Below are 60,948 nucleotides of genomic sequence, written 5' to 3' on the forward strand. Positions count from 1 at the left end.
GTTTCACTTTTTGAATGGAATTAGTGAAATAAATCAACTTTTTGATGATATTCTAATTATATGACCAGCACCTGTATTTTGACCTTATTCGCCGGAAGTGATGGCGCTGGGACGGCTGATGCAGAGCCATAGAAAAAAATGAAATAAAGTTTTAAATATGGGTGTCTTTCTTACACAAATGCATCAATTTGCTTCAGAATGCCTTTATTAACACCCCGGAGCCGCGTGGAGCACGTTATTTGACAGACAGATGCATTTTTTATGGACTTCAAAAACAGAGCAACTATTACTGCTATTATAAAGCTTGGATTAGCCTAAACATTTTTAATATAACTCAGATTTTATTCGTCTGAAAGAAGAATGTCATATACACCTAGGATGACTTGAGGGTGAGTAAATCATGGGCTAATTTTCATTTTTAGGTGAACTATCCCTTTAACATGTAATCTGATATAATCAGTATTGGGTGTAACGCATTACAAGTAACTTGAGTTCAGAGATCAGATTACTTTTTCAAGTAACTAGTAAAGTAATGCATCTGAGTCACCTTTTCATACTTGTGCATTATGGTATATGAAGCTGCCTGAAGTGTACATATGAAGTAGACTCCCTCAGTCAAAATCGAGGGAGCCTGGGTCTGTCCATTTAAATTTCCCTCGTTCACTTCACTAAGTGGAACAAGCTTCAAAGCGGTGGCGGGAGCCCCCCCCCTACATACGTAACCAAGACGTTCCCTTTCGTTCAGTCACTACGACGTACGTTAGTGACTAACGAATGGGGGTTCCAATATAACAACGCCACTCAGCTGTCTTCCAGTGCCCTGCGTAAGTGTGAGACGGAAATTGACGTGGGCCTTGCTTGGCAGTTGTCCCCCCATGACCCCCCCTCCCCTTAATTCTAGGGGAGTCTTTAACATGTAAATGAACATGCTGTGAGCAACACAAATGCAAATCAGAGTAGCAGCAGGGGGAGTTTTATCTAGGTTCTGAATTTTTTAAACTAAAACATTTTAAGTTAAATGTACTCGTTTTAGTTCACATTACTAAATTTTTTTTTGAGGCAAATAGTTTGCTCCAATTTTTTAAGTAGATTCAACTTGTCCGGGCTAACAGAGTAGATGAATTACTCTGTATGTCATTAGCAATAACCAATGTTATGTAAAAAAAAAAAAAACACACTAAATAAAAAGTTACGGTGTTATGCCTATATGTAATTGAAGCACTTTTGCCACACCCATTAACTTAAATAAAGTGAAAATAAATATAATAGGTTTTTCTGGAGCTCCTTGGTGGTCTGAAACCTCAATGAGGTTGAAGAATATAGGGATAAATTAAGCCCCTCTGTGGACTGATTTCCTGACTCTTGTGATTCTCTATCTCTCTCACACACACACACACACACACACACACACACACACACACACACACACACACACACACACACACACACACACACACACAGGTCATGGCCATGACGCATACAAAACTTGAAGACGAGCTTTAAACAGACGTGTTTTGGGCCATGTCCACACGAAGCCAGAACTTTCCCTATCCAATCTTTTTTTTTTCCTCGTTTCAAGAAATATCAGCGTACACACGAGAGCATGAAAACGGCTCAAAACGATGTAGTATACATGCCAGGCCAGTATGTGGCACTGTAATTCTGCCACAGATATACACTAAAAACGGAGAAGAAGAGTTAGAAGGGGTAAGACAAAAGCCGGAGGTGAGGTAAAATGTTACAATAAAATAACAATAAATAAATTTGCTACTTACCAGATGTGTTTTATTAACACATACACCTATCCCAACCCTAAACATACCCTTATAATAATGCAAATACAGTAATTAAACAACGCAGTATTGATGTGCGCATGCCCAGTGACAGTAGTTTTATCCCTTCAAGTCTTCCCTGCGCAGGACGTGGTGTGATGACATCATCGTTTCACAAAATATACGGATTGGCCGTATACACGAAACCGCAAGGGTGTCGTTTTCAGATTTATCCACTTTAGGACCCGGTTTCAAAAAATAGCGGTTTCAGTCTCCCAAAACACCGGATCCGTGTGGACGATAAAATACGATAAAAAATGTATACGTATACAGTGATACGCGTCTCTGTGTGGACGGACCCTTGGACTCTTTTTTTAATACATTTCCTGTGTTTTTGCTGCTTTCCTTTTTCGTGATCAACAATGACAGGACGCCGTTTCGCCTTCAGCTCCCCTTCAACTCCTCTGCATGGACGCGGCTAACTTTTTCGACTAATTTTTAGCTGTCTTCGTCTTCACAACTCTTAGGCAAAGTGCAGGCGCTATGAACCAGAGCATGGGTAATGTAACGTTACAATTTAAAGAATATGCTTTTATTCAGCTAAATAAGGAAATGGATGCGTTAATAGATCCGAGCTTAAAACTGCACATTTTGTTTACACAGACTATCCTCGCCTCATAACGAAGCCGTGACCTCTTACTTGCTTGGAGCGATTTCCGCGAGTCCAGATTTAACCGCTGATCACGACGAAATTGTGTGTAAGTATAACTTCTAATGTTTTTCTCATTCCTTGTTTAATTTTACCGTGACTGTTTTTATTAATACCAGTCTCATGTAATTGTTTTCCAGCTACCTGTAAGACGTATTATGATTCGACACGCCGGAGCTTCAGATACAAACAACCTGAACTTACATCGCAGGCGGATCAAGAAGAAAAAGGGTAAAATTTATTATATTAGATCCGTTTTTTGTCAATGTGAGTATTTTTCAGGTTGCTTATTGTCTTTATGGATTGTATTACAGTTGCTGGAAGCGAGAGTGTGCTGGCTGAGGATGAGGAGACATTTGGAAGTCCGCGACCATTGAACTCATGTCTGACGAGGAAGACGGCATTGTTGACGGGGTGTCTGGATGGATTGTGCGGCCACCGCCCTCTCGCAGCCTGGAGCTCGCCGAACTTTACATTACATTACGAGACATTACTGCTGCACTGTACATAGTTGTGTGTTTAACAATAAAGCTCTTTCTTTGAATAAACAGCTGTGTGTTTATGAAGCTCTTTCTTTGAATAAACGGCACGGTCCGTATAATTTTCCCATATATTCCTTGATGGTATGAATACTTCATAGCACAATAACATTAATATAAAACATAAATTATTACAACATAAATTATGTATTTATTATATATTTATTATTATTATTATTGGGGTTTACATTTATAATGAGCCAGGGGGACCAATAATGATTGGTTTGCAGTGATCTGCCAACCAATCACGAGGGGTTTTTCTTGTTTAAAAGTAGTGGCCTCAGCCAATACTGAGTGAGTAAATTCAAGTCTGGCCGTTGACTCTCTGGTTTCGCACCTCCGCGGTCTCTCCGCGGGGGGCTCTCCACCTACGTCATGGTTCGTTTACGAAAATTTGTGGCACAGACGAACGCGACGTTCGCGGCCTCTAAATTGTCGAAAACTGCCGAAAATTAGGGAGGTTTCCGGGAGTCTACAGGCGTTTACGGGGACGAAAATCCCACTTTTCATGCAGTGTAACCCAAGGGGTGGCAGGGGCTTGCCAAGGGAAAGACACCTGCTCACTGAGGAGGCTTACGGTGGAAATACTCGTGTGGAGGGGGGGGGCACACGGGGCACCTGGCCGGACATGAGGATCTGGGCTCGAAAGGGCAGACTGAACTGATGTCGGTGTCGACAGTGCTGGAGGAACTCAGGGCTCTCGGGGAGCTCACCTGAGGAAAATATCGCACGTATCCAGTCCGTGGAGTGGAATGGCAAGCAAGCGAAGACACCTGAGCCTGGTCCATTACCGGCCACTAGTAGAGGCGAGTACATAGCCGACACTGGCTCCACTCTGAGATTGTAGAATCTGGCGAATGTGTTAGGTGTCGCCCAGCCTGCAGCTCTGCAGATGTCTGTTAGCGAGGCGCCATGCGCTAGAGCCCAAGAGGAGGCCACACTCCGGGTGGAGCGGGCCCTCACACCAAGGGGACATGGTCGACCTTGCTGCTGGTAAGCCAAAACAATAGTTTCCACTATCCAGTGAGACAACCTCTGCTTTGAGAGAGCTCTTCCCTTCCGCTCTCCACCTTAACAGAAAAAGAGCTGGTCTGAGGTCCTGAACACTGCGTCATGTCTATGTAAGCGCGGAGAGTGCGTACTGGACAGAGCAATGCCAAGGCTGGGTCTGCCTCCTCCAAGGGCAGCGCTTGCAGGTTCACCACCTGTCTCTAAACGTGGGGGTAGGAACCTTGGGCACATATCCAGGCCGGGGTCTCAGGATCACGTGAGAGTTAGCCGGCCCGAATTATAGGCACGCTTCGTCAACCGAAAATGCCTGCACGTCCCCGACCCTCTTAACGGAGGCCAATGCGGTCAGCAGTTCCGTCTTCACTGACAGGAACTTAATATCAACCGACCGCAAAGGCTCAAAGGGAGGCCTCTGGAGAGCACTTAAGACTACTGAGAGGTCCCAAGAGGGAACGAGAGGAGAGAGAGGAGGATTCAGTCTCCTCGCCCCCCTCAGGAACCTGACGATCAGGTCGTGCTGCCTTACCTTTTTGTCCCCCAAGAGATCGTGGTGGGCAGATATTGCAGCCACATACACTTTAAGGGTGGAGGGAGACAGCCTTCGCTCCAACCCCTCATGGAGGAATGAGAGCACGGACCCGATCGGGCATTTCCAGGGGTCTTCTTGGCAGGAAGAGCACCAGGTGACCAAGAGGTTCCACTTCAACGCATAGGCATGCCGAGTGGACTCTGCCCTAGCGGAAGTGATGGTGGCGACCACCACAGGTGGTAGGCCACTCAAACCTGCCGCGCCCCGTCCAGAAGCCACAAGTGGAGCTTCCAGAACGCGGGACACGGGTGCCATAGGGTACCCCATCTCTGAGTAAGGAGGTTCGGTCTCAGAGGAATAGGCCAGGGAGGGGCTGTCGCAAGGAGTAGCAGTTCTGAGAACCAGGTCTGGCCGTGCCAATACGGGGCGACCAACATGACCTGCTCCTTGTCCTCCCTGATCTTGCACAGTACCCGTGCGAGAAGGCTCACTGGGGGGAACGCATATAAGCGTAGGCCCCGCGGCCAGCTGTGCGCCAGTGCATCCATACCGAGTGTGCCCTCGGTCAGGGAATAATACAGGCTGCAATGGGAAGAGTCGAGGGAGGCAAACAGATCTTCCTGTGCGTCGCCGAACTGTTCCCAAATCAGCTGGACCGTCTGGGGATGGAGTCTCCATTCTTCAGGAAGTGGCTGAACCCGTGAGAGCTCGTCGGCTGCACGGTTCAGGTCTCCCAGGATGTGGACAGCACGAAGGGACCTCAGGTGCTTCTGACTCCATAGAACAAGATGGCGGGCAAGTTGAAACATACGGCAGGATTGTAGACCGCCCTGGGGGTTGATGTACGCTATTGGCCGTGTTGTCTGTCCGGACTAGTACGTGTTGACCCCTCAGCAATGCTAGGAAGCGGTGCAGGGCGAACCGTACTGCCAGCAACTTGAGGCAAATGACATGCAGAAGGCGCTGAGGTCCTGTCCAGGAGCCCGCGGCTGCTTGTCCATTGCACATGGCACCCCAGCCCGTGGAGGAGGCATCTGTTGACAACAATATGCCTGGAAACTCGTCCTAAGGGCCCTCGGCCCGTAGAAATGAGGTTCGGCCACGGGGTGAGGGTCTGCAGACAGGCCCAAGTCACTGGGACCCGGAGCGTGCCCGAATGCCATGCCCATCTCGGGACTAGATCGCGAAGCCAAAGCTGAAGCGGTCTCATATGAACAATCCGAGCGGCGTTACTGTGGCTGCGAATGCCATATGTCCCAGGAGCCTCTGAAATAACTTCAGTGGGACCGCATTCTTTCTCTCGAACTAACGAAGGCAAGTCAGCAGTGACTGTGCACGCTTGCTGGTAAGCAGCACGCACATGGCGACCGAGTCGGAAACCATACTGAGAAAAGAGAGTGACCCAGTATGAGCCAGTCGTCGAAGTAGTCCAGGATGCGAACCCCGTGCTGCCTGAGTGGCGCAAGGGCTACCTCGATAGACTACATGGAGTCACGAGGGGACAGAGCTGGCCCGAATGGGAGGACCGCGTACTGAATGTCTGCCCCTCGAAGCAAACCGTAGGAACGGTCCGCGTCGAGGAAGGAGACATGGAAGTAAGCGTCCTTCAGGTTAATCGCTGCAACCAATCTACCGGACGAACGAGGAGGCGTTCGCTACCAATATCCTGAACGGAAGCCTGTGAAGGGATCGGTTCAGGACGGGAGGTCCAGGATTGGCCGTAACCCACCGGTTTCCTAGGGTACAATGAAGTAAGGGCTGAGGAAGCTGGACTTCATTTCGGCTGGAGGGACAGGCTCGATCGCACCCTTCGCCAGTAGGGTGGCAACCACGCATGACTGGGGCCTTTTATTGGCCTTTTCATCCCCAAAGGACTCTAGCCCACCTTGAGATGCGGCGATCAACATCTCGTTGCTATCTGGAGAGTGAACGAAACGAACGGGGCGTCAGAGAAGGTCCCGCCGCTTCAGTCCAGCACTCGCGGGAAGCGATGTGCGAGAGGGGGGCGTGGCCCGAGGAATGATCGTCGGGGTTCTTAATACCACGGCACCGCCTTCAGGTCACCCTGGCCACCAGCCAAAGTACCACCTCTCTCGGAGACGGTAGATTGGGGTGTGGCAGAGGGGACTCTCTCTCCTCACGGAGATCACTGAGTCTCGACCGCGACATCGCAATGGTCACGTTTCCGCAGTGGGAACATGACACATCCACAAACACTGCCCGAACGTGCTGAAGCCCAAACACATCGAGCAGTGAATGTGCCCATAGACAGCAACGGAGATCGATCGCACCCGGAAGTGCAGTGGCGAACCGTCTTGAAAAAGACGTGTCACGCAGAAGCTCTTTTTGTGAGAGAAAAGCTCTGCAGAGTGCCGAAGCGCCCAGGGACAACACAGGGACAACACACATAGCTGTTGCAGATCACTGCACAGATCAGCAGGCAGGCAATGTGAGATCGCTGGAACGCGCTGTCACACCAACACCCTGGAGAACCGCTCGTCTCGAAGACTGAAGAGAGGACTTCAGGATTCAGGCTTGTAGGAGTGAAGAGATGCTCTTGGCTCCAAAGCAGAAACATAATGCGATGTTGCCAGCGTACTTCCTTATATACCCACAAGGTGGGGCGGAGTTACGCATGCAAATTCCGCATGTCCATGGCATTGGCACTGCCATTGGGCGTTGTTAAATTCTCGAAGATGATTGGCTTCTAAGCGAAACCCCCATTCGTTAGTCACTCACGTACGTCGTAGTGACTGAACGAAAGGGAACTAACTTTATTCAAAATAGACAAAATTAATATAAAATAAATCCTTACCAAGTTAATTTATTTTAAAGTAAACTAAATGTACTATAAAATATTTATAGTAAACTAGCTTTTTTAAAATCAGCATCATATTTTGCCCTGTTATAAATTGCCTAATATTTAATTAAAAGTGTGTGTAATGTATCACTGGAGCGCCATCTAGTGTCCTAACCAGGAACTCTACTTTTCGAGAAAGTGAAAGTGACATGTGATATGGTAATCCATACTCAGAATGTGTCCTCTGCATTCAACCCATCCACGTTACTGCACACACATTAGAAGTACCGAACACACACACACACACACACTGCAAACCATATTGACACACACACACGGAGCAGTGGCAGCCATTTTGCAGTGAAGGTGAGAAGGTGAAAACCTCCACTGACCATATAAATATGTTACACAGAAATCAAAAGTACAATTGATTAGACACTGTGTTCATATGGCTAAGAATTGAGTTGAACAGATTTAGTAAAGTTCAACAATTGAGTCCTGAAAAAGTTTAGTCCACAGAGTTGAAATCACATTCCATAATTTACAGACACAGTGATCACTCTAAAGGCTGATTCAGTGTAGCTTAGTTTGAAATAAATTCCAGGCGTTATGACTCAATCAGATCTGTTTTAATGGCAATTGTTACGTGAACATACAAAAACACTATAAATTAATCTTCTTGCAACAGAAAATATGAAATCATACAATAATATATACACTGATCAGGCATAACATTATGACCAATGTAAGTGAATAACACAGATTATCTCTTCATCACGGCACCTGTTAGTGGGTGGGATATACTAGGCAGCAAGTGAAAATTTGGAAAAATTTCAGGAAAAATGGGCAAGCGCAAGGATTTGAGCGAGTTTGACAAGGGCCAAATTGTGATGGCTAGACAACTGAGTCAGAGCATCTCCAAAACTGCAGCCTTTGTGGGGTGTTCCCGGTCTGCAGTGGTCAGTCTCTATCAAAAGTGCTCCAAGGAAGGAACAGTGGTGAACCGGCGACAGGGTCATGGGCGGTCAAGGCTCATTGATGCACGTGGGGAGCGAAGGCTGGCCCGTGTGGTCCGATCAAACAGACAAGCTACTGGAGCTCAAATTGCTCAAGAAGTTAATGCTGGTTCTAATAGAAAGGTGTCAGAATACACAGAGCATCTCAGTTTGTTGCGTATGGGGCGGCATGACCCTGTCCACCGCCGAAAGCGCCAACAGTGTGCACGTGAGCATCAGAACTGGACCAAGGAGCAATTAAGAATCTTTAGATCATTCAAATGGTTGAAAGCTAAAATGTTAATGGTGAGAATTTAAATTATTCAGTGCTAGTTTAGTACGCTGTTTTTTCTGTTATCACAAGCATGATTTCATGACACAAACTCACAGATTCCAGTCATTGTGAGTGAATAAGATCTGTTTTTATGGCACAGATTCCAACTAATACAAACATTCAAAAATCTACAAAAAGACTGACTTGACTTTAAGGCACTTTTCCCCCTTCATTTTTGATTTGACACTAAATGACATGTTGCTAGCACCATGTTCTAATGCTGTATATAAATGTGTGGAAATTGAACTGTAATATTGTTTACAATATCAGCATCAGTGCATGAACATTGATCATTATGGATATTAAAACAGAATTTTAATTAATGAAATTATTCCTGTTAAAAGCTCATAGTAAAAAATCCTTCTGATGAAGCTGTCTGCGGTTTCATTTCCACCTTCCAGTACTACATTCATCAGCAGTGTGGTTGAACATCTGATCACGTCACACAATATTGCAAAACATTGCTCTCATTATACAACCTTATCTGAAACACAAATAAAAGAGAAACACATGAAACATGATTAGAAATTCTCAGTAATTGCATTTTTTGGATGACAAGGGTAGTATCACTTCTCCCAAAAGTCCCCTGCTAAATTTTAGGAAGTAAAGTTGTTTTAAATGCTAAAACTGACAAGCTGAGCACAGAGCACAGTTTGGACAATAATGTCACAAAGCACAAGAAACAAAGTTAAATACTGTGGCAAGCAGGGCGGGCCGAGACCGCCACACTGGTCTCGAGTCTCACGAAGGAGCTCCGGAAGGATAAACGCAGAAGTGACGACAGTGCAAGACGTGAGAAAACTTTATGTTGTGTTTTTGTTGTAGTTTAAAGGATTAGTTCGCTTCAAAATGAAAATTTCCCATTTACTCACCCCCATCTCATCCAAGATGTTCATGTCTTTCTTTCTTTAGTCGAAAAGAAATTAAGTGTTTTGTGGAAAACTTTCCAGGATTTTTCTCCACATAATGGACTTCAATGGCAACCAACAGGTTGAAGGTCCAAATCAATGCAGTTTCAAAGGGCCAGCCAAGGAATAGGGTCTTATCTAGCGAAACCATCGGTCATTAACCCCCTCAAAAATTTAACATTTATATACTATTTAACCGCAAATGCACAACTTTCCGTCCTTCGGATGAGACGTTAAACCGAGGTCCTGACTCTCTGGGGTCATTAAAAATCCCAGGATGTCCTTCGATAAAGAGTAGGGGTGTAACCCCGGCATCCTGGCCAAAACATGCCCATTGGCCCCTGTCCATCATGGCCTCCTAATCATCCCCATATATATATATAATTGGCTTCATCACTCTGTCTCCTCTCCACCAATCATCTGGTGTGTGGTGGGCGTTCTGGCGCAATATGGCTGTCGTCACATCATCCAGGTGGTGCTGCACATTGGTGGTGGTTGAGGAGATTCCCCCCTTCTATATGTAAAGCGATTTGAGTGCCTAGAAAAGCGCTATAAATGTAACAAATTATTAATTATTATAAACTTCTGTGTTGTTCTTCTTCACGGCGCATGACCCCATCATGTCAGAAAGGTCACGTCCGTGACGTAGGAGTAAGTACGGACCCAGTGCCGAAAAACTCAAAATCTCAAATCTCATGTTCTCCTCCAACATCAAAATCATCCGACATCGTTGTTTTACCTTTATTATTGTAAAGGGCATTTGATTTAGTCTTTGCACATTGATTTTAACACTGGCGGTACTTCCACCTACATCAAGTGCGTGACCTTTCCAACGTGATGACGTCATACGCAGTGAGGAAGCACAACACCGAAGTCAGCAATTGGAGGTTAAAAAGTATAGAAATGTTTTTTTTTTTTTTGAAAATGGTTGATGGCTTCGCTAGATAAGACCCTATTCCTTGGCTGGGATCATGCAGAGCCCTTTGAAACTACATTGATTTGGATCTTCAACCCGTTGGTTGCCATTGAAAACCATTATGTGGAGAAAAATCCTGGAATGTTTTCCTCAAAAAAAGGAATTTCTTTTCGACTGAAGAAAGAAAGACCCCAATGGATGAGATGGGGGTGAGTAAAATGTCAGGAAATTTTCATTTTGAAGTGAACTAATCCTTTAAGCGGCAGTCATCCATGAGGGGCTGCTGCTGCTTTACTTTTGTTTTGTTGTTTGTTTATTTTATGATTAAAACTATGTTTTAACTCTTTCCCCACCAGCGCTTTTAAACCAGCCACCACCAGGGTTTTTGACCATTTTAACAAAAATGTAATGGCCCATAGAATGTTTTGTTGTATGAATATCTGGGCATGCAATATATCAAAAGAAAGAGCAGTCCTTCTGCTTTTAAACAAAACAAAAAAACCCTATTGTATTCTACCTTCATGCATTCCTTTTTTTATCAACACTTAAATATGGGTAAGTTTCATAAAAAAGCAACATTCTGAACAAAAAGCTGTGAAAATCCTGTTTTTGTCAAAGACTTCATTCAGATCAGAATCAGAGCGATGATCAAACACAGATGGAGTAGATCAAGTCCATCAATACTCGCACAGTCCTAGAGCTCATCCTGGGTCCACATTTCATTCAGTAACATTAGGCAGTTTTGATTTATATGAAGTTTAATGTTGATGATCATGTTATTTTACATATGAATCTGCTTACATCCGATCGCTTATTTTTCTGCGTCTTCTTCGCCTGTGTTTTGATCAGGATTCTGATTCTGTACTCATTCAGAAGATGTGTAATAGCGCCCCCTAGCGCATAACAGTGAAAACACAGAAAATTCTGTGTTTGGCAGGGAAATAGTTAACGTTCGCCATTCTTCCCATAGCCTTTAACTTTGCTACACTAGTGCCAAAACCTGGGAGGAATGTGCTGACAAAGAGCCCTCACCACTGTGGGGAATCCGCGGAGTCATCGAGCGGAGCAGACTCTACCGCCATGGATGCTCGAGACGGTGGGCTAGAGTGACTCGCCGGGGGAACGGATGAACTTGCTGCCGGCCGCCTGGGTTCTGAGGGGCGGCTGTCATCTGAGATAGAGCAAAGGAGTCACATCCATTCAATGTAGGCCGGATCCGGCCGTCCACCATTATGGGGAAGAGCAGGGAACGGAGGATTCTCTCACTGGCTGCCCGAAAACGAAGGAGCCATTGTCGTCCACCAGGCGTCTGGGGGGGAGGGGACATCCAACCCAGCCCACATCCAAGTATGACGTCAGAAGCCAAGCCAAATGTCCAAATGCATTACTTTCTCATTAATGTGACACCATCCCCCCCAAACCAGTTCAGCGGAAACTCCACCCTGCAGCTGATTCTTAAGATTTTATTGGTCATGTTCAATCACAAGATTGGATGTCCACCGCAGGATGCATCGAGCCCTACTTGAGGGTACCCCCGGCCTGCGAGGGGCGATGGGGTTATGTGGGAAGCAGGGTGGGGACGAGAGCCATGGGAATGGAGTGAGGCCGTTGGCGCGGATATTAATGAGTGCCACCTGCGTGCCACAGCGGCCTCGTGTCTCATGGAGGAGCTCCAGAAGGATAAAAGGAGGAGTGATAACAGTGTAAGATAAGAGAGGACCATGCCTGGACTTTACGTTGTGTTTTGTTTATGTTTGTGCGGCAGTCATCCGTGAGGGACGACTTTAGTTTTGTTGTTTATTTTATAATTAATGTTATGTTCACCAGTTCCAGCCTCTTTCTTCCCGGAGCCTTTAACTTTGCTACAAATACCTCAAAAACAAAGCCAGCACAAACAAAATATACTTGTTAGCAACTTTAATATCAGTGTTGGGTGTTATGCATTATAAGAATGCATGCTCACATTTAGTCTAGAACAATAACCATCATGTTTACACACAAACATGAGTGCCTCTGCACTTGCGATTTTTCTCCACAAGTAACTTGCATTACTTAACTGAAAATTATATTTTGTTGTACATTTTAAAAGTAATGCGTTACTATACTAGTTACTTGAAAAAGTAATCTGATTACATAACTCAAGTTACTTGTAATGCGTTACACCCAACACTGTTTATTATATAGTCTGTGTTGCAAATAATAGTGCAAACAGTATCTTACCTGATGTTCGGGATGCTTTCTGACGTCTGTTTTAAAAACAATAAACTCAATTAAACAGATTCCAAATGTTTTAATGATGAAAACAACTTTTTATGTCTTTAAAGTCTCTTTTACCAAGTAAATCTCAAATGCTTGTTATATCAGCTATTTGTAATACTTGCCTGATGGTTATCAGATGGTGGATAATGTGAATCACAATATCAGCTCCAACCACAACAGGCAAACACATTGCTAGTAAAACCCATGGAGACCAACACCGTGCTGTAATGATAAAGAGATCAACCAATCAGCAATTTTGCCATCATTTCTGACTGACGTTTGTACCTTTCTGTTTTGGTTGTCAGATACACTATAATATTAAAGGTGCAGTGTGTAGTATTTATGAGGATCTATTGATATATAGATATATAAAGACCTTACATAATGTACCGTTATGTTTTTATTACCTTAGAATGAGCCATTTCTATCTACACACACCGCGGGTCCCCTTACAGTGAAGTTGCCATTTTGCGCCGCCATGTTTCTACAGTACAAACTTCTCTACAGAGCGCTAGCTACTCTCTGTTCTCTCTGACGACGACATCTTTGTCCTTTTGTCGGCCACCGTAGCTTCTCTATGTGCTGTGTGTGTGAGCGGCGGGTGGTTTCAATTCATAACCACTAGATGTCGCTAAAATTTACACAGTGCACCTTTAATAGTTTTCTCAATTAATTTCAGAGCATGTAACTTGTTCTCAATGCGCTGATCTTAATTATGCAATCTTATTATGTTATTAGTACATTAAGACTTAAAATACTCACGACAGACAGAAATATTGAATCTCTTGAATATGGTGCGCCGGTTGCCGGTAATATCGAGATGATAAAGTCCAGCGTGTTTAGTTCTGATGTTCCTGATGGTCAGAGATCCGGTTTTGTTGTCCAGCTCCAGAGTGCCTCTGAATCTCCCATCAGTGCCTTCAGATGGAGCGAAGTTCCCATAGCTGATTTTTGCTATGACCGAATCTCCATGTTCACACCTCCACATGATCACATCATCTCTGTATATTTCAGAAACACCAGATTCTAGAGTGACAGAAGTTCCCTCCATCACCGACAACTTATTCCCTCCATCTGTGTCAACATACAGTAAAAAACAGGAGAACTTTCAGAGACAGAGATTAAGTATACAGTAAAACATTTACGCATGTGGCATATGCTTTTTCCCCCTAAAGTTCATCCATTCCCTGAGAATAGAACCCATGACCTTTACTTTGTTTCACCCGTTTCACCCAAGCCTGCCGCACTCGTGTTAAAAACTGAAGCCGACACGTCTCGATCGCCCCCAGGTGCTTGGTCCCAGTATAGCTCATAACCCCCGCCCCTCCATGTATTCTAATGGACACGAGACAATCTAAACCAGGGGTGTCCAACCCTACTCCTAGAGGGCTACCATCCTGCAGATTTCAGTTTCAACCCTGCTCCAACACACCTGTCTGTAATTATCAAGCAGCCCTGAACACCATGATTAGCTGGTTCAGGTGTGTTTGATTCGGGTTGGAGCTCAAATCTGCAGGGTGGTAGCCCTCCAGGACCAGGGTTGGAAACCCCTAAACAAATCAAATTACACTTATTTTTTTTCCCAAAGATGGCTTCTATCATTTTAGGCAGTTTTTATCACGATGATTTAATTTCAAGAGTTCGTTTTTTAAATAAGTTTGGTTTTAGTTAGTTATTTGATGCTATAAAAACGGGGGGTGTGACGCCATGATTGACAGCTGAGATTGACGGCTTCTCAATCTGTGAAATGAAGTTGTCACTGAGGCGCTAAGTCAAGTGCGTTCACACTTGTCATGTTTGGTTCGATCAAAACGAACCCTGGTGCGATTGCTCGGTTAGTGCAGTTAATTTGAACAGTTAATTTTAACATATGTGAAAGCTGCCATCCGAACCCTGGTGCGCACCAAACAAGCGGACCAAGACCGCTAAAAAGATGGGTCTCGGTCCGCTTCCAAACGAACTCTGGTGTGGTTAGATTGATATATGAACGCAACACGGACCAAAGATATGTAAACAAACCAAAAACGGGACGTGATGTCACAAGATGCGACGCTACAAGTCAGCTGATTTGATGACGCGGAAAGATCGGTGTATCCAAAATGAGTAGAGGGCAAACGTGGAGCTACGAGGAGGTAAAGTGCCTCATCAACTGCCGTCTCTTTGCAGCAGATCTTCGTTTCTGCATACAACGGAGGAAATCCTGCTGCTGTTTTGAATGTACTGAACATTTTATGAGCTCCTCGTGAGTTCTCAGCTGGTAAAAATAAAACCATATGTACATGCATAAAATGATGGTGTTTAATCCAGCACACATCATTGTTTTGAATGTTCGGTAAGCAAGCTCCGTTGCGAAATATAAGTCATAAAAGCCGACCAATCAGGTTGTGACCGTATGCATATGCCTTTGGTTCGGTAACTTTAGGTTCGCTGTTAAAAATGCCACTGTGAACGCTAAGTGGATCAGGACTATATGTTTTGTTCTTTGGTCCGGACCAAACGAACCAAACTACAAGTGTGAACGCACCCTAACAGACTTTTCTCGGGAGGAGATTGGAGCTTAAGCTTTAATTTCAAAATTGTATTAAAAGTTAAAATAAATTAAAGTTTATTTCACACCGACATAATGAATTGTTCTGCCTCTGCGAGACTGTGGGCAGGCTTTTGATATCGCATCTCTGCTTCCTGCTTTCTACTGCGCAGACTCCGGTCCCGAGGTCACTACTGCAGACTCGGTCCTAAATCTGCGCAAGATGTCAGCGCCACATTTGGACTTTGGCGGCTTCACTTTTCTTCAGTGAAAGGTAGTGAAGACGCATCGTCCATATTTTTTTACGGTCTACGGTTTCATATGAAACGGGCCTCGCAAACAGAAAGGGCCTCCGCTTGCGCTCAAAAAAGAGCCACGCCCCCACTATTACACACATGGGCGGAAATTACCGGGCTTGTTGCAAAAATGCCACCAAATTGGATAAAAACGCTTTTAAAAAAAACAAGATATGGTGTAAGAAATCTCTGTATAAGTTCTTGTTTTTAATGTTTATAAGCAGTATCATACAAGCAAGTGATGTTTTCCCGAATATCAGCACGTTAATTGGCTATTAGATGACACATTTTAGACACAATATTGTCTGTTTTTCATCTATTTTGCCAATGAAAATAGTCCCAAACTGTAGAGCCATTGCAAGTCTCCAAGTAATACAGTTTCAGTTTCGGAATTAATTCACATTTTATGAACTAATCTTACTAATGATGACTCATTCAGTCATTTCTGCTGTGTCACTTAATGAATTAGCCGTTTTGAACAAGTCGCTTGACTGAAAAATTCAATGACTAACACATCATTTCATTTCAACATTATCATTTCACTTTAGTTGAGGGAAGAAGATTGAATGCTGTTTTTGTTTTCAGTCGTGGTTGTAACAATTGTTCTGATTTTTGTCTTCCTTTTTTCCCTCTTTGTGGTTGGGCGGCCACGACTTTTTCTTTGAAACAGCCCTCCGAATCGCTCTGCCTTGCTGTTGCGAGTGGCCATGTCCTAACCAGATGCTATGCAATGAAATTTTGCATGCCATTGCAATAGCCTCAGTTTTACCTAACCCATGGCGATACACAACGAGACAGGGAAATTCTATTTATGGGATGGTTTCTATGTCTGCAAAGTTGTGGTTGACATGTTTGCTTGGCTTTAATATCTCTAATATAAACAACAATGGATAATTTACCTTAGGAATAAAGAACATTCAAACTGTGAACAAACAAGTGTACACCATGACAAATATCGTATCAGTCACTAAGTATGTATTTTGAATAATGTCAAAATCGTTTACTTTTTATTTATTTGAAGGTGAAAGTAAAAGTTACCAGTCAGAGACCAGTCAGTTCCTACCTTTAAAGGGATAGTTCACCCAAAAATGTAAGTTATCCCATAATTTACCCACCCTCAAGTCATCCTAATTGTATATGACATTCTTCTTTCAGACGAATACAATCGGAGTTCCATCCATCCATCCATCCATCATCTTCCGCTTATCCGGGGCCGGGTCGCAGGGGGAACAGTCTAAGCAGAGACGCCCAGACTTCCCTCTCTCTAGCCACCTCCTCCAGCTCTTCCGGGGGAACGCCGAGGCGTTCCCAGGCCAGCCGGGAGACATAATCCCTCCAGCATGTCCTAGGTCTTCCCCGGGGCCTCCTCCTGGTGGGACGTGCCTGGAACACCTCCCTGGGAAGGCGTCCAGGAGGCATCCGAAATAGATGCCCGAGCCACCTCAGCTAGCTCCTCTCGATGTGAAGGAGCAACGGCTCTACTCTGAGCTCCTCCCGAGTGACCGAGCTTCTCACCCTATCTCTAAGGGAGCGCCCAGCCACCCTACGGAGAAAGCTCATTTCGGCCGCCTGTATCCGGGATCTTGTCCTTTCAGTCATGACCCACAGCTCATGACCATAGGTGAGAGTAGGAACGTAGATCGACCGGTAAATCGAGAGCTTTGCCATACAGCTCAGCTCCTTCTTCACCACGACCTTCTTCACCGGTACAGCGACCGCATTACTGCAGAAGCTGGACCGATCCGTCTGTCGATCTCCCGTTCCATCCTTCCCTCACTCGTGAACAAGACCCCAAGATACCTTAACTCCTCCACCTTTGGCAGGAACTCTCCATCAACCTGAAGTGGGCAAACCACCCTTTTCCGACTGAGAACCATGGCCTCGGACTTGGAGGTGCTGATTCTCATCCCAGCCGCTTCACACTCGGCTGCAAACTGCCCCAGTGCACGCTGAAGGTCCTGGTCTGAGGAGGCCAACACGACAACATCATCCGCAAAAAGTAGCGACGAAATCATATGGTCCCCAAACCGGACACTCTCCAGCCCTTGGCTGCGCCTAGAAATTCTGTCCATAAAAATTATGAACAGAACCGGTGATAAAGGGCAGCCCTGCCAGAGTCCAACATGCACCGGGAACAGGTCTGACTTACTGCCAGCAATGCGAACCAAGCTCTTGCTCTGGTCGTACAGGGACCGAACAGCCCTAAGCAGGGGGCCACCGACCCCATACTCCCAGAGCACCCTCCACAGGATGCCACGAGGAACACAGTCGAATGCCTTCTCCAAATCCACAAAACACATGTGGACTGGTTGGGCAAACTCCCATGAACCCTCCAGCACCCTGGAAAGGGTATAGAGCTGGTCCAGTGTTCCACGACCGGGACGAAAACCACACTGTTCCTCCTGAATCCGAGGTTCCACAATCGGCCAAATTCTCCTCTCCAGTACCCTGGCATATACTTTCCCGGGGAGGCTGAGAAGTGTGATCCCCCTATAGTTGGAACACACTCTCCGGTCCCCCTTCTTGAAAAGAGGGACCACCACCCCGGTCTGCCAGTCCAGAGGTACTCTCCCCAACCGCCATGCAATGTTGCAGAGACATGTCAGCCCAGACAGCCCCACAGCATCCAGAGACTTGAGGTACTCAGGGCGGATCTCATCCACCCCCGGTGTCTTGCCACCGAGGAGCTTTTTAACCACCTCGATGACTTCAGCCCGGGTGATGGACGAGTCCACCTCCGAGTCCCGAGCCACTGCTTTCTCAATGGAGGACATGTCAGTGGGATTGAGGAGATCCTCGAAGTATTCCTTCCACCGCCCGACGATATCCCCAGTTGAGGTCAACAGGTGCCCATCTCCACTGTAAACAGTGTTGGTAGGGCACTGCTTCCCCCTCCTGAGGCGTCGAACGGTTTGCCAGAATCTCTTCGAGGCCAACCGATAGTCTTTCTCCATGGCCTCACCGAACTCCTCCCGGGCCCGATTTTTTGCCTCCACGACTACCTAAGCTGCAGTCCGCCTGGCCTGCCGGTACCTGTCAGCTGCCTCCGGAGTCCCACAAGCCAGCCAGGCCCGATAGGACTCCTTCTTCAGCTTGACGGCATCCCTTACTTCTGGTGTCCACCACCGGGTTTGGGCACAGGCACCGGAGACCTTACGGCCACAGCTCCGAGCGGCCGCATCGACAATGGAGGTGGAGAACATGGTCCACTCGGACTCAATATCTCCAGACCCCCTTTGGGATCCGGTTGAAGCTCCGCTGGAGGTGGGAGTTGAAGATCTCTCTGACAGGGGGCTCGGCCAAACGTTCCCAAAAGACCCTCACAGTACGTCCAACTTCCTCCCCTGCCATCGGATCCAACTCACCACCAGGTGGTGATCAGTTGACAGCTCTACCCCCTCTTCACCCGAGTGTCCAAGACATATGGCCAAAGGTCTGATGACACGACCACAAAGTCAATCATCTACCTCCGGTCTAGGGTGTCCTGGTGCCACATGCACTGATGGACACCCTTATGCTTGAACATGGTGTTCGTTATGGACAAACCGTGGCTAGCACAGAAATCCACTAACAGAACACTGCTCGGGTTCAGATCAGGGGGGACGTTCCTCCCAATCACGCCCCTCCAGGTGCCACTGTCACTGCCCACGTGGGCGTTGAAGTCCCCCAGTAGAACGACGGAGTCTCCAGTCAGAGCACTTTCCAGCACCCCTCCCAGAGACTCCAAGAGGGCCGGGTACTCTGCACTGCTGTTCGGCCGGTAGGCACACACGACAGTGAGAGACCTATCCCCGACTCGAAGGTGCAGGGAAGCGACCCTCTCACTCACCGGGGTGAACTCCAACACATGGCGGCTGAGCTGGGGGGCTATAAGCAAACCCACTCCAGCTCTCCGCCTCTCACCATGGGCAACTCCAGAGTGATAGAGAGCCCAGCCTCTCTCAAGAAGTGTGGTTCCAGAGCCCAAGCTGTCCGTGTCCAGAGATCGGGTCGTCGGGGGCCTCGCCTTCGACTGTTGCCCGATCCACTATGCACCGGCCCCTTACGCTCCCTACTGCAGGTGGTGAGCCCACAGGAGGGCGGCCCCACGTCACTCCTTCAGGCTGAGCCCGGCCAGGCCCCATGGGGGGAGGCCCGGCCACCAGGCGCTCGCATACGAGCCCCAACCCCGGTCCTGGCTCCAGGGTGGGGCCCCGTCTGCGCCATGCCAGGTGACGTCTCGGTCCTTGTTGTAATTGTCGTCATAAAGGGTTTGTGATAATCGCAGTTATATAAAAATGTCCTGGCTCTTCCAAGCTTTATAATGGCAGTGTCTTACTCGCTAACCATTAGGCGACGACTATTTAGTAGCCTACTTATCCAATTTGCTGCAACGTGTCGTTAGAACACAATGTTAATCAAAAGCTATGCAAACTTAGCTAATGAAAAAAATACATATGTATCAGGGCTCCGAACCGGTTCAAGGAACGAAAACGAAAACCGGAAATGAACGAAATTTTAAGAGGAACAAAAACGAAAACGAAATCAAAATCAATTTGAATCATTCTGAACAGAAACGTTAATTTGAAATGACCATTAAAGGGGATATATGCAACTTTTTCCCCAAAATAAACGTAACAATAGCCTTTTTATTTGATCATTTATGACTCAAACATCTCCTGATGAGCATACTGACACCTTGTCCGCTCACAGTGGGTGCACCTATAAGCCTGTATCCTATTTTTCCTATTTTCTGGCGGGTCATCTTTTCCCGCGCTGTCTGCGGATGTGACGTCACCACCGCTGCGAGAGCGAGCAGAAAATGAGAGCAGTTCTGTTTTTTGGCCACAGGTGTCAGTCGCGAGTTTAAATTTCAGAAAAACGCATATAGCCCCTTTAACCGGTTAATAACGTTATTTTATCGTTCTCTTTAATATTTTTATTTGGCAGTGACCAATCATGAATTGAGTAGTACAGCATGTGACGTTGATGGATCAAGCGTGAGTGAAATGCCCGCGCACCAGTCATCTATGAATTTACCGTCAGTGCAGAGCACGCATTTTCATGCCTCAAGTACATTTCTTTCCCCACTGAGGTCTACAATGAAAGTGCAGGTATTGGAGGACATTCTTTTCGAACGTTTAAATAAGTAGTACGGACTTTAAGCTCAAATAGACTGATTTAGGCTAGTTTATGGATTCCGTTTAAGCCTATCCAAGTAGGCTATAGCATCTATCAAACATTTTTCCTATAGTCTTTCAGATTGCCAATACAGGACAGGTCAATGTTTTATATAGACGGTTGATGCTTCGTATTAAATGGTGTTATATTGCATTAAATGATCAAGCTTTATTAGCTGACTGAATTTGATTATGTGATGCAAGGACGTGTTGCGCAGTGTTTGCTTTGAAATTAGCAGTTGATGGTGCATTAATGGTTATCCAGTTTATTTATTCTTTATTCATACATTTTTTAAAACAAGTCGTGTTGAAAAAAAGTTATGTAACGTTACAAAGAATGTTATCACTCTTCTGAAAAGAATTAGGCATAAGAGGGCCACTTTCGATTGTCTAACGCTCCAAAACAGGTCCGCTGTTTATGCTTTGTAATTAATGCATGTATTTCTGTTGTGGTTTTAAAAATGTTATGAAATAAATATTCAAGTTTAATTACCATGTGTTATATTATTATTGAGTGAAAATAAGTATATTTATACATATTTGTTTAAAGTATAGGCTAAATTAAAATAACGTTATTAACCGGTATTTTTTCAAATCAAACCGTTTTCGGAACAGTAATGTTTATTGAGGAACGCAAAAACGGAAACGCTATAATATCGATTCTGCTCGGAGTGAACCGATTGATATTTTTTTCAGTTTTTAAGCCCTGATATGTATTATAACTAATAAGAATACAAATATAAAATGTCAGAGAACTTGGTACATGTGTTTAAAACTACATTTTTAAATAATTTCATGGACATTTATTTGTTTGATCCTTAAAGAATTTCAATATTAAAGTGACTCACCAATGGAAGTCACACTAAATGTCTTGTGTGTGGTGTATCTACTGCCGCTCTTGGTGATATCTACTTTATAAAGTCCAGAGGTGATGGGTCTGACGTTAGTAATGATGAGCGATCCAGTCTGTTGGTTCAGCTGCAGTCTGTCTACGAATCTCCCATCAAGAACATCAGCAAAGATTTCAGCTGTTAGATTTTTTAGTTGACCTAACAGTGTGCCTTCAAACTTCCAGGTTATCTGATCATCTCTCTGTATCTCAGTAAGACCAGAGGGTAGAACGACAGAGTCTCTCTCCAGCACCGGCACAAGCTTCACTCCATCTGACGTCAAATTATCCACACCTAATGAACAGAAACATTTCTGTTAGTCTGCAAACACTTTCACATTGAGTCAGTCAAACCTCACCAAAATACCTCACACACTCACCACTGACATTAAATTTTCTTGTTGAAATCCCCCTGCCTCCATTGATCTCAAGTTTATAAAGTCCAAAGTCTGTGATTCTGATATTCCTGATCTTGAGATCTCCAGTCTGATCGTCCAGATGCACTCTGTCTCTGAATTTTTCATTATCATTAACAAGTGCTAAGTTATCATTGATTCTACCAATGAGATCTCCTCCAAACCTCCACTCAATCACACCATCTTTCTGTATTTGAGTAACATCTGAATGGAGAGTGAAATAATCTCCCACAATCACTGATACAGACTCCACAACATCTGTCTCAACACCAGACGCACCTGCAGAACACACAGAAACAGTTATTTACATTAAAACTCACATTAAATATGAAAGCAGAAAGTAACCCATCGCCTGAACAATATTGACGAGATATTTACTCTGATTAAAGTGTAGAAATGTCTCAAAGTTGATTCAGAGAAATGAGATGCACCTGAGCTCAATTTTAATTGTAGCACAGCAGTCTGAATGTGATATTTCATTTTTTTCTTTTCTTTCAAGTAAGTTTGCAAAGCTATCACATATCTTTTTTAGCTTTGTCATTATGGGGTTTGAAGTATAGACTAATGTGGGGGCAAACAATGTAATATAATTCAACTTATCAAAATGTCAAAAAAATGAAGGGGTCTGAAAACTTAGGCACGGTAGGCGATTTGTTCCAGAAACATTTTTTGTTATGCTGGTTGAAAGCAGTGGCGGCTGGTCAATAGAGCCCCCATCAAAATTCCAGAAATATACATGTATACAAAAATGATATAAAAGTGAAATAAAAATAAAATATTTTACTCATACGATGTGCTGGCTGTTAGTGTCACAGATGCATCAGCGTCAGACCTCTACACTCCGCCCATCCGCTCCGCTTCACCCGAGTTCTGATTCATCGCACCTGTGTTCATCACCTGTTCCTAATTCCCTATCACTGCACTTCCTGTTATAAGCACCTTCAGTTTCTTCAGTCATTGTCAGGTCTCGTCGATACTACATCGCCATACTGACTCACTCACTCGATCCTTACCTTCTGACGACTTACCTGTGTCCCTTCATCCGACGATCCTTCCTCAACCAGCCTGCCTTCTTCAGATCACCTGCCTTGAACCTTCACCATCCCGACTTCCATCCTGCATCAGATAAGAGACTCATTCAGAACACTTCATCAGTTACCGCTCCAGTTATCTCATCACCTCTTCCTGTCTGCCGTGACCATTTTATGTTGTGCTTAATAAACATCTTTTCAACTTACCTGTTTGTGTCATTCAGCAATCCTGACAGAAGACCTGACCAAACATGCACGAACCATCTGGTCACGGCGACGGAGAAGCTTCCACGCCGATCTTCACCACTGGATCCTCACCTGTCACTTCATCACCCGCCATCAATTCTTCTTCGTCTGCCTCTGTCAGTCCCATGGCCCGGCCAGCGCCCTTCTCTGGCGAGGAGGGGGAGTGCAGCGGATTCCTCCTGCAGTGCGAGCTGTTCATGGAGATGAACGCATCACAATTCGCCTCAGAGAGATCAAAGGTAGCTTTCTTCATTTCCCTTCTCACTGGAAGAGCATTGCTTTGGGCACAATCGCTTTGGGAAGCTAAAGGAGCTGTGACTGAGACCCTGAACAACTTTATTAGTCACTTCCGGGTAGTGTTTTCTCCAGTCGCTAATGCTTTATCTGTTCATGATCAATTATTTCATCTACGACAAGGCAATTCATCTGTTTCTTCATATGCACTTCAGTTTCGAACCCTAGCAGCCTCTAGTGGATGGAATGAGCCGGCTTTAATCACCGCCTACCGGCAAGGGTTAGATCATGAGATCCGGTTACAACTCACCATTCATGATGATGCCATTGGTTTGGAAAGCCTCATTCAGCGTTCCATCAGAGTGGACCAACGCCGCACTGCCTGTCTGTTCGCTCAACCTGCACTGCCTCCTCCTCGTCCTTCCACCACAGTCAACCCTCTAACACCAGAACCCATGGACCTCAGTTCTGCACATTTATCAGCAGTTGAACGCCAGAGACGCATCTCTAAAAACCTGTGTCTATACTGTGGATCCGCTGGCCACCTGCTAGCCTCTTGTCCAGTTCATCCCCCACGACCGGCGGTGAGTACAGTACATCTTCCATCACCCATTTCTCAACTGAAATACACTACTGTTCAGATCTCACATCGTCAGCACTCTCTTCCAGCACAAGCGCTAATCGACTCTGGGTCCGCTGGTAACTTTATCTCACGTTCCACTCTTCAAAAGCTACAAGTCCGCCATGAATCCATCCCGCAGACTCTTCAAGTGCATTCCATCCTCGGCAGACCGCTCGGTCGTGGGAGGATATGTCACCGCAGCCCCTCTGTAACAATGAAAGTTGGTTGTCTTCATCAAGAGGAATTGTCTTTTCTGGTGTTGGAGGGTTCTACGGCAGATATCATCCTGGGACGCCCGTGGCTGGAACTTCATTCTCCAGATATCAACTGGTCTATGGGAGAGGTTCGTCAATGGGGAAGTAACTGCTTTTCACGCTGTTTAGCTCAGGTTAAAAGGGTGTCTCACAATTACTCATTACCCGTCCAAAAGATTTCCATGTGTTCCACCTCCGTTGAAAGCCCAGCTATTAACGACCATCATGAGATTCCTCACAGTTACCGGGCGTTCCAGGATGTCTTCGATAAGCAGCTGGCCACGAAACTTCCACCACATCGGCCATGGGACTGTGCGATTGACCTACTGCCTGGGGCGGTTCTACCGCGTGGTAAAATCTACCCACTGTCCATCCCAGAACAGAAGGCCATGGAGGAGTACATCGAAGAGGCACTTCACCAAGGATACATCCGACCTTCTACTTCCCCTGCTGCTTCAAGCTTCTTTTTCGTCGGTAAGAAGGACGGAGGCTTGCGCCCCTGCATAGATTACCGGACCCTCAATAATTCCACCGTCAAGTATAGGTATCCTCTTCCTCTGGTCCCAGCCGCCTTGGAACAGCTCCGTGGTGCAAAGGTATTCACTAAACTAGATCACCGTAGCGCTTATAATTTAATTAGAATTAGAAAGGGAGATGAGTGGAAGACCAAATTCATCACTCCTGCAGGCCACTATGAGTACCGCGTCATGCCCTTCGGGTTGTCCAATGCTCCAGCGGTCTTCCAGGGGTTTATGAATGAGATATTTAAAGATTATCTGAACCAGTTCGTTATAATCTACATCGATGATGTCCTTATATATTCTACCAGCCTGTCTGAGCACCGCCATCATGTCAAGTCAGTTCTCCAACGTCTTCGGGATCATCAGCTGTATCTAAAACTCGAGAAGTGTAAGTTCCATCAAGAAACCCTCCACTTCCTAGGGTATGTGATCACTCCTCAGGGAGTCACCATGGACCAGAGGAAGGTGGATGCCGTTGCCAACTGGCCATTACCCATCACTATCAAAGAGCTGCAACGATTCCTGGGCTTCGCAAACTTCTACCGTAGATTCATTCAAGGTTACAGTCAAATCAGTGCTCCTATCACCTCACTCCTGAAAAAAGGGGCCAAGTCTCTGTCCTGGACCTCCGAAGCCACCCAAGCGTTTGATGTGTGGAAGCAATCATTCAGTTCCGCTCCTACCCTTGTGCATCCCAATCCAGATCTTCCAGATCAACCCGATACCTTCACTCCAAAGCCAGAACCTATCCTCCCTCCAGCCTTGATTGTTAGTCCCATCCAGTGGGGTATAGATGACCATATAGCCGACGCCACCGGAACCGAACCTGCTCCGCCGGGAGGGCCAGTGGGACGGATTTATGTTCCCACGCGTCTACGTCCGTCCCTCATGGACTCGGTCCATACTTCGCTGGGCTCTGGACACCCAGGCAGTCAACAGACCCTCTCGCTCCTTCAACGACGGTACTGGTTGCCCAGTATGAGCCAGGATGTGTCCCAGTACGTTAAGGGCTGCTCAGTCTGTGCCATGGCCAAGGTCCCTCGTCGACTCCCAGAAGGTAAATTAGTATCCCTGCCTATTCCAACCAGGCCGTGGTCCCATCTGGGGATAGATTTTGTTACCGATCTCCCTTCTTCTCAATCTCAAACATGTATACTGGTGGTTGTTGACCGTTTCTCGAAGGCCTGTAAGCTCATCCCTATGCCAGGTCTACCCACCGCCTTCGAAACGGCAGAAGCATTATTTAATCAAGTTTTTCGTCACTTTGGGTTACCAGAAGATATCGTCTCCGATCGCGGACCTCAGTTTATATCCAGGGTATGGAGAGCCTTCTTCAACCTTCTGGGAGTCACAGTCAGCTTGACGTCAGGATACCATCCCCAGTCCAATGGCCAGACTGAGCGGAAGATCCAAGAGGTCGGACGGTATCTTCGATCCTACTGCCATGACCATCAAGACTGCTGGAGCAGGTATCTACCCTGGGCCGAGTATGCACAGAATTCCCTTCAACAGTCTACTACAGGTCTCACGCCGTTTCAGTGCATACTCGGCTTCCAGCCGCCCCTGTTTCCCTGGTCAGGTGAGCCTTCAGATGTTCCAGCAGTCCATCATTGGTTCCAGGAGAGCGAGAGGGTCTGGGACTCAGCTCATGTTCATCTCCAAAGGGCTGTTCGGAGACACAAGAGTCAGGCCGACGCTAGAAGATCTGCGACTCTGAGGTATCAACCGGGGCAAAAGGTCTGGCTCTCCACCCGGGACATCCGTCTCCGTCAGCCCTGTCGTAAGCTGAGTCCCCGATATATAGGTCCATTCGCAATACAGAGGCAGATCAACGACGTCACCTACCGGTTATCACTCCCTGCACACTACCGCATCTCACCCTCATTTCATGTTTCCCTGCTCAAACCCTATACTGATCCTTTGTTTCCTCCCTCCTCAGAGTCTGGCGCTGATGAGGTACCTCCTCCTCCTGTGGACCCCGCTGACGAGAACATCTACCGGGTCCAGGGCATTCTCGATTCCCGGCGACGGGGCAATCAACTGGAGTACCTCGTGGCCTGGGAGGGTTTTGGACCTGAGGAGAGATGCTGGGTTCATCGTGATGACATACTAGACCCTATGCTCCTACAGGACTTTCACTCATCTCATCCCAATCGTCCGGCGGCGAGAGGTCGAGGTCGGCCCCGTCGTCGGGTCTTTCGGCCCTCAGGAGCTGGCCGTGGAGGAGGGGGTACTGTCACAGATGCATCAGCGTCAGACCTCTACACTCCGCCCATCCGCTCCGCTTCACCCGAGTTCTGATTCATCGCACCTGTGTTCATCACCTGTTCCTAATTCCCTATCACTGCACTTCCTGTTATAAGCACCTTCAGTTTCTTCAGTCATTGTCAGGTCTCGTCGATACTACATCGCCATACTGACTCACTCACTCGATCCTTACCTTCTGACGACTTACCTGTGTTCCTTCATCCGACGATCCTTCCTCAACCAGCCTGCCTTCTTCAGATCACCTGCCTTGAACCTTCACCATCCCGACTTCCATCCTGCATCAGATAAGAGACTCATTCAGAACACTTCATCAGTTACCGCTCCAGTTATCTCATCACTTCTTCCTGTCTGCCGTGACCATTTTATGTTGTGCTTAATAAACATCTTTTCAACTTACCTGTTTGTGTCATTCAGCAATCCTGACAGTTAGTAAGAGCCTCAGCATTTAATAAAAACTGGCTTTGATGGGTTAACTATTTTATATGTTCTTCAATATGTCTCATGTGGTTTCATGCGTGAGGGACGCCGGACAAATGGACGTCTATCTGAGTCTAAAAATATACGGGCAGCATGTGACCTGAAACTGGTCTCTATTTGTTTCTAAAAGATCTTCCTCCGGACGCAGGTCGTTGCGTCCCTGGCGAATCAGAATTGGATGCGTGTTATTTTATCCAATCTGATTGGTTCTCGTCACCTGTCATTCAACTTTACACTCTTGGCCACTAAAGCGAAAGTGCGCGGGCAACGTCACTTCGACTCCGCCAAAACCTTATTAGGATGATCAGTTTCGTAGAGATGGAGATGGCAGGACCAAATTCTTTCACAAGGCGTTCGTTGGAAGAAAACAAAATGATAAAGGATCCCGAACCGGACCAACGCGATTTACAAATCCAGCAGCAGGCCAGTGACAGAGGATGAAGCTACACTCGGAGTGTCACGTGCTTGACATGAGAAACGCAAGGCTGGCTGGATGTGTTGTTAGCAATGCCCTTTATTGCTTTCCCTGTCTTTTATTTCTTAGTGTCGGTACTGAAGTTTTGTGGACAACAACAGGGGTAAGAGACCTCAAATATCTAACTGAACAATGCAAACGTCATGACACTACTGAGATGACTGACTTTAATCAGAGAGTCATTGAGAAATTTGCTGGCCAGAAAGAAAGGAGAGCAAAATTCTAGTCTGTTGTTGCTGTTCTCCTTTGTTTTTCCTTTCCTCATTCAATTATATGTGGCAAATGAATGTGTAAAAAGATAAAAGACACTGTTTTGCATCTTGATATGCAAATTTTTGATATTTAATCAAATAAACTGTCAAATCATATGAAAATATGGACACTAGGATACTGTTTGGGCTCATACACGAAAATATGCTAGATTTCAATGAGTCATCTGATAGAACACTGATGAGAATATTGCTTGAGAATATATATTATATTACAGATATAATATTAGAGATTATATTTACACTAAATTATTACCATTTATGCGTTATGCGTTGCTATTGACAACGGCCATTATAAGGAAGGAAATCCCACAGAATAGAATCTAGCTTAAAAAAGAGCATAGAGCTGCTTGATTTATTTGTTGTTTGTTGATTTTCAAATATAAAACTTGTTGAAATGTTTTAAGTATGTGCATCTTTTTGAACACTTTCATCTCATTTGAACAAAACCGTGATAATATTGATAACCGTCATAATTTGGGTCACTATAATCGTGATGTGAAATTTCCATACCGTTTCATCCCAACTGTCAGCATATGTATTTTCATACCTCGGCGCACCTGCTCGTGCAAACATCACACTTCATCAGCGTGTTTCATGCTGTGCAGAGTTAGACAAGACGCCAAGCCTTGTTTACACTTCCGCCTGGCTCCGTACCATGACCCTCCGTTGACTGCAAGCACACCTCCCCAAAAGGACAAGGCATTTAAAAAGTATGGTTGTGGTGAGGTTGACCAGCAAAAGACGTGGGAGGAGCGAGCGAGTCCTCTCATGAGGGAGCACAGAGGCATATAAGGATGAGCGACACTAGTGAAGGACGAGAGAGGACCAGGCCTAGAATTTAAGTTGTTTTGTTCACGTTTTGTTATGTGTGTGCGCGGCAGTCGTCCGTGAGGGGCTGCTGCTTTTACTTTGATTTTGTTCTCATATCAACAAATATCATTACAATGGTGTTTGAGGTAAAAGGCGAAGTAAGGCAAAGCAGACACACACCTTTTTGAGGTGCAAGTTGAGGAAAAAACTTGAATTAAAAGAGAGCAACTGCACACTCTCTTAAACATTAACATAACGTTTCGGCTAGTAGCTTTTGTCAAGATAGGAAGGATTGGGGTATTTGGGCTAAACATCATATGTTAAGTTGGTGTCCACCCTAGAGATAATCACCATGTTTATAATGAAACCATCATATATAAAAAATATGATATTAATCATAGCCTATCATATAATAAAATATCACATTTGTTTCTACTGTAAAGCTAGAGCGGGGCACAACCTAACGCGACGAAACTTAGTGTATTTACTAGTTGCAATATCAACATTATTTAGAGACTTCCCTTCTGCATCTGCCTCGAAACACGCAGTGGTGTGTGTAGTGCTTTAGACCGGAGGATCATCCCGGCGATATGATTGAGTCAAACATTATTATACTCATGTAAGGCCGGCTACACACTGGCTGCCTGGCATGCGCATGGTCAGAAAGACGCTACAGGGAACGCCTCCAGCGTGACAGGTGTCTGAGCTACTATCGAATCACTGCAATCCTATTGACCGGCGACAGCCTATGATGCCATCAAGGTGCGACCAGGAAGTATATAAGGGCGCCTTGCAAACATGACACCAATTTTTCGTCTTTAGGGACTGTTTTGTCTGATTGCTTAAACGAGTTAAGGTAATCCAAATTCATTATTATATACACACGAGCCGTGTGTTTTTTGCCTGGGATCAAGAGCATGCACAGTCAGCTCTTATTGAGTTGTTTCTCTATTTGTATAATGTGAGCTTTGGTCAATCTGTGATCGCTCTACTCTCGTCTGGTTCTCTTCCTGAGGTAAGAGGGTATGGCATCCGAGACTGATGATGCGGCCCCTGCTCATGCTGAGCGCAGACGCACATCACGTTTTTTCTCGGATAGAGCTCGCTGAAATCGTCACGGGAAGGCGTTCTTCCCTCTGACGATCTGGCGGCTGACGAGACTTATCTGCAAGTGCTCTAGGGATGGCTGTGAGAAGGGGGATCTTCTCAGCCATCCCGACCGTGTATGCTGTTATGAATGTTATGAAACGCGCTGCAGGCGGGCTGCGGCCGCCATGTTAGCGCGTTAGAGGAGAGATCGTTCGTGTTGGACTAAACGATTGATTTCTCCCCAGCCATAAATCATCGGCTCAGTTGGGCTTTCATTCCTTCCTGATCTTCCAGTTTAGATTGAGAGGGCATGGAATAACCTTTATTCGGCTCATATTCACTGACATTAGCATATGTTGCTAATGGCTGGAGGATAGGAAAATATGGGTATGTGTCTCGCCTCCGATTGACGCGATGTTTGCATCTGGGAAGCTGAGAGCTCCAACCCTGCTACCTAAGCGATGTGTCGCTTTAATGACAGGGCATACACGGCAGCAGGTCAGCCTGGTGCTACTTCTTACACCATGGCAGTGTTTCATGCGCACCAGGCAGATTTGCTGAGGGATCTCGATCAGGATGTTTTCCTGATGCGGTGGTTGCGCAACAGGCGGAGACTGGGCCAGAGGGCCAGCATCGCAGAGGCGCATTTGGCAGCATCTGAGGACCTGCATACCACTGAGATCCGGGTCCCAGGCAGGCGGGAGGCGTCACGGTCCGAGGACCGGAGACGGGGCCCGAGGCCAGCATTGCCTCTCGTGCGCCCTCTCGGTCGAGGGTGGGGCACAGAGAGGCGGACTCCCGGGAGAAGTAGGAGCTGTGTATCACAAAACGCAATCAGTGTTGGTGATGGGTCTTCTCCCTATGGGTGAGCTAAGAAGTGCGTTGACCCTCACTCCTCTTCTTCATCATCTCCCCAGGTGCTTCTTACATCCGGCCGGGGTGGGCCCGCAATGATGTGCTGGGGCCTGCCTGGTTGGCCTGTGGGTGCGCCTCCCTCAGGCCCATGGTAGTAGTGCACCTAAGCATTCATGTGTGAATAAAGCTTGTGGGTGGATATCATGGCGCGCCGCAGACGAGCGGGTGATCCCCTATACAAGGGGAAATATAAATGTATTTTGTGACTTATGCTCCCTGTAGAGGGCCTTGCGGATCACTGTGGATCATTGGAATACTTCTAGGGCCTGTAGTTCCCCTGTTAGGATGGCTAGAACGGTTAAAACTTTATACACCAGTTGCTTGGGCTCCATGGTCAGCTAGTGTTGCAAGTAGAGAGCCAGCAAGGGGAAAAAGAAAAAAGAAGACCGCTCATTCCTGCGGGTATGTAGCGTATTGCTGGGTGTATATTTCTCAGTATAAGGTTTTGAGAATGCAGGATCAGACTACGCTAGAACTACAGTTAGATCTTTAGCCAGATCTAGTATACGACTGGCACTTCTATCCAAATGCCTTTTTTGTCTGGTGCAATAGAAGTGACCTTATCGGGCCTCTGGTATATATCTAGATTGGCCTAGGCTTTCTAGGGATTACGCTGGCGCTCCGGGTAGCTATTCAATAAGTGAATGTAGTTTTTTATTATCCCTAATGTTAGCCTTCTCTTATGTAGAGTCGTCCGGCCAAGGCCCGCCCCCTTCTCTGCGTTCTGGGGCTCTCACTAGTAATGCAGGTTGGTATTGTGCAGAATTGATAGCGACTTAGCCAGTGGTCGTGGGTTAGGCCATCTTTCGTACGAATACGATGAGATTGTATGCGTAGCTCAACCCTGCCCTCCAGAGCTAGTTTCTTAGAAAAGCCGCCAGTTTTCTGGCAGGCTCTGGCCCTGCTTATAAGCCCTAGCCAGGTGGCAGTGCTCCTCTGATAAGGCAGGGTAGATTTGAGTACCCCACTCCTAGCTCTGTATCATTTTGCCTCACCCATGGCTCGGGTTGAGCAGCACTTTGCAACCATTGTTATGTAGGTTTGGTAGTGAGCTCCCTTGTAGCCACAGCATTGCCATGGCTGAAGCCTCGCACGGTATGGTAGGCCGCTGTTAAAGCTAGGACCTCCATGATGGCGTATGTGGTACTCCCCCCGCTTAGGGGGTCCAGGGCGTTTGGTTTGCAGAGTACCCTGCTATGGACAATGTGATTAGGTTCCAGTGCTTGTAGGCGTTGCCGATAAGACTGCGCCATAATACAGTTGGCTCCAGAAAAAAGGAGGCCTCTGGGATGGGTCACACCAGGCATGGGGCAGATTTAAGGCCAGCTTGGGCAGTCTTGGCAGTAGACTCCAGGTCAGGTAGTAGGCCCTAGCAGGCCTCCCTACGAGCGAGTCCCGACGTTTGGGGAGGTTAGCAATTTATTAGCTGTAACCTGGATAGGCAGTCAGCTTTGGTAGGCCTCTTGCAGTTTCGGCCCCTTGTGTATTGCGGTATGTATTGCTCCCCAACGATGTCGGCTTCAAGTAGCAGAAACATTTTCCCAACTAATAACCCTAGTTAGCAGTTGAATGATATTTGTGTCAGCCAGCAGAGAAGCTACTGTCAGCCCAAGGTTATAGCAGCCAGTTTTTCATTCCTGCCACCAGGAAGCCGTCCCTGCAGGCCTGCTATAGGGTGGTAGGCCCCATCAGGCCTCCCTGAAGGCGGGCTCCCGTTCGCCAGTCGCTGTGTCAGCTAGCATGGGCTGCTAAGCTGTTGCTGGGTGGTAGGCCGCACCAGGCTTCCCTGAAGACTCGGCATGAGGTAGCAGGCCTCACCAGGCCTCCCTTGAGGATGCGTTTCTGGGCTTCAGTCACTCGACAGGTTGTGAGGCCCCACCAGGCTTCCCTAAAGGCTTGCTGTCGGGTAGTAGGCCTCACTAGGCCTCCCTGAGGGTGAGTTCCTGAGTCAGGATGCTCGGCTAGCTGGTGTAGCTTGACTATCAGGTAGTAGGCCTTAGGGCTGTAACGATTTGACCAAAAATAAAAACCTCGATTAATTGAACATTTTGCCTCGATTACGATTAATGAACGATTATTATATATATATATATATATATATTTATTTATATATTTATTATTATAATTTTTTTGTTTTTTTGTTTTTTTTTGCCCTCGTAAGGTTTTTGAGGAATTTCCTGTTAAGGTTTTTACTGTAAATATTTTTTACTATTAAAAGGTGGAATTTTTTTTTATAATGAAAGTGCATTTCTTTGTGATTTTAAAATACTTGAAGGAAACGTTTCACTTTCAGCAGTTATTGTCTATGGGCCAGATATCTGTTTGTTGTACATCAGATACAGATAAATTAACACTGTAGGCCTACAATACATTTATCTGAATGCATTAATGAGAGAGTGATTGTGTGTGTGAATTACTCATAAATGTCTCTATTCATTATGAAGCTGTGGTTTGTACTTAGCCTACTTTAAAATGTATTAAAATATATACTATAACGGTTGAGTTTCTAAGCTACTTTAGTGACTTTAGTTTAGTCACAGAACAGCGTTGACACTGTGTTTCTGCGCTGCTTTGCGCGCGATCTTCACGTGATGTGTGAGCTTCTGTCTGAGTGTTCGTTTGCAGTGTTTCCCCTACAATTGTTTTGGGGGGGCGGCCCGCCCTCCCAAAACGACCCCCCGCCCCCCCTGAATGAATGACAAAAATGATTTGTTATTACGGTCAGCAATAAGAATTGCCCAAATGGTCCAGCGCCAGCGTGAAATACACTCGGGCCAGAGCTGCATCTTCACGGAAACTGATCATTTACGCATTTTTAAGCCTTGCCAATTTAAATATTCAAGCGCTCATAGACGAGAAAGTGTCTCTCAGTTTGCTACTCGCGAAGCGCAGCAACAACACACACGCACGACCACGCGTCTCACAGCACGCGAATAATCACACAATCATATCAAAATGTCTGTCTTGTTGAGTATCATCGTAAACATAGTCGGTTAGGTCTTTTAAATTAACGTAAACATGAAATTTGCCAGTCACCGCCAGCATTTATGGTCATTTTCACAAGTTGTAATGGCCCACAGAATATCTAAACATGCAAAATCAAAAGAACATGCATATCAAAAGAAAGAACAGACCCACTGTTTTATTCCCCCTGTATTCCCCACTGTTTTATTATTTTTATTATTGTATACTGTTTAATGTATGTTTAGTGTATATTGTTTAAAGTATATGTATATTGTAAGTATGTGTATATTGGTTAAAGCTGTGAGAACTACACTCACATTGTGTAAATTATTTATTGTAGTGTTTACTGTGCTGTGAGTAATTGTGGGCGCATCAGATGTGTAATCTGATGCTGCTTTAAATGTTGTACATGTCATGACTGCTATGTTGCTCGGAACTGCACCAAGAATTTCACCTGCTGTTGCACTTGTGTACATGGCTGTGTGACAATAAAGTGATTTGATTTTGATTTGATTTTTGATTCCAGCTTCATACATAATTTTTTTAATCAACACTTGAATGTTGCAACTTTGATGAAAAAGAAACATTTTGAGCATAAATATGAGAGAATCATGTTTTTGTAAAAGACTAACGTTACGTCCGAACGATGAACAAAACACAGATGTTGTAGATCGAGTCCATCAACACCCCAAAGCTTCACAGTCCTATAACTCGTCCTGGGTCGACATTTCATTCAATAACATTAGGCAGTTGTGATTTATATGCTGTTTAATGTTGATGATCGCGTTATTTTACATGTGCATCTGCTTATGATATCATGATATCGCACATTTCTGCTTCTTCGGCTGTTTTGATCAGGAGATTCTTCTCGTGCAGGAAATGCGCTACAGCGCCCCCTACTGTATAACAGTGAAAGACGGAAAATATCGTCATTGGCTATATAAATATAGAGATAACAAAAGACCAAAAAAAAACAAAAAAAAAAACACTCACTGCTCTTGACTGAATAACTTTTAATAAGGGTTAATCTATATTTATATGCAGTGACATTTAATTTTATGCAGACTATGCAGAGATATTTTACATTTGATTACTATTTTTGCACCTGACAATCTAGTTTAGACCTACATGAAAATAACTTTTGATTTAATTTGTATATGTTTGTTCTGCTGTATTTATTTCTGCTTTTGCTCGTAATTTTATTATTTGTTCTTATTTTATTACTGACTGTCTTTAACATTATAATTTTTTTTTGAGGATTTAGAAAATCCTAGAGTTAGGATATTAGTTTTTAGAGTCATAACCTTATTTATTAAGGTTACATGGCTCAAAAACAATACTAGGCCTATTTTATTTTATTTATCAGTTTTAAGTAAAAATTTGAACCCCTGAAAAAAAATCCTTAGCATTGAGCCCTGAAATATATTCCCCAAAAAAATAAAACACGGATTTGCGAGTAGTAACTTTTTAGTGGTAAGAATGTCGAAGAGGAATGTCGAAGGTGACGAATCTAAACAGGCAAAAATTAGGGTTTTTTTTCTTAAAAGCAACAAAATCCGGAGAAATAACTTAAGCAAAGCCAACCTCTTTTGTGTTATAAATAGTTGTGTGATGTATAAATAAATGTGGTTTATATTTATTTACCAAATTAATTAATTGTCTATGGCAACACCACATATCCATAACCCTCCAGCTCCGCGACACTAGTAGTTTCAGGACCCCCCCCCCCCCCCCCCCAAAGCTGTAAACCTAGGGGAAACACTGCGTTTGTCACAATATATCAGGCATTAGTTCAACATAGTACACATCTGATGGTCTAAACTCGCTTTTACGTTCAAACTGGCAGGACTTAAAACGCATACAAATGACAGCTTTGTGAGGACAGGTGAAAGTGATCTGCCTTCAGGGCGCGCGTGTGTTGTCAGACGCGACACGGCGGCTCTCTGTGTCACAGAAAGAAGCTGAGCACTGAACGGATACGTATTGTTATTTTTGAATAGTGCACAATCGCTTTAAATGTTGAAACTGGCGCGCATTTAAACGCATTTACTTGACAAACTTTATGAGCACGAAAGTGAAAGCGATCTGACTTCGTGGCTTGTGCGCGCCGTCTGTGTGTGTGTGTGTGTGTGTGTCGGCGGCAGCGCGTATAGGCTATTAGAACGGCGATTAACTGACCTGTATATAAACTGTGTAAAACATGCAGTTACTATAGTGATTCTGGGCATCTATAAACACAGATAACTGCTCCTGCATCTCTCATGCCTGCAAACTGCACTTGATGTGACTGACGGGGCGGAGTCACGTGAAAACCGAAAAAAAACGGCATAGGAAAAATACGTCGGTTAGAGGTTCTGAATGTCGGTTTCGGTTATTTTTCGATTAATCGTACAGCCCTAGTAGGCCTTCACTAGGCCTCCCTGAGAAAACAAGTTTCCGTTTTCCAGCTACTTTGACGGTTGGCTTCGGCTGCTATCAGGTAGTAGGCCTCACCAGGCCTCCCTTTAGGCGAGTTTCTGAGTTTGGACTCTCAGGCATTTGGCACATATTGCTATCATATAATGGGCCTCACTAGGCCTCCCTAAGGGGTTTGGTTCTCAGTTTGGGAACTGTTAACTGGCATGAAGCTGACAGCTAGTGGGGACCTGCTATCAGTGATCTGGCCCTTAGCCGGCAGCATCTGAGTACGGTCATACCCTAGCGCGACTGATGCCGCTTCTGCTACTTGGTCCCCCAAGTGAGGGAATTTAGCCTACAACCTGGCTTACCTACCGGGCAGCTCCTCTCTTTGAGGGTCGTCTGTGAGCGCGAAGCTGCCTCGGCCTGAGCAGATGGTCGTAGGCCCCTAGTGTGGCCTCCCAAACTGGCCTATCAGCTTATAGGCCAGTTTGGCCTCCTGAGTGTTTCTATTTGATAATAGCTCAGTAGATCCTAGGATCGAGCAGATTAACTCCCCTCGCCGGCAAGGGTGGAAAGCTCTATGCTGAGTACCGCTCTCCAGGATGCCCGTCTCTGAGATCCGGTCTGAGGAGGACAATTCCAGTTTGCAGTACCTTGGGAGGCGAGTGTCCAGAGGCTCTGTTCTCAAACAGACAAGGATGGCCCGGCCGAAGTGCCCTTCGTAAACGGCACCAAGCTAGGCCTCCCTGGTGGCATTAGTGGCTGGCTGGGGCGCCCTAGGACCCCCTAGCCACATTCCCTTAAAGGAGCCCCCTTCTTTTGAAAGGGTTGGATCCAGGCCTTTAAGCAACCTGGGTAGGACCTTGTGCGGACGCACTAAGGTTCCTCATAAGGCTTATAGCTTGTGCTATGACCATAGGGAATGCTGTCACTGACAGCCTTGTGTGACCAGAGGAGGAGTGGTTCAGGCATTTCACTGGAATTAGCTTGACCTGACAGTTGTCACTGCCAGTAGGCATGCACTCCCCTCGGCATGGCGGCGTGGGTATACCGTTCCCTGTAGCGTCTTTCTGACGCAGCGCGAGTTCGCTTTCAAAAGGGAACATCTCAGTTACGTATGTAACCATGGTTCCCTGAGAACAGGGAACGAGACGCTGCGTCTCATTGCCATGCCTCGGGGCCTGCCTGCCAAACAGTCCCTTCAGACGAAAAGGCGGTGTCATGTTTGCAAGGCACCCTTATATACTTCCTGGTCGCACCTTGATGACATCATAGGCTGTCGCCGGTCAATAGGATTGCCGTGATTCGATAGTAGCTCAGACACCTGTCACGCTGGAGGCGTTCCCCGTAGCATCTTTCTGATGCAGCGTCTCGTTCCACGTTCCCAAAAGTTCCTTGTTAACCTATAAACCATATAGGTTATGCTAACACCAAGGGCCCTATCTTGCACCCAGCGCAATTGACTTTGTACACCCACGCATGTGTCATTCCTATTTTGCACCCGCGCAAAGCGCGCTTTTCCCTCCACAGAAGCACGTCGCTAAACTAGTGAATGGACTTGCGCTCCCTGGGCGGTTCAGCGCAAAAAAGGAGGCGTGTTCCGGCGCAAACAATCCCTGGTGCTATTTTGCTGTTCCATTAAACAATTGCGCCACTGACCAGAAAAAACCTAGTCTAAAGTCAGTGGCGCGTTGCGCGTTGTTCATTATGCTATTTTAAGGGCGCATGCTTGACCATAATGTATAGCATGCACAACGCGCATACACTTTGCTCATGTAACCTACACAGATGCAACAGTTATTTTTGCAAATCATAAATTGTTACACTAAAAAAATATTAACACATGAGATGACGGAAATCGTTGTGGTGTGCCACGAAGATGTGAAAAAATAGGCATAAATCTAGCTTACAAATGATTCAGGCTAATTGTAATAATTAAGGATAAGACCTGTTTGTCCAATAGTGGCAAGACATATATGTATATAAGGACATCTGACAAATTGGTTTGTCCGTCAAGAACCAGGAAAAAAAATCGACTGAAAAACTGAAAAAACTGAAAGACTGAAAAAAAAAAGACTGTGAAATCACCTTTACCATAATGTACAACATTACAACTTCACTTCTCTGTCTTTCACTGCTCTTACAAGCACATCAGTCTCCTCGGCTGTGAACCGCTCCTGGCGTGCGCCTGGTAAATAAGCCATAATAATAGCAATCCATAATGGAACTTGCGCACCTGCTTTTAAAGGGAATGTTGGATGACGCTCGGATTGGTTTATTCACGTTACGCCCAAACCACACCTATGAATAATGAAGCTACTTCAGACCAACCCATTTTAGATTTGCGCCGGGCGCAAGAGCCATTTATCCCGCCGGGAAAATAGCAACAGCGCCGAGACCCGCCCACAAAGTTACTTGCGCTTCGCGCTTTGACACTTGCATTTCAGATCGTTAAAATAGGGCCTCAAAAGTTTTCATGTAATAAATGAAAAGCAAATAAAAATAGTCTCCTCCCCCTTTTATTCTGATCCGAAAAATGATCCGATCCGTGACTCATGATCCGTAGTGTGATCCGAACCGTGAGTTTTGTGATCCGTTGCACCACTAACAGTTACATACGTAACCGAGACGTTTTCTGTCTTTACACACCAGAAGCGTGTCTGACACAGCGCTGCTGCTGCTATGTGACGTACAGGGAGGGCTGTACTTCATGTTAAACATAAATATATAGCCTACTGATACAGCAAAGACCTGGGGTGCGTCTCAATCAGCTCCTGGTTCAGTAGTCAGGGCACTGATCAGGACATAAGTCAATGGGCTGACTCCCTGATCAGTGCCCTGACTACTGAACTAGGGAGCTGATTAAGACGCACCCAATGTCGGCAGTATTGATGGCAAAATAGGCTACAGAATATTTCGTTCTGTATTGACAGGTGCAATATTTGAAAATAGAGAATTTTTTTTCCAAATTACAATTATATCTGCATTTATGTCAAAACCTAGAGACTTTCAAACATCAAAATACATCAGTAATTTATTAATATGTATTCGTGCCAAAATGACGAACAGCTTTTCCTATTCTATTTTACCTGGAAACGCTTCCAACACACTTGCGTGTCGCGTCGGTTCTATTTCTAGCATGTGCTTTCGGCGCGGCTCGAGCCGCGCGTGTCACGCGCCCAGTGTGTACCTTGCCTACAGGATGATATTAAATGAATAAACATCCACACGTTTTTTTAAACATTTGCTAATTACCAAATCAGTCGTGATGAGAAACCGCTAACGTTATATCACATACCATTTAGTCTGGACAGATATTAACAAGTGTGACTTTTCCTGATGGTCAAAGCCTATTCGTTTCTGTTATTGGTAAGTATCAATACTAGATGACAATAAGGTTGCCAGCTTTGCTATTGCCTGATACATGATAATAATCAGTACAGTATTGTAATCTGAGCACAGTGTTCATATCGTTAGCTAGCGTATCTAACACTGGTCTCTGGACACCTGCCGCTGTTCTCCACTGTTTCTCCTCACACAACAACTCAATTTGTCTCCTCTAATCGTTGTTCTGTCTAATCCTGGTCTGTCCCTAATTGTGTGTCATAATTGTATGGCTGTGGTCTGCCATATGAGTATTAATAAACATTTATAATGTCTTCAGCGTGCGAACTGTCATTGCGATCCATTGTTTTCCTATCGCTGAAATTCACCGCACTCCCTCACGTTATGTCACGTCCGGTTTTGGCATTTTTAGATGCGGAAGTAAAATTTCAAGTAAAAATCCAAAAGCCTTAATAGCGTATTTATAAGTATATTTTATAGAAAATCTAGTTCCTACATAATTTTTCTATACATTGACTCACTGGAGTCTCTAACCTGCAATATGCCCTTTTCACAAGTTCGTTTATCCATATACTCTTTAGCTGATAAGGTTTAAAGGTCCCATGGCATGAAATTTTCATTTTATGAGGTTTTTCAACATTAATATGAGTTCCCCTAGCCTGAATATTGTCCCCAAATGGATAGAAATGTTGCTTGGTGTAAAACCGAGTTCTGGCTGTCTTTCTCTGCCTTTGAGAACATGACAGGCCAGACGAGCCAATCCTGAAGTCTCCTGGTTTGACGTCCAAGCAGGAACAGTTACCTCCCTTTCCTCCACCCAGAGAATCTGGCACGCCCATGCAAACGCTCCAGAGATCATTGCGTGTGAACGAGTGAATGCTGGCAGTTTCTCAGTGTTTGGATGTACAAATGAAAACAGAAGTCTTTTTTCAGTTCCTTCTGATCTGTGATCAGTGATTTCTGATGTGTAGCTAATTATTTATTATTCATGCACACACTGCGGCTTCTCTCTCTCCAGACAGAGCGGTGTTTTCGTGTTTTCTATCTTGTGAGTCAGTGTTTTTGTACGTCCTTGTCGCGTCTATCTGTTCTACAATGTGCATACAGTCATGAGTTTCTGCTCAACATCTTTAGAGATAAACCTCACACACGCCGAAGCTCGGCCTTCAACATCCCCGACCCCCAGTACTGCATCTGGCCCACAGCGGAGGCACCAAACGCGGCGTGAGATTAAGCAGAAGGGGGGTAAGCGTGAGCATATCCGGGCTAGCCAGCCTAGCCCCACAATAAACTGGATTACATTCGATTACTGCTGTTGTGTCTTTGTTTGCGCTGTGTACTCAACGCGCGTCACTGACGCTTTTATTTTATTTTAAAAATAATGCTATTATCAACACTTACTTTTAACTCGTTCATCTCGACAGCTGTAATGGTACTTTGCATGTGTTACAAAGTTGGTAATAATGATGAAGGCGGACTCGGTGTGACTGGGACTCGTGTTTATTCAGAACTCTCAGATACAAACACAATAAACTCGCGCTGACTGACAGCGCTCTCATAACTCAGTAGTTACTATAAATAACTTTGTTAGCAATCGCTGAGCTCAGTCTCTGGTACATTAGTGATGTCCGGTTCGCGAACGATCTTTCTTTTGAACCAGTTCTTTTTAGTGAACCGAATCAGTTCACCAAATTGGACTGAATCGTTCTAAACGGTTCGCGTCTCCAGTCAGCGCTGATCCATAATTTACTAAAGTTACTAACTTTCTGACATGAGTGACAGTCCCTCCGACTAGAAATAGACTAATAACCTGAAGTATATGCTGTAACTACAACAGTTCAGACATGCTGAGAACTGATGTGAAGTGAACTCAGGTCCATCCGTCTCTCTGGCAGCAGCTCGTGCCTGCTCGTGCCTCGTAGACCTCGTTAAACCACGCCCCCTCCGCTCATTTAAAATGCAAAGATGTCAGCCAATCACAACAGTGGGCGTTTTTACTGAAGTCTCACAGCAGACACGCCTCTTGAAGCAGGGCATTCAGCCACAGGGCAAACAGCAGTATAGAAAAAATGCCTTTTATTTCTAAATTATGACATTTTTTGATGTAAAAGTCATACTAACAATATAAGTACACCTCAGGAAACATTATAAAATAATAGAAAGATGCCATGCCATGGGACCTTTAAGCGTATTTGGCTTGCTGTCTGCGGTGGAGGGGCTCGAGGAAGAAGAAGAGAAAGGTAAACATGAATATAAGTAGGTGGAGTTGGGGAGGTGGAGGGATGCAAAAAGACTGATGCCTGAAGGAGGTAGGAGGCTGCTTTTATGCTTAGCAGTTGATTGAAAGATTAGATGGGTTCACGCCTCCCGAATTTGCGTTTGTGTACGTTGCTAATTGAAAGATTAGATGGGTTCACTCCTCCCGAAATTATGTTGAATGAATCCAAGAATCCAAGATGGCGGCGCGAGTAGTTCGCGAGGCTCTGGGTCTCTCCAGATTCTGCAATTTTGCGGTATTTTTCCTGCTCATCTCGGGTCTGTTCGTTCAGAATAGTTGTGCCTTAACATCGTACACCCGTGGTGAGATTTTGGATATTGGTTTGCGAATTTCCGACAGTTTTATGGACAATCTTCGACTCCTTCCTGAGATCGCTAGGACACCCGAGGCTATGCACTCTACCCGGCCGGGCGGAAGTGCTCGCAGGCGGCGCCGAGATCGTAAACAAAGGCGGGGAATACGCGGTGGTCTGAGAGCTAAGCTAAGGCTAAAGCTAAGGCTAACCCCACATCGGCTCTCTTTACCCAGTATTTTCCTTGCCAATGTACGGTCGCTAGTGAACAAAATGGAGGAGATTCGACTCAGCATCACACACAGCAAGAAACTTTTGAACTGTAACGTCCTAATCTTCACGGAAACCTGGCTAAACGGCGGAATACCGGACACCGCTATTGAGCTAGCGGGATGCCACACGCTCCGGGCGGATAGAACATTAGATGGCTCCGGTAAGACCAGAGGTGGTGGATTGTGCATTTACATTAACAAAGCCTGGTGCACAAACTCTGCTATTGTTGGGAGTCATTGTTCAGCTAACCTCGAGTTTCTCATGGTTAAATGTAGACCGTTTTATCTACCGCGGGAGTTCACTTCCACCATTATAACTGCAGCCTATATTCCCCCGGATGCTGATGCCAAGCTTGCTATGAAAGAACTTCATGCAGCCATCAGTAAACAACAGACTGATCACCCGGAAGCTGCTTTTATTGTTGCAGGTGACTTTAATCATTCAAACTTAAAGTCAGTGCTACCCAAGTTTCACCAGCATGTTTCCTGCCACACCAGAGGAAACAAAACCTTAGACCATGTGTACACAAACATGGCTGGCGCTTACGTTGCGACACCCCTCCCCCACCTGGGACAGTCAGATCACCTGTCTTTGTTCCTCATCCCCAAATATGCACCCCTCATCAACCGTGTGAAGCCATCAGTGAAGACCATCAAGGTGTGGCCTGCGGGGGTTGATTCCACACTCCAGGAAAGGTTTCTACACACAGACTGGAGTGTGTTTGCTTCTCAAGCCACCAGTGGCGCTCACACGGACATTGACTTCTACACCTCCTCTGTATTGGATAATATAAATACCACCATTGACAGTGTTACAACCCAGAAACAGATCACCACATACCCAAATCAGAAGCCATGGATGAACAGGGAAGTGCGACTCCTGCTGAAGTCACGCAATACTGCCTTCAGATCCGGAGATGCACAAGCCTACAGTACATCCAGAGCAAACCTGAAGAGGGGCATCAAAAAGGCCAAGCACTGCTACAAGCTAAAGATAGAGGGTCACTTTTCCAACTCTGACCCTCGACGCATGTGGCAGGGCATCCAGGCCATCAGTGACTACAAACCCCCCCACTCCACCCCCGCAGCCACTGATGTCAACTTCCTGAACGAGCTAAATCACTTTTATGCTCGCTTTGAAAGAGACAACAGAGAAACTGCCACCAAGCTCAAACCCTCAGCTGACCACCCACCAATCACACTCTCCTCCACAGATGTCTGCAAGTCACTGAGCCGGATCAGCGCACACAAGGCTGCTGGACCAGACAACATCCCTGGTCGTGTTCTCAGGGCATGTGCGGAGCAGCTCACTGAGGTTTTTACAGACATTTTCAACCTGTCTCTTGCCCAAGCAGCTGTGCCTTCATGCTTTAAACGCACGTCCATTGTGCCAGTGCCAAAACACTCTAACCCGAGGTGCCCTAATGACTACCGCCCTGTAGCACTCACACCCATCGTCATGAAGTGCTTTGAGCGGATGGTCCTGGAACACCTAAAAGACTCTATACCATCCACATTGAACTCACACCAGTTTGCCTACCGCAGCAATAGGAGCACAGAGGATGCCGTTTCCATGGCACTGCACTCTGTGCTCACTCACCTGGACAATAAGAACACTTACGCACGCATGCTGTTTGTTGACTTCAGCTCAGCATTCAACACTGTCATCCCAACCAAGTTAATAGCCAAACTTGGAGACCTGGGCATCAATACCTCAATGTGCAACTGGATTTTGGACTTCCTAACTGACAGACCCCAGAATGTTCGTTCAGGATTCACCTGCTCCACATCCATCACTCTTAACACTGATGTACCACAGGGCTGTGTGCTAAGCCCGTTTCTCTACTCCCTCTTCACCGCCGACTGCAAGCCTGTGTATGGATCTAATTCTATCGTGAAGTTTGCGGACGACACTACGGTGATTGGTCTCATCAGCAACAACGATGAGACTGCCTATAGGGAGGAGATCCAGCACCTGGCCACATGGTGCACCGAAAATAACCTGCTCCTCAACACCACCAAAACGAAGGAGCTCATCGTGGACTTCAGGAAGGAGTCAAGAGGCACACACGACACCATCCACATCAATGGAATGGCTGTTGAACGTGTCTCCAGTTTCAAGTTCCTGGGGATCCACATCTCGGCGGACATGACGTGGACGACCAACACCTCCAGCCTGGTCAAGAAGGCTCACCAGCGCCTCTTCTTCCTGAGGACACTGAGGAAGAATCAGCTCTCCTCGGCTATACTGGTGAACTTCTATCGCTGCGCAATAGAAAGCATCCTGACCAACTGTGTGGCAGTGTGGTATGGGAGCTGCTCTGTTGCGGAGCGCAAGGCACTGCAGCGGGTGGTGAAAACTGCCCAGCGCATCACAGGGACTCCACTGCCTGCCATCGAGCACATCCAGAGGAAACGCTGCCTGCATCGAGCTCGCAGCATCCTCAAGGACTCCTCTCACCCAGCCCACAGACTGTTTTCTCTCCTGCCCTCCGGCAGGCGTTTCAGGATCCACCGGACCAGGACCAGCAGACTAAAGAACAGTTTTTTCCCCAGAGCTGTCTCTTTACTGAACTCAAACCCCCGTTGATCCACTCCCCTCATATACTGATAACTCTCCTACCTCACATCCACCTTCACTTTGTTATTTGCACTACCGACTGTTTATTACAATAACAACTGTTTACTTATTCATTTTGCACTACCACACCGTAACTGGATTATGCTCATTTGCACTGCCGACTGTTTTTACAGTACCTACTGTTTACATTTGTATTTTGCACCGTACTTCTAACTGTAATATGCAATCACTTCCACTGCACTTTTACACTTTTTTTCGGATAGCTTCTGTCCATAATTTATTGCACTACCTTAATCCACTGCCATATTCCTCATTTTAGCCTAACATATCATTGTATACCTCTATCTGTAAAATTCTGTTTATAGTAATAGCCATCTGTATATTATATTATATTCATAGTACATATCCACCTGTAATTTCTGTTTATAATATTAACCATCTGTATATTATTCACTGTACATATTCACCTGTAAATTCTGTTTATAGTAATAACCATCTCTCTATTTATAGATATATTTATATATACTCAGTACATATCCATGTCCTGCACTTATGCAAACGTTGTATATCCTGCACTTGCTGCTATTGCACTTCTGGTTAGACCTAAACTGCATTTCGTTGCCTTGTACTTGTACTTGTGTAATGACAATAAAGTTGAATCTAATCTAATCTAATCTAATGTTGTGAACTTCACTAAGTTTATTTTTCATCTCTATTTTTTGTGTTTATTTAAAATAAGACAAATCTGATATGATTGTAATCTTATATCTGTTATTTAACAGTTGCGATAGTTCTTTAATGCTGATCTAACCAGCAGAAGACACGAGCCGGGGTCAAATCCCAGTTGAGCAGACGAGGCATATTGTCACACTGCGTTACAATGAGCCCCTATTAGAACTACGCAATTATATTCTATACTTTTATGAATTCTTTTGAGAAACCATGAGAAAAAGGTGAATAAAGACTGAGAGTCAATGTTCAGAAATTATTCATAATTATAATTATTTGAGCTACGCTTAATACTGTGTTTTGAGGTGTGTTTGTTGTCAAACTAATTTTTTTATATATATATTTTTAATGATTAAAAAATGCCATTATTTTATTTCAAAAAGTTATTAATTGTATTTTATTGACAAAATATTCTAGTTTTAGTTTTTTTATATTTTTTGATTATATCAGGTAACATGTTAAGCTGTCATGTTACAATGTAGCTATGGGGCATGTTGGCACATTTCAATTCCATTTTTTCGGGGTAAAAAAAAGTATACACTGTATTAATTCATCAAAACCACATCATTGTACTAGACATGTGGGAAATTAATGTGGGAAAAAATAAATACAACCACTCAAGTGGATTTACACAAACGGAGAAAGTCCTACTATAGGCAATTACCATTGGCGTAGGAACCGGGGGGGACGTGTCACCCTCAATATTTGAAAATGCTGCATGTGTCCCACCCAAAAATTAGCCTATACCGCAGGGACAAAAACTGTACATTTGGAACTTTTATTTTGAAAGCGCGAGTGCGACAAAGATTATATTCGGTTTTGCCAGCAATTCAAAGCCAGAGTGATATGTCCCATTTCATGCTATACAGTATTTGAATAACCACCATTTGCCCACCAGATTCATATTCTTCACTTTTCACCTATAGTCGGACTTGGAGCATCTGATTGGCAGAGAGAAGTTAACATTACACTAGGAACATACAAATACGTTACCGGTGCGCACCAGCTTTGAAATGGAATATGACTCGACTTTGTATGAGGTAAATTAGTCTCAGTCAAGTAGTTGAAATTACAGGGTTCCTGCGGGGTCTTAAAATGTCAAAAAAAAAAAAAAATTAATTTAAGGCTTTAAAATGTCTTAAAAACGGCCAGATTTTCATCCGAGGTCTTAAATTTAATTCAGTCTAAAACCTTATTAACTTTATTAAAGTTATTAACGTTACACAGTAGCAAAATGGTAAACTACAAAGCGGAGCTCTAGAGTGTTTGCTATGCCGCCCTTAGAGCGTTCGTTCGGTGTGTTGTAGTTCTTTCTGGGGGATATTGGTGTTGGTGTTGGTACACATATGCGGTGATAAAACCACAAATCCCATGATAAAGGCAATTACCTGCCCGCAAAATACGTCTACGTTTTAATAACGTTGTATTTTGTTGGACAGAATGAGGCAGACAAGCATTGTTTTATATTATTCTATACAGTAATAAAGTCTGCACTCAATCACCACTGCATACCTTATTATTATGAAAATAGTGAAGGCTTGAAGAACTCAAATACACCATATCTTGATGCAGTCGTGTTTATTGTATTGTTCATTTCATCAGTCAAAGCGTTCTATCTTCTGTTTAGCCTACATCGCTAGCTTTAGGATTACTTCTCTGAGGCAAATGTGGAGTTTCTGCTCAAGGGCGCCCTCTGGCTTCCAGTATGAATTAAACGTTTGGGTAACAAATAAGAAAAATAATACTTATCTCTAAATAAATCTATATGACAATCCATGTTTTTCTCCAATGTACAGTTTTTCCCCCGCAGTGGATGCATAAGAGGCTCATATTGCATATTAAATACATTACTTTAAGAAATTGATATCACAGATAAAAAGCACAGATAAAACTGGAAACCGAGGGTGACGCAGATATGACACAATCGACAGGCGACTCCCTCACACTCATAGCTCACACGTCCCGGTTCCTTGGTTAAAATAGCAATTTCTCACGATTTACAAATAGTTGGAAACATTTGGGATATTCTAAGTACTCAACTGAACAAAATATATAACACTGGCCTAGTGGTTTCTGGATATTTTACTGCAAAAATCCTACATAGTTCACCTTTAAATCCTTAGACCTTTCTAATGATATTTAGTCATATGCTGTCTGCATATTAACAGGTAACCCAGCAGTTTTCTGTAAAATATAAATGTTAATATTATTATATTGTTTATTTATTCTTAAATACTCTATTTTTTATATTTAATGTTATTGTAAAAGTAATATTTCAAGTTTTGTTAAATATTTGTATTTATCGAATATAATTATTATTATTACTCTCATTAATATATAAACATTAATATATAAAATGTTATATGCATACATTTTTCATTTGTAAAAACAAAAAAACAAAAAACAACAACATTTTAACCAGAATAATCGCAGTTTGGAGTAGCCTGTTCAATCTCTATTAGGCTATTAATATGCTGTTTTGTCTATCTATTCTATTTGAGGGCAAGTTTGTTTTAGCCTATTTTCTGCCAACAGAAAAGCCTATTAACAAAGATTGCATCCTTTTATAGTTAAATGGCAATGAGATAAAAAAATTATATGGGTTCCAATGGGGACATTTTTGTCCAAAAGACGCTGAGAGGGAGTATTTTGTGTACCTAGTGCAAAATAGATTTTTTAAATGAAATGGGGGTGAAATAAATGAGCACTTACTGCACATTTCAATATGCAGAAACTTGTTTTCCCGTTACATTGTCACATGAGCAAAACATAAATGTTGTACCATGTCACCATACTGTATATTACTGTTATGGTGGGATGGACGTTGATTCATAGTGGCCAAAATGGGCTTAGTGGCCCCCTCCCCCCTCTTTCAATGCTTTTAGAACATATATTTCATGATTATTTTCACACAAAATCGGTTGCTCCATCAATGTTTATTAAAAAAATATTTTTCTGAAATCATAGCCTACATATGGGAGAAGTGAAAAGCACATTTTTCATAGGATGTGCTGTGCTGTGCATTTAGCTCCGTTGTACCCTATAGATATACGTTAAAGCGTATGTAAAAAAACAAACAATAACAAAACACTTACCGTACATGAGTAACGAGAAAAGAAAGATTAATACAAGGCTCTTCATACTGATGCCAAGTCGAGTCTGATGACACTGAGGCTCAAGCATGGGTCCAGCAGCGCAGTATACAACGGGAAGGCTCGTGTTTTTTTTGTTTGTTTTTTTTTCAAAAGTCACGTGACTTTTTTAAAAAGCGGAGTCTGCCGCCTTGCTTTCGGTTCAAGCACTTGCGCGTGTCCTTTCGCGTGTCAAAACCTTTTTTACAGTCTATGGTCAAAACCACAAAACTCCATTCCGAGAAAAAGGGCTCAGTCATATGTACTTTTTGTTTTGTGGTTTGGTGTTCAGTGAGGGGGCGATATGACATCAGACGTCCAGTTGATATGGTTTTATGATTCTTTTAAATGTTACATGCCAACAGATGGCGCTGTTGTCGACACTATAGAGTTTCAGTATAATAGAAATAAAATAAAAAAAATCTCATAAAATAATAAGATTTTTTTTTTATTTCTAGACCAAAATGCTTTTGGAAGTGGCTGAAACTTCAGTTCTTCTTCAAATTATATAATTATAATAGTATATTTATAAAATTAACCTGTTTTTTAATTGTTAATCATATTCAACTTAAGGCCTACTTCATGTAAATCATTTTCTTAAGGGATAGCTCACCCTGGAATGAAAATGAAGTAATCTTTTACTCACCCTGCTGTTGTTCCAATGCTCCTCCATATAATAGCAGTGAATGGCGACCAGGCCAGGATACAATTTTACAAAAAGGATACAAAATACTGAGCTCGGCCGTTACTCGTTACCCATTGTGTGCATTCCTGTGAGTGCGCGAGCCGTCAGCAGCCAATGTTGTTAGGGCAACCGGTACACAACATTCACTTCAGGAGGTTTACCTCATTATTAGTATTATTGTATTCTTTCTTATTATTTACCTTATAGAAGAGACGAGAGTCGCATTTGTTTCTGTTGAGCCTGATGTCATGACAACAGTGCGTTTGCTGACGGCTCGCACGCACACACAGGAACGCGCACAGAGTAACGGCCGAGCTCAGTATTTTGACTGAATAAAACGGTTTGTTTCTCGCAAAACCTTAAAGTATGCCTATATCTCACTGTATCATTGTGTGATACGTTTGTATCCTTTTTTATAAAGCTTTAACCTGGTCGCCATTCAGTCCCATTATGTTAAGATCACCAGTGAGAGTGCCCGTGATCACCACCAGAGGGCCCTCCACCCCTATTGCCATAGCATCTCAGACTACATTTCCCATAATCCTTTGCCAGGACTCATCAGCCATGATTATTTTCAGCCCATTAGCCATCCTAAATAAACCATGTTAACTCTGTCATTCACTGCGAAGTCTTGTTTAGTGTAACAACTGCAATTCTGAGCAATTCAATTCTGTTCTCCCTGGTTTCTTGTCTGCCGTTTTTTGGATTACCTGCCTGTTCTTGGATTACTCTTTCGCCCGTGTTCCCTGCCTTGTTGTGTGTGTTTGTTTGGACTGCCTGCCTGTGTTTTGACCTTGCCTGAACTCTTGACTACGATTGTGGATTACCCTTTCAATAAAGCTGCGTTTGGATCCTCTACCTATGGCTCTCGAAGCAGTACATTACACATTATATGAAGGAGCGCGTGCAGTACGTTTGTCAAAATTTCTCCTTTTGAGGAAAATAGGAGCAGGGTGAGTAAAAGACGACTTTGCTTCACTTCAGAAGGCCTATATTAACCCCCTGTGTGGAGCAGTTATATGATGGATAGATGCACTTTTATGGACTTCAACCCAGAAATAGCCATTTACTGCCATTATGAAGCTTGGAAGAGCCAGGACATTTTTTAAAATAACTCTGATTGTATTCGTCTGAAAGAAGATATATACACCTAGGATGACTTGAGGGTGAGTGAATCATGGGCTAATTTTAATTTTTTTGTGAACTAACCCTTTTATTAGCCGAACAGGTTAGCATCAAATGCCACATAAAGAAACAAAAAACAAATTGAAATTAATTAAGAAAACCCTAAACTGTTAACATCCCTGACCAAAAACTGTATTATACACTCTTCATGTTTAGTTAATAGTGAAAATTGCACTCTAAACTAAAGTTTTACCAGAAATTCTTTCATATTTGCTTTGGTTTGTAATGTTTTCTATACAGCATACAGTAGAAGCACATGTCAAGCACAATTCATCAGTGAAAGTGACGATGTCTGTCTTATTCAGCTTTCCTGGATGTGATGATGTCATAAACCAAAACAAAAACAATAGCCACGCCCACCAGAACAGAGGCGACCAATCGGGCGACAACTTCAGACGCATTACAACAGAAAGCACAATCTGAGGAAATAAAAGAACAACGTGAAATGATACATGATACACTCGAGGAAGACCAACAACATACATACAAAACAAATCATGCACCATGCTTATGTCAATAACATAACTAACATACCTGAACATGGCTGACAGAGCTCAGTGTTTTTCACATATTGAGTCTGGTTGCTGATGGGATTGCTCAGCACACAGCTGTACGAATCATCCAGACACTCCAGACGTAAAGAGAGGGTTCTGTTGAGATCAGACACACTGATGCTGGACAATAAACTGCTTCCTTTGTACCAGGAGAGAGTCACATGACTCACGTTCCCCACTGAACACAGAAGCTCACATTTGGACACCGATGATTGTGATGATGATGAATTTTGTGGGGATTCAATGATAATGACAGGAACGGGCAGACGAGCTGGAAAACACAAGAATCAAGAGAAATGTAGCGTTCCAGCAACTGACCATAACATGCATAAATCAGGGCAACCTGTAAGTCTCTACTCACCATACACCGTGACACTGAATCTGTGTTTGGTCATTTTTTTGCCGCTGATGGTTACTTGATAAACTCCAGAGTCTGTGATTGTGGTGTTTGTGATGGCAAGAGATCTAGTTCGATTGTCCACCTTCAGTCTGCCTCTGAATCTCCCATCAAGAACATCACTCATTATTGAGATGGACGCGTGTTGGATTTTCGCTATAAGAGGGCCTTTCGTTTTAAAGTTCCACATGATCATATCATCTGCCTGTAGTTCAGTATCAACCCGTAGAGTGACTGAATCTCCCTCCGTCACTGACACTGACTTCACTGCATCTGTGTCACCAAACACACCTGAAGAAACAGTCAGATTAAGGTTCTTAAATGTATCAAAGTTAAGCTTTAACTGCAATTTGTAGTAGTTTGGAAACAATTACAAACTCTGGAAAGTCAAATTTTAGCAGCAGTATAGATCTCAGAGACACCGCATATGTTTGTTACTCACCAACCAGACGGCAACAGCATAAACAGAATAAAACCAATCGGACGAACATTTTCTTCAACAATTTGGAGCTGTTCAGGGATCTGAAATAGTAACACTCAAGGTGCTCAAGCTGAAAGCGCTGTGGTTTGCACTCAATGATAACAAGTCTGATCTCCTCCGCTTCACGCCTTTTCTCTCCTCCCTCCACAGATACGACAGCAAACCTGACCATGCAAAATGACTGACATGCGAGATAGTTTCCTGCTAAAAACACCCTGGCTGAAATGATTTCACTGTGAATTCAATGAAGCCGTTTGCAAAGAGCAAACCCACAAATGGACCCGTTTACTTCAGACTGTTTAAGGTGGCTTAAGTGCATTTGCACAGGTCTCAATCCTGCTAAACAATGTGCCATGTGCTCAAACGTAGATTGTTGATGCTTGTGAGCCTACAGAAAACAGGACGACTGCTGATTGTCGTGATAGTAATTTATATTACACTGAACTAAAGATTCATTCTTTTTGCTTTTACAATAAAAGCTGCAGTTTAATAAAGCTAAATGTAGGGAAACTAATTAAAAAAATGTAATCCCTACATTTTTAGGGTTGCCCCCTAATAGTTGACTAACTGTTAGAAGAGGCTTTGGTTGACCAAAATGTTATTAGTCCTTTAGTCGCAGAAAAACAAAACTCCACAGGAAGTGGCGAAATCACGCAGCCTGTGACGGACAGATCGTTAACGGCAGGAAATCCAAACATTTGCCCATCATTCATCGACCTCAAATATGGCTTATCACTTGAAACTTGCAAGTAGTTGCTACTTCACAAGTCTGCTCACTCTAACGTTAACCTAGATAAATGTGCAACATTATATAGCCGTATATCTGTGTTTGTGTGGAGAGAACACTTACGCTGCATTCACACGGGGCGTCAGCCTGGACGCTTGACGGAGGGCATGTCTGAAGCTGGTGCTGACAACAGCTAATCGCATTACTTTTCCAGTGTTGCGTGAACGCATTTGGCTAGCATCTGGGCTAGGTCATTTACATAAGAGATCTGATTAGCTGACGCATACATTAGCGCTTGAAAAGGGCAAACTTTTGCCACGAGGAACGCCAGTGACGCGATGCAATGGAACCCACAATTGACCTATCGGTAAGCCCCGCCCCTCGAATGCAGATGAGCCAATAGCAGTTGAGGATCAGTTGCGCTGGGACCGGAACTCGGACATCTTTAGCTGTCAGCGCCATAGAGATATACTGGAAAATCCGAAGCTCTCATCGATTTGATGGTGTTTATGCTACAAAAGTGCTAAAATGTCGTGCCAGAGGTACTGTAACACTGATTCCAGGGATACTGAGAGGATTTTCTGTTTGTCATACTCTCATTAAGTTACAATTAAAGTCCCCGCTAACATACAAACCAACATAACTAACTGTTCTCACGTCATGTAACACTGTAATGTTAGGTCAAAAACACGAAGGTGTACATTTCAGTGCCTCTCCATATTAAACTGGTCATATGTAAATTAATTTATTTTAGATACACTCTAAGAAGAAAAGGTTCAAAAATGAACCTTTTGAGGTTCCTGGAAATTGCAACTGTGGGGGAACCTTAAAGGTTCATTTTTGAACCTTTTGGAAAAGGTTCTAATTGGAACCTTTACTTAAAGGTGCATTAATGAACCGCATGGGTTCCATTTTGAACCTTTTTAGACACGCTTTTAGCATGCATGCATGTTTGTTGTTTTTATTATTATTATACATTACTTTAATCTCATTTCACAACACATACCAAACATATTATTCTCCATTAAATATTTATTTTATATAGGCATATACAATTTTTAGCACTGGATACAAAGTACAAACAAAGACTTATTAAAACTAATATAGAATATTCTTTCATTAAAAAAAATAAATTAAAAAATAACTGAATGGAACTGAATATTCACAGTATTTAGGGGAAAAAATACAACCCATTTCATGTATTTACATGCATTTACACACCCACACACTTTTGGTTATATGTATATATATTCAGAAAATATTAATGCTTACAACAACCCATTCCATGTATTTATATATTCCAATATATATATATTCAGTCAAACAAAAAAATGGCCATTTTAATCACGGTGGGTGGTATTTTGGTTTCTGCGTTATGCCACATTAAAAAACTTTTCAACAAATGTCAGTGTTTCTCATCTTTGCAGCATACTCAATGTTGAAGATGAAGTGTATTGCCATTAAAAAAACAAGAGCCATGGTCAGATCATCCACTTCACAGACCTTCTCCCCTTCCACCCAAGACACCTCCCTTTATGTACAGGATTCCTAAACAAAGAGAGGATAATGTTATATTAGATATAACGATATAGCAGTTAAAATACTATCTGTAAAACAAAACATTGAAAAAAAAAAAGTAAACAAAAAAAAGGTCATTTAGAAATATATGACTTTGTGACATCATAACTGGTAAATTTGCCCAATGCTAGAATGTTTTTGTCAAAAAATAATAATGAATGTTTTGGTTGCAAGAACCCTATTATAGTCTGTGCAGGTATGACGTCAGAACCCAGAAGAGTAATTTGCCGAAAAAAAGAAAAAAACAAACATTGTAAAACCCCATAGGAAAATCTCAAGGGAACCAGGGTGTGGGGTTTTGACATCATACCTGCACCACTCTATAGTGGGACCTGCACACATTCAAGGATAAAGGGCATAAAAACCTACTTTTATAGGTATAGTGTACCTCATTGATAAGATATAGAGATCTCGGACTCTCTTTGAATAAAAGTGGAAGCAGCAGGACAGCAACAGCCATTGAGAGACCTTAAATATAAAATTGTGAAAATATCCATGGATATTATGTTAATTGTGAATTGTATATTATTATAAAACAGAGATTCAGTATACATTTTCATTCATATTAATAATCATTACCTTTGTGTGCCAAATCAACATGGGGTTTTTGTTCCGCTTCAGCCAAACTCAGCTCAAATATCCACCCCGACTTCTCTTCTGTTGCACTCATTGATAACTTTCTGTGCCACCAGGGCAAGATTTGTCAGAATGTTCTTTTCAATATTTGCATATATGCTTTCCAAATCTAATACAAGCTATTAACAACAACAACAAAAGTATTAACAAAAATGTACAAATGTTTTGAATACATATTTGGAATTCAATTCTACTCACAATAGAGGGGATTTAAAGGGCTGGATATCGTGATTTATTTTGTGGAATGATGTTTCATGTCTGTCCTCTCATTCCTTGTCCGTCCCATGTAGTCTTGTAAAAGTCTGACATTTGGTGTCCTCTTCAAGCATTCTGTTTTCATTCTCTCCAAGTGGATCCCTATATGCTGTATTCATCTTCTCCTGATTATATCAACAAAAACACATACACTCATTTAATAACTGTAAACTTTAACCTATTCTTAAATTATTTTAATTAGATTATTCTGTTTGTGACTATTACCTCTTCAGACCTTGGTCTCTTTTGATACATGTCTTGGATTACAGATAGATCCTCAGTCTAAAAAATAAAATAAAGACATCCATTGCTATAAATTTCTATTAAGGTGTCATATAATGTGGCATACTTCTCTATTAGTTGCCTTCATAGTGTTAGTTGTCTGTTGGATGTTTGGAAAAATCATGTGGTTCTTTGCTGAATCTGCAGCAGACTTATCTCTTCAATGTCAACCAAGGGTGATCTTTCTTTCTTGAATTTGTTCTTAAGCATCTCATGCCATGACCCCTTAAATTAAAAACATTTAATAATTAAATATGTATCACCTTCCAGATAACAATATCAAGGAAGTATTAAAAAACTCTGTCATGTTCTTACATATCCCCTTCTTGTCCTGTCTCTCAAGAATTGGTATTTGGTAACAAGGGCTGAACACACCTTGTTATATTGTTCACTTGTTGGAGACCTGGGGAAAAAGAGAGATAAAAATTGTCATCCATCATGCTCTAAAATGAAAGTATGCTAAATAAGTTAATTAATTTAGTTTATTATGCTAAATTAATAATTAATTATGCTATATACAATTACCATGTATATGTGCACATATGATTAAACAGTGTTTGAATCATTTTTTTTATCTCCATTTGCTCCGTCCTGTTGAAGAAAAACATTTTTTATTGCCATAGGAAATTTGGGTAGCTGATAATTTGCTGGCCACACTGTTTGGGCAATGTTATGTGTTGAGATGTTGAGACCCATGTGAAATAACAAATTAAGTCCTACAGAAAAAGACGTAGGCTAATACTGGTTGGACTTTAGATGGCTCTATGGTGTAATTTTCCCTGAGCAATTGCGCAAAAATAAGGCTAAGGTGTTTACAATTAAAATGAATAAAGTAAATGAGTTAATAATTTTAGTTGAGAACCACTTGTATCTTAGGCCTTCAGTTATAGGCTATCCATAAGCCAAATCATAACTCGTTGGACTATTAGCCTACTATCTTGTTATTTAAATAAATATATCTTACTGCTAAGAGTCACATAATGAGCTCCAACCTTATTATTACACTACACATTATATTATCACAGATATCAAGAAGGTTTATAGATATTTTGACACTTTATTTTGTCTTACCTATATATTCCCGTCGATCCTCTCGTCCATCTGCTGACGTCACACGCATCAAAGTAACGGTTTTTGCGCGAGACAGACCATTGAAGATTCAGTGATTTACGTTGCACAGACAGAAAAGCTTTCACAATTTAATTAGCAAAAAGAAAATAACATGAATTTAATTTGAATCACATTTAGAAACTTAAGTGAAATTAAATTGCTAATGAATTATGTCAGTATTAGCAGAATTAAAGTGGCTAAAAAACAAAGATGAAAAGGTTATTAAGGTTTATGTGTTAGGCTACAAACAAAAAATTAAATTGTTACAATTTTCAAAACTTTTCATAATAATGGGTATATACATATTATTATTATTATTATTGAAAATGTAGCAATACTTTTTTTTGTTTCAAATAACCAGAACAATATTGTTTTTGTTATGCATAATACAAATAATAATAACAATTATTATCAATAATAATAATAGGCATAATAATATTAATAATAGGCCTAATAATTATTATTATTAGGCTACCCTATTATTATTTTTGATAGGCCTATTATTACTACTTTCTTGGATGGCATTTTGCTAGAATAATCCAAAAATGTGTGGATTATTCTTTAATTAATAGCATGATGTTGCAATAGACTATGCTATATCTTTATATAAAACACTGTAAAAAATTTAAACAATGTAATAAGAGCTAAGGTTTGTAGTAGGGATGCCACAATTCTCAATATAATATTGAACCGTTCGGTACGGCATTCACGGTTCAATAGGAGCTTGTGAATTGCGTTTTTTTCGGTTTTGCATTTGCATTTTGCACGTTAGTGGTAGAGTTATAGGCCTACTCACGGAACACTATAGTTATTCACAATCACGAAAGTTCATTATTTGAATGCGTTTTAACAACTTGCCGGTTATCATGCTCTTTTCCGAGCTGGCACACTAAACGCCTGTCAAACACGTGATTACTGGACTAATAGTCGTTTTACTGCGCTAATACTGTCAAATACACACAACGTTAACATAAACACAGTCGGTTATGTCTAAAGTGAGAGTAAAATCGGCGTGTGTCTCTGTGATGCGGGCAGGTCTAAAATTGACAGCTGGGGTGAACACGCTGTCCTTAAAGGGACAGTTCACCTCTAAAATTATGTCATTATTTACTCACTCTAATATTATTCCAAACCTGTTTTCATTTCTCCTGTTGAACACAGACAGTTGAATACCAGACAGTTGATGGTAGGCATTGACTTCATATTATTATTTCCTACAAAGGGGGCCAGATCTGTTTGGTTTCCAACATTCTTCAAAATATATTTTATGTCCAACAGAAGAAATAACTTTATTTAGGTGTAAAACAACTTGAGCGTGAGTAATCGATGACAGCATTTTCATTTTTGAGTGAACTATCTCTTTAATGTTAATACAACAACAAGACAAAGAGAAAATCACTCACTGCTCTTGACTGAAAAACTTTAATACAGTAACTTTAATAAGAATCAATGTATATTTTATAGAGTATTGCAATACATTTTTTTTATTTTTTCTCCTTAACCTCTTGCTGTTCCTGTCGCCTAAGAATAGAATAGTAAAAAACTGATGTGACAAGCCATTAGAACCGAACCGAACCGAAAACCGTGGTTAAAAACCAAGGTATGTATTGAACCGTGGACTTGTATCCCTATAGTTTGTAGTTACACTTTACAATTTACAGTTAAAATCTTCTTTGAAGGTTTACTGATTTATAATGTATTGACTTCTCTACAAAAAAATGTTGCATTTAGCAACCTGAAAGCAGTGTTTTTGTTTCAGGGCTGTAGTGTTGCTTAAAGTCTTTTTGTAAACTAACAGGTAAACAATTATGGAGTGGCTTAAATGATTCAAGTGCTTCAAGGCAATTTTTTAAATCTGAAACTATTAAAAAGTTAATTCTTGTGCATGTTCAGTATGTTCAGGGGCTAAAAGCAAACCAAATCTTTACAGTCCATCTAAGGTTCATAAAGGAACCTTGATAACAGGCCAGGTTCTTATATGAACCCTTCTGCCACAACAAAGGTTCTAAAATGAACCGACAACATGTGCCAAATAATCAGTGGATCATTATAGAACCTATAGGTTCAACTTTGAACCTTTATTGTAGTTAGAAGTTCATATTTGCACTTTAAAGTTCCTTTTTGAACTCCAAAGGTTCAATCTCTTCTAAGAGTGTATGTTTAAGGTCTACATGATTTTACTAAGAAGAACTCCTATTTTGATGGGTATTATAGTCTCCGGGTAGTGAAAGGAGGAGCTCGTACGCAGTTTATCGGAGTTGTTTTGCAGATACAAAGTTTACCAGTTATTAACTGCACCCCCGAAAAGGCATACGTCTGTGTGTGTTTACTGTTATTTGTATGAGTGTTTTTGTGTAATTTGCTGTGTATGTTAATGGTAATGCAACGGAGAGATGTTTGTGAATGAGATGTTAATGCGCACTTCTTATGCTTTGTTTGTTCAGCTCTTTCAAGGATTTTTTGGAGTTAAAAAGGACGTAATAAGCTTGATAAACCATCAGTAAAGTTTGGCCATCACTCGGACGGGATATACGCTACATTCTGTGTCCAAAAACATCTTGGGATAAGGTTTTCACACTGACGGCTGTCATTGTAAGATATAGCAACTCCATTTGTTTGTCCGAGTTAGCAACAGTAACTAAGCTTACCGATAGGTCAATTCAGTTCGGAAAAGCCTGATGTCACCCATTCAAAGTCAATGAGAAGGGTTGACTCCGACGGCCCGTGTGAATACAGCGTTACTGTGCAGGCGCTGGCGCAATCACTTGCATTTACTTTAATACTCCGTCATTTTTGGTCATACAGGAGTAATGTAAACTGTAAAAGGCCTACTTTATTTCTGTAAATTCACAATAACAACAAAACGTGTGCTTTTGTAAAATAAAGAAAAAACCAAGATGCGCTTGATCTGCCGTCTCAGTGAACTTGAGCACATAGGTAACAAAAATGAACCAAAACTCAGCGTATACTTACCTCACAGACATGAGAAATATAGCCTATCTATAGAAAGATTGAAATGTCTACTTTTAAATGAACCGATTCAGGTGGAAAACAAATATTCTCAGATTATGTAATCCTGAAATGTGCATATATGCGCATCCACTACTGCAGAGATTAGTGTCAACATCGTCAACTTCATCTCTGCAGCCGAAAACACAGAAAACATTATCAATAAATTATTAAAATGTTTAAACAGTCTCCTTATCTCAGTCTCATAATCATTATGTTTGCCAGTGCGCTGTGGCAAGCTTTATGTGTAAGACTGAGTGCTGATCAGGCTATGTAGGCAATTAAAGGCTCATTATTATGATTTATGGCTTATTAATATAAACTTGCAATAAGTCGACCAATGGCTTAAATGAACGACTACTAGTCGACCTTAAATGCATGAATGTTTCGCAAATCGTTATTACATATTCGGATCTTTAGTGACCTGGCCCTATATCTAAAATGGATGGATCTCTAACTGTCGCGATAATATAAAACTCTCCTGATATTAGAGTGACACTTACAGAAGTGTTTTGTTACCTTTCGAGCTTGGAAGGGTTCAGTTTGAGCAAATGTTTTATACCATCATCCTTGTCCTCGTCAGAGCTCATTTACATTCAGCCTCTGGCTCATATTTGTGATCTCAAAAAAAAAGTAATAATTTACAACATCTTCAAAATCAATATTTTGATCGCTGACAGCTTCTTCACCATATCCACCATCAAGTGACAGTGACTCTAATATCTGATTGTGTTCAGCACTTGCTCTGCTGTAAATCGCTGAGCCGTTTCAAGTTTTGCTGATG

At 43.3% G+C, this 60,948-nt stretch overlaps 2 protein-coding genes across 2 annotated transcripts; both read right to left on the minus strand.

The window, feature by feature from the left end:
- Positions 1-7,969: 7,969 nt before the first annotated feature.
- LOC307121185 (uncharacterized protein) lies at positions 7,970-49,378 on the minus strand. Its single transcript, XM_079808678.1, has 7 exons — positions 49,230-49,378; positions 22,024-22,338; positions 21,603-21,938; positions 13,535-13,846; positions 12,895-12,994; positions 12,734-12,759; positions 7,970-9,173 (listed from the first exon to the last, which is right to left on the minus strand). Exons 1-7 carry the CDS (start codon positions 49,315-49,317, stop codon positions 9,160-9,162), a joined length of 1,191 nt encoding a protein of 396 aa, XP_079664804.1. The 5' UTR covers positions 49,318-49,378; the 3' UTR covers positions 7,970-9,159.
- A 1,729-nt stretch (positions 49,379-51,107) lies between these two features.
- Positions 51,108-52,739, minus strand: LOC307120826 (CD48 antigen-like; the record flags this gene model as incomplete). The annotated part of the gene is made up of 4 exons (XM_079808001.1): positions 51,108-51,554; positions 51,670-51,960; positions 52,051-52,377; positions 52,529-52,739. 4 exons carry the CDS (start codon positions 52,737-52,739, stop codon positions 51,433-51,435), a joined length of 951 nt encoding a protein of 316 aa, XP_079664127.1. The 3' UTR covers positions 51,108-51,432.
- Positions 52,740-60,948: the final 8,209 nt, after the last annotated feature.

The sequence above is a fragment of the Gobio gobio genome, assembly GCF_949357685.1.
Source record: "Gobio gobio genome assembly, chromosome: 24".
Taxonomy (NCBI): domain Eukaryota; kingdom Metazoa; phylum Chordata; class Actinopteri; order Cypriniformes; family Gobionidae; genus Gobio; species Gobio gobio.

What these genes read in the sequence shown, in the direction of transcription:
- LOC307121185 (XM_079808678.1), bottom strand. Translation starts at nt 49,317, where the DNA reads ATGCTTGAGCCTCAGTGTCATCAGACTCGACTTGGCATCAGTATGAAG. An exon ending in AAGAAAATTTAATGTCAGTG is followed by an intron (nt 21,939 to 22,023) that starts GTGAGTGTGTGA and finishes TCTGTTCATTAG; the next exon opens with GTGTGGATAATTTGACGTCA. An exon ending in ATTCAATATTTCTGTCTGTC is followed by an intron (nt 12,995 to 13,534) that starts GTGAGTATTTTA and finishes TTATCATTACAG; the next exon opens with CACGGTGTTGGTCTCCATGG.